The 72,089-nt window shown below is 40.1% G+C and overlaps 1 protein-coding gene across 1 annotated transcript; it reads right to left on the bottom strand.

Annotated features, from left to right (window-relative positions):
• Window positions 1-35,157: 35,157 nt before the first annotated feature.
• SUCLG1 (succinate-CoA ligase GDP/ADP-forming subunit alpha) lies at window positions 35,158-62,258 on the bottom strand. Its single transcript, XM_069494241.1, has 9 exons — window positions 62,141-62,258; window positions 55,040-55,143; window positions 49,734-49,850; window positions 46,462-46,674; window positions 46,268-46,325; window positions 44,067-44,150; window positions 42,444-42,595; window positions 37,092-37,280; window positions 35,158-35,402 (listed from the first exon to the last, which is right to left on the bottom strand). Exons 1-9 carry the CDS (start codon window positions 62,235-62,237, stop codon window positions 35,376-35,378), a joined length of 1,041 nt encoding a protein of 346 aa, XP_069350342.1. The 5' UTR covers window positions 62,238-62,258; the 3' UTR covers window positions 35,158-35,375.
• Window positions 62,259-72,089: the final 9,831 nt, after the last annotated feature.

Genomic DNA, 72,089 nt, shown 5'->3' with positions numbered 1-72,089 from the left:
GAGTGTCCTCTAAGAAACAGATTTAGTAAAGCAGTGAAATGGTAGACTCCAAATTTGTAGGGCCAGAAAGAAAAAGAAAACTGTGGGTGTGAGCCATAGGACTGAAGTATTTAAACGCAGAAAGAACAAAAGGAAAAAAATGTATGGGTAGATTGAATGTCAGACCTGGGTTTTCATAGTTTACAAAGAGAGATGTGCAAATGTCTGAAGGTACGAGGGTAGGACAGATGGAAAACCAGAGCGAGTAAGAGAGATAGGCACACCGAGGACATAGGAGAGCTGCGATGGATGGGGTCTACTCTGCAGGCTTCAAGGAAGACCTCAGTAAACAGCAGGTATTTTCTTCATCTGAGACAGGGGAAGTGTGAGAGTATCAAAGGAGGGAAATTGCTGATGGGAGATAAAGTCCAGGCCTCTGAGAATGTATAGATGATGACTATATGTGCCACAGACCAAGCCAAAATCACAAAAGATATCATCTTCCCATATCCAAATGAACTCCTCTATCTGCCTGGTCTTCACCTGGGTAAGTATCTCCAGGGAGTTTTTCCTCTGTGAACCACTTTTCTTTTCCTCGATTTGAATATTATGAGATAATGCCAGCTTTGGCAAATTGATTATCATTCCCTGTGGCAGACACTGCAATTGGTCACCCAACATCCATTTTTCTTGTCTTCTTTATAAAATAGCCCAAGTATTTTCAGAGTGGCAATAACCCATATAAATTCTTGCTTTCCCAACTTCCCTTACCTTTCTAGCCACAGAGACATAAGAGACCATAAATTTGTCCCTTAGTTGTAAAATGAGGACGTCCCTTAGGACCCCATATTGGGAATGGAAAGTTCAGATCATTACCATGTTTGCTTTCCATAGAAAGAATGTCATAATGGGGTGGTGATCACTGAGTGACCTGACCCAGACACACACCCTTCTCTGGACAGCTCTGAGCAGAATCTTCCTAGTTACCCATTCCCCCTGCTTCCTGCCTGATCCTGCAGGAGCCATTTTGTGACCAGAAGAGAAAGGCCAAGAGGAGCAAACATCGATTCCTCTAACCTAACTATTTATGGCCAAGATGAGGAAATCACAAGGTACTCAGGGGTTACAGGTGATGGGCTGCTGTCAAAAGAAGGGGCTTTGTTCTGGAAATATCTCAAACCATAATGGCTGAGTGATTCTCCAACACCTTGTTTTTCAGTTCTATGACTTGCTCACTTCTGCTGTGTGGGTAGACTCTTTGATGTCTGAGAAGTTTTTGTACATAAAGAGGAATATTCATTAGTATTAATTAATGCTCAATTTGTTAATTGTATAACTTCGCTAAAAAATTAACATTTTTTGGAGGAGTAAACAAGCACTATTCTAAGTATTCTCACAGTACTTTCATAACTAATAATTGGCTTGGAATCTAACAAATTAGATTTCCCCAAACTTATTAGTTGGTTTTAAAACTTACTTAATAAAATGTCCTAAAGAATTTAATTAAAAGTATTATTCTAATATTTCATATTTTCTGAAAAATCAAACAAAATACAAAAAATAAAACAATGCTTTAAATAATTTTTATTACACTTTGAAATGAACTTCAAACAGGTAACAAAGGTACTCAAATCAAGATGAATTTTATGCATTTCATACATTCTTATGCTGCTTCTTTCCTGGGATTTTTATGTATTACCAAGGTTTGTCAGTGCTCAAGTAGTTTTACCAGTCATAAAGTAAAAAGAATATTATCTCTGACCACCTGAAGTGGCAGGTTTTAGAAATCTTGGTTGGCCAAGAGCCCTGATTGTGTAGACCACTGTGATTTAAGCCCAACCCTTGGGACAGTAGACTGAGTCCTTTTTTTTACAATAATTAAAACTGTAATTGGTGTAATTGTTACATCATGGTACTTTTCGGTCTGTTCCTTTCAGATAGGTTTTAACCTTTTGAAACATGTTGCTTTCCCAGACATATGTTATTCAATCTTGAGATGGCTGACATTTCTTAACATGTAGGTATTAAATATCTGTCTGCAGGCATTAACTGGAAGCTTATGCAATCAAAAATTAAAGAAGTAAATATATCCTATTATATTCACCTTTTTATTATAGCTACCTTTTCTATGCTTTTATTACCTTCTCATTTGATGATCTCATAGCTTTTATAATCGTAATTATCATTCTCTTCTTGATGCTCAAATTGTCTCAACTTAGCCAGTAGGGTAGGAGTCCCTTTAAGTTGGTTCCTTTATTCTTTTAGTAATGCTTGAATGTCTCTGAGAAAGTGAAAATCAGCCCTGCTGGCTGTCAAGCTATGGCAAACAATTTCTAACAAGCATTGCCAAAGCCATAATTCATCTAGAAGAAAAAAATATCTCTGAGTGATTTTTGCTTTCTTACCAATGACATCCCCAGCCTACCGTCATTCGTACACCTTTCTGGACAAAGATTACTAGGTATTCAATTGCCAAACTGCTCCTAGCTTCTTAACATTATCCAATCCAGAGAGGGTCCCCACTTCTCCAGTCTCTCCATAAAATCATTCAGCGTAAGCAAAAATCTCATAATAAGCTTTTCCCAACTCTCTCTTACCCAGCCACCCCAAGATGCTCCTGGAGTATGTTCTTCCTGCTACAGCAAGCTAAAAAAACTCTAAATATGTTCCTAATGATAGTAGGTTTTGACACTTTTAAATCATCCTTGCTTTCTAGCAACAGCAAGACAGTCCAGACCCATCCTAAATTTTCTTGCCTAAGACATGGTAATCAGCTACCCTTTAAGAAGACCTTGTTCTTTTAGTGGATAAATAAAAAAAAAAAAAATGTGGGCACTAGAGGCACACATGAGAGTTAGTGTTGATCAAAATTGCTGCTGCTGGCCGGGCGCGGTGGCTCACGCCTGTAATCCTAGCACTCTGGGAGGCCGAGGTGGGCGGATCGTTTGAGCTCAGGAGTTCGAGACCAGCCTGAGCAAGAGCGAGACCCCATCTCTACTAAAAAAATAGAAAGAAATGATATGGACAGCTAAAAATATATATATAGAAAAAATTAGCCGGGCATGGTGGTGCATGTCTGTAGTCCCAGCTACTCGGGAGGCTGAGACAGGAGGATCGCTTGAGCCCAGGAGTTTGAGGTTGCTGTGAGCTAGGCTGATGCCACGGCACTCACTCTAGCCTGGGCAACAGAGTGAGACTCTGTCTCAAAAAAAAAAAAAAAATTGCTGCTGCTGAAACTATCACTGCCATTAAGCCACTTTTTTAGATGGAGCATCTTATTTGCTTTTACGGTTATGAGTTTACATCAGTCTTTCCAATCTGGCTTATTTTCTTGCTGTACCCAACATTCTTTTAGTACACAGTTTTATTAAGTACTTAGACTTTCTCTGACATGGACTTTTTGGAGGCTTGAGACTGCCTGATCACCCACTGTTGTCCACTTTGAGTTTTCACCAATTAAGAGAAACAAGAGGACAAAATACAATCTAGGTTGGGGCCTAGGCATTTTTAAGCCCTTATATCAGCAGTCCCCAACCTATTTGGCACAGGGACGGGTTTCATGGAAGACGATTTTTCCATGGACCCAGGGGGTGGGGGATGGTTTCAGGATGATTCAAGTGCATTACATTTATTGTGCAGTCACACCTCTCTGCTAACGATAATCTGTATGTGCAGTCGCTCCCCAGCACTGACATCATCACCTCAGCTCCACCTCAGATCATGAGGCATTAGATTCTCATAAAGTGCATTCAACCCAGATCCTTCGCATGTGCAGTTTACAGTAGGGTTTACGCTCCTGTGAGAATCTAATGCCACTGCTGATGTGACAGGAGGTGGAGTTCAGACAGCGATGTTAGCAATGCAGAGTGGCTGTAAATACAGATGAAGCTTCACTCTCCTGCTGCTCACCTCTTGCTGTGGTGCCCAGTTCCTAACAGGCCACAGACTGGTACTTGTCCAAGGCCACGGGGTTGGGGACTGCAGCCTTAGATGGTTATTTTACACAGCCAGGATTGAGAATCACTGACAGTAGGGAAAATCCCACTTAAGGTAAGTGGCCAGGGTTAGTGATACACCCAAGGAGACCTCTGTAAATACTGCCTAAGTCTATAAACGGGTCAAAGAGAACGACTTGGACAAACCAAGTTCTCCTCAGGTCGAATTTCTCACTGTACACAACTCAATCTGCAACTGAGTTTTATCCTCCAGAACCAGGTCACCTTTATGTGGACAGCAGAGAGCTGTCTGAGGCTGAGGCAAACAGCCATTCCACCTTGGCCTAGATATAGTTGGAAGTCTAGTCTGGGACTAAAGACTTATTTAGAATTAAAATAGTAATAAGAGCCTCATAGACTGGTATCACATTTAACTACTCTTCTTACCAAAAGTCTGAGTCCAGCTGCTAGACTTGAGTACAAAGAGTCTAGCCACAAAGAGTTGCATGGTGGGATCACAGACAAAAATTAGACTGTCAAAGGTAGTTTCTCATTGAAAGCCCCCAGCAGAGATTTCATAATGTCTCTTACCCTGTTATTTGGTGCCAGGTGTTCAGTGATGAATGTTCTAGCCTTCTGTCCATGCAGGCTTCAAGTACAATTGTAAAAGAGAATGAAGCTTGCCATTGCATTTGGCTTAGCTTTGCCAGAGACACATTATAGTGTTAAGTATAAGCACTTGCAATGAGAGATTCATTCTGTGAAAACTCCATTGAATTCAGCAAATTCCACGTAATATACTGGCCATAGAGTACAGATAACAAAGCCAGAAAATTCCATTTCAATACGTTCAAGGGGTACTACATGTATCCATGGATCAGTCTGGAGGGGCTTACTGCAAGAAGAACACCAGTAGACTATTGCTAAGTGTACAAGAGACACCCTTGAGAGAAAGAATTATTTTAGGTTGCTGAGGTCTTTTATTAAGCAAGTGAGGAGAAAATGAAATTTGACAATGTATATGATCTAATTTTATACTCAAAAGTTAGTGAAGTCTGGGGAAGCTTGGGTTTCACATATTAGGGTAGTAACAGAATTGGAAGTCCAAATGAGGACTCATGACTCCAAGTGTGATGTTCTTGTTCCTAAGCCAGGATCTCACTCTACCTGCCAGAACTTACAGCTTAGCCCCTACATTCCAGCAAGAATTAATGATTCACCTTCTGCATTCTAAAGAACTGGCTATACAGTATAACCAAACAAGATGGCCCAGGTTATAACAGCTTGAGAGCCATAGAAATAGTTTATCTACACCAGAAAATTCCCCCAGAATAACTTTCTTATTCACCATCAGAGATTCATCTTGGAGGGAAAAAATGTGGACATAAAGAATGTGAAGTACATATAAATTGCCATTCTTTCAAGTAGGAATGGTATATGTGTACCTATATCTACAGATATAAACATAGATATAGATACACACATACACATTAGGATTCATTTGCTAATATTACCACAGGAGATATTTTTAAATTAATATTTTACTTTAATAATCTCATTTGACATTCTAATTAAATTTTTAGAAGGAAATAAATTTTACTAATTTGAATTTCTACTTAAGTTTTATTATAATGACCTTAGACATACCTTAGTTTGCCCATGAGAGTATAAGATGATGTAATGAATCATATGACAATAAGTCTGACTATAAAAACATCTGACAACAATACCTGTGATGTGGTGCATGCTGTATGTCTTGCCTAAGCATAATGTTTTAGTCTGTTCAGGCTGTTATAGCAAAGCATGATAGACTGGGTGGCTTATAAACAACAGAAATCTATTTCTCATGGTTCTGGATGCTGGGAAGTCCAAGATCAAGGCACCAACCAGCAGATTTGGTGACTGGAGAGGGCCCACTTTCTGGTTCATAGAGGATGCCTTCTTGCTGTGTATTCACATGGCAGAAGAAGAAGAGGAGTTTTGGGCGGTCTCTTTTATAAGGGTATTGATCTCATTCATGAGAGCTCCACCCTGATGACCTAATCACCTCCCAAAGGCCTCACCTCCTCTAATACCATCACACTGGGAATTAGGTTTCAGCTTATGAATTTGGGGGAGATACAGCATTCCATCTATAGCACCTGGTTACTCAATATACAGCTGAATGTTCAATTTGTTTGGAAATCTTATTCTGTGTAGTTCTGTAATCAATCAAGTGTGCTATTGTTTCATAGCAAATGACTTTTAAAACCCGACTCATCTGATGGTCACGCTTGAAGGTGCTGACTCGGGGAGGGGGGTTACTAGGAGGGATGGGTATATACCTACATGATGAGTGCAATGCGCACTGTCTGGGGAACGGACACGCCTGGAGCTTTGACTTGGGGGGAAAGGTGGTACATGGGCAACGTATGTAACCTGAAATTCTGTATCCCCCATAATAAGATGAAATAAAAAATAAATAAATAAATAAATAAAATTTAAAAAATAAATAAACAAAAAACAAACAAACAAAAAAACACCCGACTCAAAGACTTTCCACTTGGTTTGAGTGCTGTAATTTAATTTTTAGTTTGAGTTGTGGATATTTTATTTAATATAGGCTTCTTAAATGATTTTATTGTCATTCTAAAATTCTGTTGACAGAAACTAAAATGAACTTCATTCAAATTTTTTTTAATTACACAGACTGTCAAGTTGAATTTTAAAATTTCATAGTTAAAAAATAGGAAAGGGAAGATATACATGATTGAAATAATTGTGGTTTGCAGACTAGTATCTTATAAAACAGAGATAAATCCTCATGTTTTATATATTTTAAGTCAATTCATTATATATTATTTTCTTCAAAAAAGACATTTTAAATCAAATCATGGGCCTATCTATCAAGAAAATATGTGAATATGAGAAATTTTCTAATATTTAAAAACATACAAAACAGATAAATTATTAAAATTTGTAAGCACTTCAGCTGGGCTTGGTGGCTCACACTTGTAATCCCAGCATTTTGGGAGGCTGAGGCAGGAGGATCACTTGAGGCCAGGAGTTTGAGAACAGTCTGGGCAACATAGTGAGACCTCATCTCTACAAAAAAATTTTAAAAATAAGCTAGGCATAGTATCACATACCTGTAGTTCCAGCTACTGAGGAGGCTGAGGCAGGAGGATGGCTTGAGACCAGAGGTTACGGTGAGCTGTGATTGCACCACTGCACTCCAGCCTGGGCAACAGAGTGAGGCTCTATTAACAGTAACTGACTAACTAACTAAATACATACATACAAACATACATAAAATTCGTAAGCAGTTCAAATTATATGATAAAGAATTTCTTCATATCTTTATATTTGAACCTAAAATAATCATGTAATTTCCACAAAGTCTTGACCTTATTGGTTCCCATCACCTGTGTGTACTCAATGTTTGGCCTGGAATCTGACACACAGTAAGTACACAATAAATGTTTGTCAATCACCTAGATTAATATTTGAATGCTGAATTTACTTTTAAAGCCATAAATAAGTTGTTCTGTTTTTCCAAATTTTGAAAAGTAAGCACCAAAATAGCATTTATATGCAATCATGAATTTGAGCTGAGTTGAAATGCACTTAAAGACCATGCAGTTAAATGCAGTTAAAATTTTGAAATAACCCAGAATGTTACCTATCAGTTGCAGAGTGTCATCAGTAGAGGCAATTGCTGTATTATCTGCAGGTTGTGGTTGTAGTATCTGCACCTTCCAAAATTATAACCTACTATTTTTATGGCTTTTAAAGAACATAATTTTTTATTTGATCATTTTTTCCAATAACTAATTTTTCCGAATGTCTTTTCTCTACTACAAATTGTATGCAGTCAAAAATAATCTTGCTGTGTTCCTGAAAGATGAGAACAATTTTACACAGTAAAACAAATTAAAAATGATATCACCAATATTGATCAAACCTTTGTATTATTTTTATTAGAGTCAGTGATGAAAATGTGCTTCTATTAAATATTTCATACTAAATCATATTGATTTATTACTTTTCCATTCATAGCACATAAAATAGTTAATGAGGACTATTTTTTTAGTTTGGCAGGCAACATGAAATCATTTGCCATCTCTGATTAGGAAATTAGTCCAGGAGAAGTTCTGTGCCTGTGATGAATGCGGGAAGCCTTGCCAGCCAACCCATGCCACCCCTCATTCCTCCTGGTTTACAGAGCTTTCCAACCATCAGAAAATTCACACGAAAAAGAAAGCTTTTGAAATCGAGAGAATGTAGGAATCCTTCCACCCAAACAAGACAGCCTGTGCAACAGACAGTTCAAACATCACATTTACAACTAAATCTGGATTTGCCCCCAGGCCTGCTTCCCCACCCATTGGTAATGACACCACCATTTGTCAAGTTGCTCAGGCCCCAAACTGAGGATAATTCCTAATTCTTCTCTTTCTCTTAACCCCCACATCCACTCCAACTGCAAATTTCATTTGCTCCACCCTCTAAATACATTCCAGAATCAACTACTTATTTCCCCTGTAGCTAATGCCTAATCCTCTCTTCTCTCACCGGACATCACTCACCTGCCCTATTGCAATAGCCTGCTGATGCCAATCCACGCTAATATCAAAGATTCAATCCTAATCCAACTTCAAACTTCTTCCTCCACCGGCTTTGGCCTGACTCAGTCTCGGTAAGAAAGGAGCCTTCATTAGTAGTGCCTTCACTAATTGCCACTTCGCTTGTCTATTTTTCTTTCCATAGTCTCTGTGTTCTCTGACACCCCGAGAACCACCAGTAGTGACACAGAGAAGACATAAAAAATCCCTCAAGTGACCCCCAAAAGACCAAAAGATTTGACCCAACAGATATTCAGTCTCCAGCTAAAAACAGAAGATGCTGGCTTAGTTTTCATTTTACCCCGCCCATGTGCCCCTTATAAAAAATAAAGGCCATAGAAATAGAAAAGCTGAAGAAGGAAGACAATTTTGACAGCAGTCATAAAAGAAAAATAAATATATAATAATTTCAAGTAGTAATAATTTCTCAAAATACAGTAAAATAGAATAAGGTGATAAAGAGCAATTCAGTGGGAAGGAAGGCAATTTTATCAAACAAACAAAAAAAAAAGAGCAAATTAAAAAGAGAGAAAGATCCCAGGACTGTGTGATTTTAGTCAGGCTTGATGGGCACTGCCAGAAAAGTCTGAGGTAGATGGCGAAAGGTAGGAGACGATAGGAAAAGTTGCTAATCTTGCAGAGAAGAAAATCCAGGAAGATTGACGAGGAGATTTGCTGCCATACTATGTTTGGGCAGCGGAGAGTAGGAGCCAGATTTCAGGAGTTAAAAAGAAACGTTAATTGAATCTAGCTATAGACTGTACTTTCAGTATGATTTGACAGGAAAAAGAACAAGCACATGTAGGAGATAGTTAAAAGAAACAGCAGAGTCAACCAGTTTTCCTATTTTTAATGGACTCCTATAAATTTCTGAATGGGTAAGAAATGAAACCTATCAATATGGGAGTCTAGGGACAATAGGAAGTGAGAGGGAATTCAGGACAGTGAGGGTTTTAGTGAGATATGGAGGAAAGGGGTCCAGAGCCCTGGTGAAAAGGCTGTAAATGAGGAAGAAAGGAATTACTTTCTCTGACATCAGAGGGAAGTGTGAGAATATAAATTTGGGGAGAGTATTCTGTGGATAGAGAAGATGACAAATGGTTTAGGTCTTGTGCAGAGCAGGGAGCTTTTTACAAAAACAAAAACCAATGGAACCTAAATAGTAATCACCTCATCAGGTGGTTGCAATGATTCATGAGTTAATGTGTAAAAAGCTAAAAACTGTGCCTGATGCAAAGCAATCTCTCAGTACACATTATTATTGTTCAAGCTATTATTATTAAGCTATTATTATTTAATTTTGTAGTTTTCTACAACTGCAAAATAATTATTTTTGTCATAACAATTCAAAATTAGATAAAGCTGTACCATATACAAGTTATTTTAATGAAAATTATACCGGTTATTTTCCTCCACAATCATTTTTTTCCACAATTCATTTAGACACCAAGCAACATTATTTTCATATTGCACAGATGAAGAAACTAAAGTTCAAAGAGGTTAGTGGCTTGTCCAGTTTCACATGGCTGTTAAATGACAGAATCATGGCCCAAAGCAATTCACAGTGCCAGTCACAGATCCAATGGGACTCCCCACGCTGGCGGAAGGCAGCGAGCCACATTGAAGAGAGCAACAGGCAAGAGAACAAAAACTGAGGCCCATCATGGCCTGAGAGCCAGGCCTGGTCCCCACTGTCCTCAGACCTGAGAAAGGTGGCAGAGTCGTCTCCATTGATACTGGATTTCTCGCTGACGCAGGCACAGAGCTATACTAAATTTTATTTATAAAATAGTGTGTTTTTTTTCTCGCACCCAAAGTGTGTGGAACAATCTACCAACTACTTTTGTCTTCTGAGTTCTGTCCTCCTCTATATCCTTCTAGAAACATGAACATTTTAAAGACACCTTCCATAGAACCCAGAGAAGTGACTCGTGTCAATTGTCAAGCTTTGTGGCGGTATCAGCAGAAGAGTCTTTTTTTTTTTTTTTTTTTTTTTGAGACAGAGTCTCGCTGTGTTGCCCAGGCTAGAGTGAGTGCCGTGGTGTCAGCCTAGCTCACAGCAACCTCAAACTCCTGGGCTTAAGCGATCCTACTGCCTCAGCCTCCCGGGTAGCTGGGACTACAGGCATGTGCCACCATGCTGGGCTAATTTTTTCTATATATATTTTTTAGTTGGCCAGATAATTTCTTTCTATTTTTAGTAGAGACGGGGTCTCGCTCTTGGTCAGGCTGGTCTCAAACTCCTGACCTCCAGCAATTCACCTGCCTCGGCCTCCCAGAGTGCTAGGATTACAGGCGTGAGCCACCGCGCCCGGCCAGAAGAGTCATTTTTAAGTATAGATGGTTGCTCAGCACAAGGGTAAGTGAGAGAATCGAGTGTCACCTAAGTATCAGACCATTGGGCCGTGTACCCAACTCTCTCTGTGTGGACATCTGTGTGATTCTGGGAAACTGCCTCAAATGGGCATTGGGATAGACTTAAAAAGTTGCTCCCTTTCATCTGGTCTGCTCTTCCCCTCCCAGGCACAGGGGAGTGATGTTACAAGAGGCCCCTGTGGTCTGATACAAGCAGCCAATCTGGGACTTGGCGCCTGGCTTCTTCCGTACATAAGGCCCCCACCAAGTCCTGCCTGCACCCTCATTCACTGCCATATATCCCTGCACTAGATTCCAAGTCCCAGTGATGATAAGGATGATCTTTTATTTAGTTCCTCATCTCCGAGAAACTAATTTAAAATATATATACTAATGAGAAGACATGTAAAATGTAGCTAAGTCTTTATTTATTTTTATTTCAAAATACTGAGGGGGTACAAATGTTTTTGTTGTATGGTTTGCATCAGGGCTATACATGTGCCCGTCGCCCGAATAGTGTTCATTGTACCCCTTAGGTAGGTTTTTATCCCTCCCTTCCTCCCCCTCCACCCTGCTTGATTTCCAGTGACTTTTACTTCCCTGTGTGCACATTTGTGCCCCTCAGTGAGTTCCAATTTATTAGAGAGTACATGTGGTGTTTGTTTTTCCGTTCTTGGGATACTTCACTTAGGATAATGGTCTCCAGTTCCATCCAAATTTGTAGCTAAGGCTTTAGAGAAGAATTATTATTTATCAGACAAAACAACGACTCTTATTTATCAAATAACTTCTCTGCCTAGACCAAGGCCACAGGTCCCAGGTATGTCCCTCGCTCCCTGCCCGAGTCCCATCTCAGCGATGCAAACAGGGAACTAGTGCCCGGCCGCTGTCTTGGCTGCTTGGGCTCTGTGAGCAGCCTTCATTATTTATTCCCAGTACATACTACCTATTTGCGTTGTTCTTTAAATTTTTCATCCATTCCTTCACTCTCATGGAAGAGAATGAAGGGAAAGGGAAAGCTATTGAGACGAAGACAAAAGAACATTTGAGGGGAGCTGGTCCAGAGACCACAGGAAGCTAAAGGCAGTGGGTGAGAGAGCAGGGCCTCGGGAGGAGCAGCCCAGGGAGCTGCAGAGGCCCCCAACGCAGCAAGTCCTCACCTGAGGGTAAAGTGTGCTGAGCCTTCCCTAGAGAATCTCCAAATTAACCAGAGGGAGGATCCTTGTGAAAGAAGAAGGAAGGAAGGGAGGGAAAGGCAAACTAATCTGAAGTGACAGAAAGCAGATCAGTGGTTGCCTAGGGCTGGGGAAGGTTTGGGGAAGGGTGCAAGGAAGGCCATGAGGAAATTTTGGGAGGGTGACGGATATGTTTATTATCTAAACTGTAGTGATGGGTTTTGGTTTCAGGGTAATTATGAGTGGAAAAAGCACAAACTGTTTTTCCTCTCTCCACTCACATCACAACAATCAACACAGAAGACTTTTGTGACCAAATGTGTGGAGTTTTTTCCCCAAAGCAAACAAGCAAACAATCATTTCTGCAGCGGACACCAGCTGGGTGTCCTCCAATTCAATTCTGACACTGTCTACCTGGAGATAGGGTCAGATCCCACAGGTTGAAGCCTCAGTCCCCAAGACTGCCCCCCTCTTCAGATGCCAATTGCAAGCCCAGGTTGTTTTACCTGTGCTTCTTTCTGACTCACTGACTATAAATTGAGGTTACCATGACCCCCTTCTCAGGTTTGATTAATTTCCTAGGGTGGCTCACAGAACTCAAGGAAACATGCTTTTCGGTTTATTAGAAAGGATATTACAAAGGATGCCGATGGAGAGATGTATCGGGTAATGTATGGGGGAAGGGGCACGGAGCTTCCATGCCGTCTCTGGGTATGCCGTCCTTCAGGAACCTTCACATATTCGGCTTTCCAGAAGCTCTCCTCACCCTGTCCTCTTGGGCCTTTTATGGAAGGATACACATGATTGATTAGACCATTGGTCATTGGTGATCAGCTTAACCTTCAGGCCCTTCCCTGTCCTCCCGCTCTCTGGAGGTTGCGGGTGGGGCTGAGAGTCCTAACCCTCTGTTGGAGTCAAAATGTAGAGACAAATCTCTAAATTTAATGTTTTATTTGGGAAGAAAGAATTGCAATTCAGGTCATACACACAGACTTGGTGGTCTTCGGTATGTCCAAAGAACAAAGAGAAGGTTAGAAGTTTTATTAAAAAGGAGAAATGTTATGTATCGCTCTTTGAGAAAACTCATTGGCACTAGCAAGGGGTTGGGGATTGAAAAGCTCCTATTGGTGAGCAACTGCAGTGGGCAAAATTAGTCCTAGAGTTGTAGAAAGTTATCACTAAAGCTAGAGATAAAACTTGTTTCAGTTTACAACAAGCAGTTTCAGCAGTCAGGCTTGCAGAGAATTACAATCTTGGAGCATGTTTTGTACCTGAAGTGCTTTCTCCCTCTGGCTTCTTGGCTTTGTTTTAGTTGGATATGACCAGAATGACCCAATTGTTATGATCAACTTTCACACCTCTCATCATACCTTGGTCTTTCTGGTGACCAGTCCCTATCCTGAAGCTAATGAGGAGCTGCAAGCCATCAGTCAAGCCATTAGCTAACAAAAAGACATCACTTTGGAGAGTCTGAGGATTTTAGGAGTTGTATGCCAAGAAACAGGTCGAAGACCAAATATATATCTTACAATATCACAGGTATATACATATGCCAAAACTTAGACATTACACTTTAAATATGTATAGTTTGTTGTATATATTATATCACAACACAGCAGCAAAAAAAATTAAGAAAAATTGGATATATATAAAAACTTAGATATTACACTTTAAATATATGCAGTTTATCGTATATATTATATCACAACACAGCAGTAAAAAAATTTAAGAAAAATTGGATTCTATTAAACCGAGACATTTGTTTTCCCTTTGCTTCTTTAAAAAAATGTTTTAGAGTGGTTTAACACAGAAGACACACGTACAAAAAATTATGAGAACACAGCGAAGCCATAATAGAAGGAAGGAGTCAATGTTGTTAATACCAGAGATTACATTTATTGCAAGTAAGCATTCTATTTGGTTTTGAGATTCCTCACTGCTGAGGAGGAGGGGAAGGCATGAAATGCAATGAGTTGTGCAGTCCTTATTATATCATGAATGGAAGCATGCCAATTATTCAAGAGAGATTCACTCTTGATTTCTCAAAGTAATTCATCACATGGGCTTTATGAGGGCCACTGAATGATATAATGAACAATTCCTTTAACAGCAATTCCCTAGCAATGGCCGAAATCTTCTTCGTGTGGCCATTTCCTCAAGTTAGGCAAGAGGCATACCATCAAAGTCTAACCGCTATGCAGGGGAATTCAACCAATGTGGTCAGAAAGGTAGCAATCTGATTTCCTAATTTGATGCACTATAATTACATCCTGCATCCTCGGTTATACAGATAAACTATGACCTGAGTCCCAGGCCTCCCCTGCTGGTAAATAGATACAGACCTGTTGTCCAAGCAGGTTTTCTCTTTTTACCTGACCACATAGAGGATCACAGCACCCTGACAAATCTGCCATCTTGCAGCATATCTACCAATGCAATCCCGGCTCCTAAAGACCCCACAGTGTAGACCACCTGCACCACTCCACCTTTGCTGGGCACAATTACACAGGGCTCTGCAGTCTGCTACGGAGGTCCTTGTGGCTCACAGGCCACGTACACCGCTGCCCTCCAGCCTCCGGGAGGCTTGATTTGCTCCATGGTCTGCAGCAAAGCAGGGGAACCTTCCCCACTCCCATTATGTCATACTCTGTGACCAGATCTGCTGGGAAGCAATGCTTTGAGCTTTTACTGAAAAACACTTTCCATTTCTGCTCATGGCCCTCTCTCTCCCTAGTTCTGAGATTTGCAATCAGGACACTGGGCAGGGGACAGAGAGAAGTGAACACACCCAGAAGCACCTTTGTGCCCGGCTCCTTCCTTCCTCGGGATGGATTCTCTCCTAAGAAGCCCTCAGCCCCCTCACTGAGGAGATCTCCGATGAGTGGTATGACTCATTCTCCACAAATGGCTGGCCATCTCCCAATCCATGTAATTGGCACGATATACAACACTGGTTCTGAAACTTTGCTGCATATTAGAATCACCTGAACATCTTTGAAAAGTCCCAATTTCCAGGTCACACCCAGACCAGAAGATCTTAGATGGATCCCAGGCATCAGTATTTTTCAAAGTCTCCAAGTGATTACAAGGTGCAGCCTAGTTTGAGGACCTGTGGTTCAGACAGAAGCTGAGGTCCATGCTAAAATACACCTGACAATTCTCTTTTGTCGCACAAGACAAATGCAATTGAGAGTTAACTTATTTTGGATAACTGTCTCCTCATCTTCAGCTCCGTGACTTTGACTGTAAATTCATAATGTAGATGTAAGGAAGCTGAGGAATATTTAATAGAAAGAGAAATGCAAATTAAAAAGTTAAAACCAGAGACTGTGAAAAGTCTCAGTACAATCAGAAAAACAAATTTTATGCTCAAGTAAAACACATACCAGGAATCACCTCCTCCCACCTTTGCTTTCTGCCACTTGTTTGTTTTGTGTTGAAATGATAAGTTTCGTAACGAAAGTATATTTCAGAGTCAGCTTTCACAGGAAGGCTTCTACATTCTCTGTTTAAATGACAGCACTTAGGATGATGTATGAATTTCAAAGAGGCAACGTCCTAGTTGATCTCGGGTTTACTTGGGCATTATTATTCATGAAGCCCTTTCTGAGCTCTATTTGAGGATATCTGTAAGCTGTTTCCAAAGACCAGGGACCCCTACTGTAATAAACAAGTCATTTACATGGGGGAAATGAAAAACCTACCATGTCTGCCAGATGAAAGCAGACATGCCTGAGCACAGGAGGATTGATGAAGGGAGATTAGAGAAAACTAAAGGCGAGGTTAAAATACATCAAATCTGCCAAGTGATGGAGAATATACCAACAACCAACAGGAATGAATGTTAGTGCCTAGATAATGCTGCAATTGAATTTTTTTTTTTTTTTTTTTTTGAAGAAAGCAATATATAGGAAAGCTCTAAAACCTAAGATTTAGCCAAATCACAGCCCAAGGATCTCAGTGCTGCCTCACGCTGGTGAAGCATAACTGCATTTCTTATTGCTTTCTCCTCCAGCAATCAAAACAGCACAGCTGTCCATCCTGCTTAAATAGATACAGGTTTCCTGTACTCAGCATCTCATCCCTCAGCATCTGGCAGAACAGCTCTGGCCTGAGACGTAGGCAGTGGTCACCAGCAGGCTGTGACAAAGGCCACTCAGCAAAGGATGTGAACTGTTCCATCCACCTGTTCTGTGTCCCTCTCATAGTGGTCTATCCTGTATCACATCTCTTAAAACCTTCAGCTGCAAGTTCATTTGTTATTTAACAATCACTTATGTAGCACTCATTCTGTTCCAGACACTGTTCAAAGCACTTACCAATAGGAACTCATTCATTCCTTACCACCACCCTCCCTATAAGTTAGAGGCTACTGTGATCTCAATGTTGCAGATGAGGATTTGAGGAGTCAGAGGCGTGGAGAGGCTGGGTAAGGTGTTCCAGGTCACACAGCAATTGAACGGTAGAGACAGGATGTAAACGTAAGCTGACTTCTGGGTTCGAAGCTCATCTCCTGATGCCTTTCCGGCTACTGTAAGACCTGATCATGTTTTGCTCTAACATTGTTATATGACTGTTTAAAAACAGGTCTGTCCTGTTTAAATGTGTTTAAAACAATCATGAGAAAAAAAATAGGGGAGGAGAAAAAAGTAGGGGAGGAATTTGTGTTTGCCCACAAATTCTTCACTGGTGGTCAAAGCAGGATTCTTTGGCTTTGGCAAATAATATGTAACTGGCTCTGTCCCCCAGATTTCTATGATGGAAACCACAAGGAGCGTCCCACTCCACTACAATAACCGCCAACTATTTTGAGCAGTTCAATCACGTTGTCTGCTTTGTGTGATTAATACAGCCCCTCTGACATGTGTTATCATTTTTCCCCTGCTCTGCTCTCACTCTCGGTCTGGCTCTTTGAGGTCCAAGGCAAAGCAATGTGCCATGGTGCATCCCCATGTCTAGCTGACACCCGCCAACGTAATGAACAGTGATACCCAAACCACCTGCCGTGTGACGGCCCCACAGGAGGGAAAGACCAGTGACCATGTCTGTGCTACATCACAACAACCCTGGGGGTGGGGGCAGAACTTGTGCCTTGCTGCTAACCAGTAGAATCCCGCCAAGGTGATGGGCTGTCACTCCGTGATTATGTTACATCATACAAGACTCTGACTTAGCAGACTAGAGAGAGATATTCTTCTGGCCCTCAAGAAGCCAAACAGCCATGTGAAAACTGCCTGTGGGAGGACCATGTGTCCGGGAATTACCCACAGCCTGAGAATAGCCCCCAGCCAATAACCAGTTAAGAAGCTGGGGCCCTCAGTCACACTGCAAGGAAACGGATTCTGCCAATAACCCAAATGAGCTCAGAAATGGCATTTTCTCAGATGAGCCACCAGATGAGAGCATATTCTGGCGAGACCCTAGCAGAGGACCCAGTCAAGCAGTGCCCAGATTCCTGACCCATGGAAACTACGAGATAATAAATATGTGTTGTTTTAAGCAACTAAGTTTGTAGTCATTTGTTATGCAGCAATAGAAAACTAACACAATCTCCCTCCTGCTCCTTCACCTTCCTCTTTTCTTTCTGTCTTCATGTCAGCAAACATTTATTCATCCATTAAATTAGTATATATATATGTTTGAGAACCTACTCTGTTAAATGCCCTGGGCCAGGCTTCAAGTATACAAAGATTACAGCAAAGTCCTTGTCCTCCTGGAGTTTACATTCTTATGGAGGAAGACAGACAATAAGCATGAAAACAACAATTTTTGATAGTAATAAATAGTTTGAGAAATAAAAATAAGAGGGGAATGTAATTTAATCCCCCCTTACGTTGGATTTGTTCTTAATTTCTATTCCTTCCTTATCTCTTTTTCAATATGAGTAACTATCCATTGGGTAAAATGATAAAATTCATGGTATCAAGTGTATGACCCAAGGATCATTAATTTTACAAACAGAAAGATGGACAAATAGATAAAGGATAAATTATTGGGAAAAGAAAGTGTTCCAATGGGGCTGGAAACATGGAAATAAACATGAGCTGGTGCCACGATTCTTCTTAAATAGGAAAGTTTTTATCCACATACTGCATCCAAACCCTTTTGTTTGCTTTCATATGTAAAGATTTATACCAACACATTCTGCCACATCCAATGTCAACAATTCCCACCAAGACTAACTAACCCCTCTTCTCTCATCAGCTCTCCTCTCCTCCTTCTCGCTCTATTTTAACTAGTTATACATGGTGTTAAGGAATCTAGGAACCATGTTACAGAAGGAACATGTGGAAGAATTTGAGTTTTTAGCTAATAGAAAACTAAACCACTGTGCTAACAAGAAATTAAATCAATGGCCTCAAGTTACAAATCAGCAGATTCCAAATATAAATTTTTTTTTTTACAATTGGAATTTGTTCAAAATGGAATGAGTTGCCTAAGGAACTTGTCCCTGGAGGGATTCAAGCAGAGCCTGCCTTTCTTCCTCTTATGGTTGTTATGAGTATTTCTATAGGGACTAGAAAATGGGTCCTTTAAGACCCTTAAAAGACTTCAATAATGTAATTTGAGCTAGAATGTTAAAAGCTTATGATGAATTAATTTATTACCCTTCTGTATCTGGGTTTGGTTGCAGAGGACAGAATCTAGCTATTTTAGACAGAAATTTATTATGCCCTATTAGGTGGCTGGCAGAAATAGCAGAAGAACAGGCTCAACCCTGAGATTTCAGAGAAAACTTTCAGAAGCACCCCTAGAACTCACCTTCTGAGAGAGCCTGCGCCATGCTAGGAAGCAAGCTGAGGCATCAGGAAGCTGCACCACATCTGCTGGCTCCAGCAGCATGCTGCCTCTGCCATGATCAGCACCAGCAGAGTGGAGGCATCTGCCACCCTATGTCCACTCCATCTTCCCAGTCTCATGGAGGTGTGTCTGCTTCGTGGAAGTTAGGACATTTGCAGAGCCCAAGATATAAGAAATATAGGCCTCTGGTGCAAGGGAGACACAGCAGAATTTGGGGATACAGGGTTCTCCAAAGCATCTAAATCCTCCCCAGTGTGGTCATTCCCAACATTAGGGTCCTATTCCTTCCCATAAATGCTCAGCTTCCACATGTGATCTGGTGAGGCTGTGAGCTTGACCTGTGTTGTAACGAAGCAACCCCAACCCTCCCACCACACACACACAACAGACTCCACATCTAACTTTGATTGTATCAACTCTGTAACATAAGAGATAAGAGATTATTTTAGGGCAAAAGAAACTTGCCAGTTTTTGCCTTGAAATGAAAATTTAAAAATCCAAACCCTTTTTTAAAGTTTTCAAATACTGTTACAAGTAGCCAGCACATCCCCATGGTCCCCCACTAAACAGCCAGTCAAACCATGAGAGCCATGATTCCAATAGGCACTTTATTCCACATGACCCTGGAATTTATGTAACCTTTTAAGTAACTTTCATCTCTCCCTGCCATGGTCTGCCAGTAGCCCATCCTCTACTGGCTACCAGAGCCTGAGGGTCTTCAAACCCAACCAAGTCATGGAACCCACCCAGATTCCCATTCCTGAAAGTCTGTTGCCTGCAATTGCTTCCACATTACTCCACCTTCAGGGTACACAACAGAACTCACTCTAAATAGCTATAGTGTAAAGGAATTTAATGTTCGTTATTAGGTGACATTAAAGAAAACTGGACTAATTGAGCTGAGCTCCAGGAATGTCCCTCAGAACAATTTGCCCACCCAGACAGCTGCTGCCTCTGCGGTGATCAGGAAGCTGAGATCAGGAGGCCGAGACCAGGAAGCCATCTGTTAGCACCAAGATCACCACACTTCTGTTGTGATCCTCATCTGCAATCAAATACCTTGCTTCTTAATATCCACGAAGCTGACACCAGACACCAGGACCTCTGCTACAGCTGCAACAGGAGGAGGAAAAAGCTCCGTCACAATTATTTTTGCCTCAACATGGTCACTTCTTCCTTCTAATCTTGCATGGGTTTTCAACTGGGAGGAAGCTGGTTCATCTGTAAAACCAAAACATGAGTGAGTCTAGGGAATGTAGCACTATATTTAGATTTGCAGCCCCCAGAATTCAGTGAGACACAATTCTGGGTCTCATTTTCAAAGAAATCTGCAGTCTGGGCATTGGGATGTTTGAAAGCTGCCCAGGCAACTTAATGTTCAGCCAAGGTGGAGCTGGTCGTGGTGGCTCAGCCCTGCAATCCCGGTGCTTTGGGAGGCTGGAATGGGGACATCACTTGAAACCAGGGGTTCGAGACCAGCCTGGGCAAATTATTGAGACCTCACAGGAAACAATGTGGGGTCTCAAAAATAGACAATGCCACCTCTGTCCTGAGAGGCCTGCAAGCCTTTGCAGGTGACACAATTAACACAGTGCAAAATTATTAAGTAGTTTGTAATTAAGTTGATAGGTGTTATGGTGCTCTGGGACAAGGTTCAACAAACTATGGCCGAAGTATCAAATCTAGTCCACTCCTGGTTATGTAAATAAAACTTTATTGACACATACCATACCTGTTCATTTACATATTGTCTATGGCTGCGTAAGCCCTGAAACAGCACAGTTCATTAGTTGCCACAAAGACCATATAACCCACAAAGCCTGAATTGTTTACTATTTAGCCTTTATGGAACAGTTTCCTCAATCTCTGCTCTTATATAATGACTCTGTCGAGTGGGCCTCCAGCCATGCATCCCCCTCCACTTCCCATCTGATGGTACAGGGTAGGGGTAAGGTGGCACCTGAGCCAAGGGGATCTAATAGCCACTGGTTTGGGTGGCTAATGAGATATTCCCTGTCTTGGAACTAAGAGACAAGGACTCTAGTCAATTAGCGGTAAGTTCTTGAACCAAAAAGTCATTGCTGAATGAGAGCCAGGGTCAGCACCGTAGCAAATCAAAAACAAAATCAAGCTGAACTTCTGGGGAACCTGACAGCCTGTGAGTAAATAGGAGAAGTAGGAGAATGGAGTGGAGAGGTACAGAGAGAGAGCCCACGGAGCCTATGAGAAACTGAAGTAGTAGTTTGCTCTGGACCTTCCGGTTTCAGTCCCCATGCATACAAGCTATACATCCTTTACAATTGCAAGTCAAAAGATTGCCTTTCTAAATAGCCTTTCATAACCTTTAACTAAAGGAGTTTCCTTTCCTTGTAACACTGATCCCTGACTAGGACATTAGAGGTAATAAAATAGCAAATAACGATGAAATGTAAAAACTGAAGGATAGATATTGAATGAAGGGTGAGGGTAGAAAAGGGTGGTTCCATGGAATCAGGAGACATGAGTTCCAATCTTAACCTCTGGCTCTACCTCCTTGTGCAATTATAAGCAACTCACTTTCTCTCTCAGTGATTCCGCTTTCTTATCTCTAAAATGAGAATAACATCATCTGCCCCATTTGGTTTCCTAGAGAGACATATGAGGTATTAAACAGGAAAAGATTTTTAAAAGTTAACACCTTTACTGACAGTTACGGGCCAAGCACACATTAAGCACTCAGCAAATGCTGCTGGGCTTGAATTTAATAACTCAGGAAGGCTGATCCAAGGAAGCAACTCTTGAGTCGGTGGATGGAATTGGTAAAGAAGACGCAGAAAGTAGAATGAGGAGGGTGGATTGCTGTTCACCCACCCTAGCATCTGAGAAATACATTTAGATGCTGTTTAAGTTACCCCATGGTGCTTAGTTATTGGGAAGCCAAAGACAGAATGATCCTAGGATGATTAAATAGTAGTTCTCTAAATGTGATTCCTAAACCAGCAGCATCAATTTCATCTGGAAACTTGTTAAAAATGCAATTTGTGGACTTCACTGCAGATATACTATATTAGTTATCTATTGATATATAACAAATTACTCCCAAAATTTGGTGGCTTAAATTTTTTTTTATCTCATAGTTCCCGTGGGTCAGGAATCCAGGCATAGCTTAACATGTGCCTCTAGCTCAGGGTCTATCACAAGGCTGCAGTCAAGGCATTGGCCAGGGCTGCAGTCATCTCAAGGATCAATTTTGGGAAGATCTGCTTCCAAGCTCATTCATATAGCTGGTGGCAAGCTGCCTGTCCCTTCTGGCTTTCAGCCAGAGACCTTGGTTTCTCGCCACATGGACCTCTCCATAGGGCAGCCCACAAAGGCCACTGGCATCCCTCAGAGCAAGCGACATGGAAACCACAGTCTCTTTGTTAACTCTGAAGTGACATTCAATCACTTTCGCCACATTCTATTCACTAAAAGTGAGTTAATAGGCCCCATCCACACTCAAGAGGAGGGGATCACACAGACTATAAACACCAGGGGGTAGGACTATTAGGGGAAATCTCAGAAGCTTCCACTGGACCTACTGAGTCAGAAGTCAGAAACTCTAGGGTAGGGCCCAGGCATCAGCAAGCCCTCCAAGTGACGAGACACACACTGACGTTTAAGATCCTTTGGTCTAAAATAGACACAAGGTCCTCTGCTCAGTAGAGTCCTTCCTGAAAAGCTTTACTTCCACACTTCCTCCCACTGCCTTCCTGTAAGCAGGGAACTGCAAACAACTCTGAAACGCCATTCAGTTCCACACATATTATCAGGACACATGGTAGGGGCCAGGGATAGAAACAGCAATAAAATGATTCCTACTGATTCCTAGACCCTATGGCCTAGCCATGTAGAGTGTTCAGAGAGCTTACATTTGCTTTTATTATTAGCAACAGATAGCATTTGTTGAGTATTTGCTATGCACCTGGTACTGTGCTGAAGCATTTTACAAACATTATCTATTTAATCCTCGCAAGAATCCAGTGAGGTATATACCATTCTGCCCAGTTGGCAAATGAATATTTTGAGGAGTTAAGTGACTTCCCCAGATTCATACATGTGGTAAGCAGCCAAGTTGAGAACAAATGTAGGCCCCCTTATTACAAATTGAATGAACACCTAGAACCCTATGTTAAAAGGCCTACAGCTAGATAAATGGCACTTCTGTCTTTCTTGGAGATACTTCTCTCTAAAATACTCTGACAGCCCAAATAATTATTTCAAATTACCCTGGCCTCACTGGCTATAGACCTCATAAATCCTGCCTGTCCTGCTGACAAAAGCGAGAATGTAGAGAATCAAAGGAAAACTCTGGACCCCAAAGCCCTACTTCTCTTTCAAAGTTTTCCAAGACACAAGGACTTTTTGGGGTTGTTCCTTCCACATTTGTGTGGGACAAAAAATGAATCACAGCCTGGGAGCAAAGCTTTCCTACTTGAGTTTATAACAGAAAACTTAGACCAGTTCCAGTGGAGATTCTATAAAGCCAGCTCCAGAAAATGCTACAGCCATGTTTATTTCACAGGGCAGGGTTTCTCATACCTGGCTACACATTAGAATCACCCAGGAGAGTTTAAAGCACCCCAGTGGTGGACCCACCACAGAGACTGTGCTATAATTGCTCTGGTGTGGGGCCCAGGCATTGGAAGCTTCCCCAGCAAACCTCCTGTGCCCAATTCAAGGATCATGGCTCCAGGGTATCAGATACTCTTTGGTGCTACCAACAAAGGGAACATAAATTTTTTGCTTCCTACTTCGAAAGCCCATCACCAACAAGAACAGAGAAGCAGACGTCAAGAGCAACATGGGCTCAGAGATTCTTTCCCCAGCTCAGCTACTCCAGTGGAAAACAAACCCCATGTGCCAATGTAGGCCCCAGATCCCTCAGTGCAGTCAAGCAGCGAAATCACTGCATACGTACCACACTAGCGCTGGCATGGGGGAGGGCATAGAGGATTCCTTTTTAACCATTATTAAGTTTTTAAGCACTGATCTATGTGCCTCACACGAATGATAAAAACACATAGTTCCTCCCTTCTAAGAGCAGGAATGTGCAACAAAAGAAATAATAATGATGATGTAAAAACGAACGAGCAACATAAAAGCTAAACTATAATGGAATGTGATTTTTACTCAGTGCCATGGGAGCACCTGTTCATTTATTCATTAAATACTCAGTGTGTACATACCATGTGCCTGGCACTGAGTTGACTACAGCAAATGTGGGTAAACAAGTTATCTCTACTTTGACCAACCTTACAGTTTATGGGGGAGATAGATATTAAATAGATAGATATGCAAATAACTCTAAGCCAAACATGGATGACGATTACTAGAGCAGAAATGAGCAGGCTGCTACTCTAAAAGAGAATTAACAAGGGCAGGGAGAAGGTTCAAATATAGATTTGGTGGATCTAAGAAGACAGCCCCAAAGAGTGGCTGGGAAGAAATTCATCAAGCTAATATTGTATATGTGGGCAGGGGAGGCAAAGAGAATAACATATGAGGTGTCCTAGAGGAAAAACTGAAATAAAAATCTAAAGCTTTTCCTCTAAGATCAAGAACAAGGCAAGGGTGCCCACTCTGGACACTTCTATTTAACATAATGCTGTTAATCCCAGCTAGAGCGATTAGACAAGAAAAAAGAAATAAAAGGAATCTAAATTGGAAAGGAAGAAGTTAATTTGTCTGTTTGCAGATGACACAATCTTATGTGTAGAAAACCCTAAAGACTCCATCAAAATCTGTTAGAACTGCAGACAAATTCTGTAAAGTTGCAGGATACAAAATCAACATGCAAAAATCCATAGTTTCTATATACTAACAATGGACAATCAAAAAAAATTAAGAAAACAATTTCATTTATAACAACATCAAAAAGAATAAAATATTTAGGAATAAATTTAACCAAGGAAGTGAAAGATCTGTACACTGAAAACTATGAGGAGACATTGATGAAAGAAATTGAAGAACACACAAATAAATGAAAAGATAACCTATGTGCATGAATTGGAAGAATTAATATTGTTAAAATGTCTATACAGCCCAAAATGATCTACAGATTCAATGTGATCCCTATTAAAATTCCAACAACATTTTTCACAGAAATAGAAAAAACAATCCTAAGATTTGTATGGAACTACAAAAGACCCCTAAAAGCCAAAGCAATCTTGAGCAAAAAGAACAAAGATTGCGGCATCACGCTGATTGCAAACTGTATTACAAAGCTATAGTAATCAATCAGTATGGCGCTGGCATAAAAACAGACGCATGTACCAATGGAACAGAAGAGAGAGCCCAGAAATATACCCACACATATATAGTCAACAGATCTTTGAAAGGATACAAGAATACACAGTGGGAAAAGGTAGAAAACATAGAATTGCCAGGATCTCTCGCAGAGACTTGGAAGGGCAAGGACAAATATGAAGTCTCAAGGTTTAAGCTAGGTTGGCTTCATGGTAAGCCTGCCCAGTTACCTCTATTCCATTTCTGTCCTCCTATTGCCTTGAATTAGGTGACAGCCTCCCACAGAGCTGCCTAATTAAGACTTAAGACTCCCTTCTAACCACACTCATTCCCATTCAGGCCAGCATCCAGAAGAAAGCAATGATGTAGGCAGTCAGGATTCATTTGGTCATTTAATAAATATACCAGTATTTGTTAGATTAAATCTAAAATCTACCATTTTTCAATGACTATTATAGAGCACCTAGGAATCTTTGGGCGTGATCAAAGGAGTATTTTTTATATCTGCTATGTACCAGGTCCTATACTAGATTCTGAGACTACAGCTGTGAATAGATGATACACTTGTTGGTCTCATGGATTGAGCATTTTGCACACGTCTTAGCAATTTTTGAGTAAAAGACAGTTTTAGGGCTTTTCTGTAGGTCTAGGCCAAGGAGCTGGTCATTGCAGCCAATGATCTCCCCGAGAGTATGATGTCCTTATGAAAGCAAGACAATCTCAAAGACTCTCATAAAAAAACTTGTCTTGGGCGCACGTCATCTCCAGTATTCTGCTGCTTGCTTCATCTCTGCAGATTTTATATATGTGTGTGTGTGTTTGTGTGTATATATACACACACACATATAGTGTATAATAATAAACTGCTCCTCTGTGTAAGACATTTTAGGTGTGCTTAGCAATTGGTTTGATTTCGTAGGAGGAGATAGAGCCTGGTGAGGAAGGAAAGGGTAGAATTTCTGCAGATGGATTTCTGGACATGTGGTGTTGGTCTTCTCCAGCAAAGAAAGCTGAGAGCAAGATTCAGCTGTGGCTGGATGAAAGCTGGATTCCCCCGAGCCGATTCTGAGGAAGCAACTGCTCTGATAACTCAGGTAACTAATAACTTCAAGAGAGGACATGGAAAAACGTCAGGTAATCCCTCATTTTTTAAAAATGCTTTTAGAGAAAAACACATCCTCAACAATTATCATTATCTACTGAGCAAAAGTAAAGTGTAGGCTAATTTGAGTTCAGGTTGAAGGTTCAAGGAATTGACTTTGAATGTCCCTGCAGTGGGAGTGGGTTGAAGAGTGTATAGGTTTAAATACCTTGGACACAGCTTTTGGATCATTCAAAATCTGCTGTTTTCTCCCTTTCCTCCTTTCCCAGAGTATAGCAGTATTTAAAATAGTGTCTTTCAATGACCTCCAAATAGTGCCTGGATCGGGATGATATATTGTAGTTTTCCCAGAGTAATCCTAATCACTATTGTCTAAACTAGATGAATTGCATTCCATACACCCAAAATTCCTGTTGCTTCCTTCCAGTATGAATTAACTTTATGGTGAATAATTATCTGGTACAAGGTAAAAGCCTTTAATAAAATATTCTGGTGTGATCTATTTTTGAGATTACTCCGACAGGCTTTGGTATATGACTCTAGGTGACCAGGGGCTCTGTACCCTTACATGTCACCTCCTATCTGTTAGATAAAACAGAAATATAAGGTAATTTGGAGTATATTAGGGACATAAAGAATCTAGAAAACCACACCTTAGAGACATCATCAAAATGAAGAATGCAAAAGAAAGTGATTTTGCTGGGGTTTGGCTTTTTATTCCTGAACTTTGTGCATAAAACAAGTCCTTTGAGCCATGCAGAGCTGGGTCTAAAAAGTATCATTTATTCTTTAATATTTATTGAGCACCAAGTAGATGTAGGACATGACTTGGGAAGATACACAGAGACATAAAATGCAAGCTCTGCCCTTCAGAAATGAACAGTCTGCTTGGGAATCACAAGGCAGATACAGGAAAGATAAGTGACAGGACCCAACCAAGTGCCAGGAGAAGCACAGACAATTCAGGTCATAGGAGGTCAAATGTCAAACACAGTTCCTAAGAGCTTTGGGGCAGGTGGGGGATTGGAGAATATCAGTGGAAAAGGAAGGAGAAGCATCTAGGTTGAAGTATAGGACAGATTTAAACTTGCGAGAAGATGGATTTCAAGCAGATGATGCGGTCAGAGTGAAGGAGGGAACATTTATGGTTTATCTCAGAGTTCAGCCAACTGCAGCACCAGTCTTGGATGATATTTGAGAATGATTCTCCCATGGGGTGCCTTCTTGGGCTCAGCACCTCCTCACCCCATCACTGGAAACCTGTCACCTGCAGATGCCTTGTTGAAAGGGCCACAGTCTTCTCTGAAGCACCGCTTAACTTTCCCCAGCTGTTGGGAATCACCAAAGCACCGACCGCATCACATTGCAGAGGCTGCCCCTACCTGCACTGTCAAAATTAAAGTTCTCATATATTGAAACATCATTAATTCAGCCACTGAGAAGATGCCTTACTTTCCATATGGGAATACTAATGAGCTAAAAAGTTATTAAAAGATAGAACTCCTTTATTTGAATAAAAGCCACGAGTACGGACCTTCACATTGTCAGCTCAATTTTCCCTTGGGTCACAGCATATTTAACTAGGCTTTTGATCATGAGCAATTTCAAACCTCAGTTCCAGATTGGACAGAGCTGACATCAGAGATGTCCAGCCCCAAAGAGCTTTGGTGGAATTCTTGATAAAGTGAAATTGATGTGGAACTGCAGTTCCTTTTCCAGCAGCCTTTCCTAAAGCTGCTACAACCCGCTTGAATCATGCATCTCAATTGTCCGTGGTCAGCTCATTAGTGAGAAGAGTGGAGCTCTGAGCCACTGGAGCCACAGGCAAGGTCCTGACTCCTGCCCAGCCCCCCAGCTTTACTCCACCCCCTGGCCACAGACCACTCTGACTGGGACCCCCTCTCAGGGCAAACCTATCCCACTTCTGGAATATGCAAAATTCAAAGGCAGTAGGTCACAAGCATAATTCACACTGTTTGAATAACTGTTTTCTGAAATCCCTGAAAATGCTGCCTATTCTAAGCACCTCCCCTTCACCTCTGCCCGCACTTCATGATGACTGGTTCACATCCCCTCCTCACGCCCCTCGCCAGGTGGGGCCCAGGTCTGGGAGCCAGGATAGATGAACCAATTCAAATTTCAGTTTTGCTACCAACTCAGTTACGATTTTAGGCTTTATCTCCATAAATCTCAGCTCTCTCACCTAAAAAAATGAAGCTAGGTCAGTCTTTTCAGATCTTCTCTGTTATAGCCCCTCTGTGTCATCCAGGAAACAAGGGACAAAGACAAACCATCTAGAAACCACACAAAGAGAACTGTGTCCTTGGCGAGTGCTACCTGCCTGTGAGCCTCAGGGACAAGTCTTATCCTGCCTGCCATGCTCAAAATGCTTCCTCCCAGGTGACCTTGGGACAACCACTTTGAAAATCCAGCCAGAGAGCAGCCTGGGACCAAGAAACTTACAACTGCACAGCAGCCACCAGGACTCTGGGGAACTACAGGGAGTGAGTCCTGCACTCTCCAGGGACCCTGCATTGGCCCCACCTCCTGACCGTGCCCCTGGCAGGTCACAGGCCCTTCACCTGCTGGGCTGCCGGGTGCTCATCTGCAGCTGCAACCCTCACCCCCGAACAGTCCTAAGACTACCTTCACTTGTCTCCTGGCACACTCAAGAACCCTCAGACCACGGTACACTTCCCTGCAAATGCCCTTTTATCTTTCAACACTTGAGAGCACAATAAAAATTAACACTGTTCTTTTCTGGGGAATACCCCTTAGGATAGAGTATAATGCAAAATCCCACCAAGGACTTCCCTGGGGCATCAGGTATTGCCCCAAGTGTGTCCTGTGCTGACCTCCCACAATACCTAATATCTGGTTTCTCCCCAACATCCTCACAAAAGGGACTTGCTGCTGCAATGGCCAGGCTATTGTACAAGTGTAAGAGTCTGGGGGGTGAAATTATGATTCTCCAATTGGTCCTCTGGATCCATTCTCCACCTTTCTGCCCAGCTCTGTGCCCCAGGATATTGTGCTGTGCATGGCATTATCGGTGTCTGCCCACTCTCTACCTTCCAGGTGGGTTCAGCCAATCCGCCTACTAGCAGATCAGAAAAAAGTTTTAGTTGGGGCATTTATTCTCCTCACCCCCTCCATGTCAGGTCTTCACTTGGGCAGTATTGTGTTCCTTTATACAGGGCTACAGCTCCTGCCAGGAGTCCCTCACAGGCTTCAGGAAGAGCTCTCACCCCTGGTCATTCAGGTCTAAAGGTGGAAATGACTTCTCACTGCTGCTAACCCCAGGGTGCTTCCCCTTAGGGAGTGTCACCTATTAGACACCTACTAGGAACAATCCAGGTTGATGGAAACCAAAGGGTCACCCAAGCCAAAGTCTATTGAGGAGACCCAACATTCAAATACATGAGAGAATAGATCCTAATGCCCAGTCCAGGAGTCAGACCAGGAAGCAAGATAGGAGAGACAAAACCAGAAGATCAATATTAAAATACATATGCTTCTGGGAAGAGCTTTTAAGTCAAGGGTTCTAACCCTGGTGCCCAGGGTGTGAAGGATATTTATTTCTCGGCAGAGTTCATAGCACTCATGGGATTTGAAAAGGGATATGGGGCCAAAACCGGCAACCATTTCCAGTTAACCCTACAGCCTGTTTACCTCTCAGCATTCTCTTTTCTTGGAACAAAAAGATTCCCACTCTATTCTGTTATTTCAGTACTAAAATCAATGTACCAGAAGGGCGGAACGGCCCAACTCCATGAGATAGAAGGTCCTGTGCCCTAACCCCCTGCCTTGCCATATTCTCCCCTTCCATTGGTCTTTTCCTGAGTTGTATTCTTTATACTAAAACTCTAATCCACAGTGCTTTCAGAGAGTTCTGTGACTCGTTCCAGCAAATTATTGAATCTGTGGGGGCTCATGGGAAGCACCAAATTTGTAGCCAAGTAAGACAGAAGTGTGAGTGGCATGGGCACAGCTAGGACTTTTGGCTGGCATCTGAGTGGGGGCAGTCTTGTGGGACTGAGCCCCTTAACCCAGAGGTCTGTGTTAACTCCAGGTAGTCAGAGTCGGAACTGAATTAAACTGCAGAACACCCAGCTGGTGCTGGAGAATTGGTGTCATTAACAGAATGTAACGCGGGACTGGATCAGCCAGATTAGAAGTTGGGAGTCTGGGAAAGCAGGATAAAAAGACAGCCTCATTTTGTACTGACACCAGAATTTCTCCCAGGGGATGCCTGTGACTGTGATTATTTATAGAGTGTTAATGTGTTTGATTTTGAAGACCAGGACCTCCTAAAGAGCTGGGATGTGCTAGGAGACACAGTAAGTGCTAAAGGCTCTGCGGAAGAAATAAAAGTGATTTTCCGAGCTGGCAACAGCTGGCACTGGCGCAGCGGTGAGATGCAGAACTGCAGCAGGGGAGTGTGGGGTAGGGAAGGGAAAGTGGCATCTCAGCCTGAGAAGGGTGGAGGCTTAGAAACTGAAGAAGAAAAGTCCCCTGGTGAGGATTTCTCTGTGGCCTTGGTATGACTTAAGACAAAATGTGACTGATACTTACTCCTGGCTTGAGTGCACCTTGCTGCCTCACTAAGTAAGGTTCTACCACAACCAAGCTTCCAGAATGGGTTGTGAATTCAAGGAGAAGCAGCTATGTTCTGTGCTGGGGGGAGGGGGGGGTGTGGACCCAGGGAGATGGGAAATGTGTGAGATGTTCAGAACAGTAAAACAGCTGCAATATAACCAAGGCCAGAAGTAACTGAGAGAGCTTTAGAACATAGAAATCTGTCAAATCTTGGCCTTGAACTTCAACCATGCTGTGTACATATCCCAAAGTCATTGCTTCTGTGATTCTCGCAGGGCAGGTGAATGACAAATCTGAGTCCATCTAAGAATGGTGTGCCCTGCCCTGTTACTGCCACTTGTTCTAGGACAGGAGTAGTGGTGCTGGATAAGAAGCCCTTTCATTTCTGCTAAAAGATGCAGTGGAGGAGTTCCGGCTTCTGGTAACGATGGAATAGCTTGATCAGATTCACCTTCCTGCAGATAACAATGACCAAATCTGGACAAAATATTTATAAGAAAACAATTATCTCAAAGCACTGGAAAGTGACCACAATCAGGCAGATGATGAAGATTACCTGTGAAAGAGGAGCTACAGGGGTGAGATTTCTGAGTTTGTAGCTTTTCACTTAAGGGCCCTCCCCAATATGCAGTAACCAGTAAAACTTAGCCAAAAAATAGTACAAGGTCAAACAGGAAATCTGAAAGGCCCTTTATCTATCAAAGAAATTGAATTTATAATCAAAAGCTGTCACAAAGCAAATTTCAAGCTCAGATGGTTTTACTAGTGAATTCTATTAAATCTAAGGAAGAAACAACATCAACCTTACACTAACTCTTTCACGAAGCAGAAGAAAAAGGAACACTTCCCAAATTATTGTATAAAGCCAATATTACCCTGATACCAAACCTGGCAAAGACAATAAATAAGAAAATAAATTAAGACCAATATCCTTCATGATCACATTCATAAAAATTCTTAACCAAGTATTAGCAAATTGATCCAGCAACCTATGACAAGGATAAGATCATGACCAAGTGGCAATTGTTACACAAATAGGAATGCAAGTTAATATTTAAAAATCAAACATTTAAGTTGGCCATATTAACAAAATAAAAAATATAGTCATCTCAATAGATTCAGAAAAATCACTGGACAAAATTTGTCACCTATTCAGGATTTAAAAAATAAACAAAAACATTCAGCTAACTTGAAATAGAGGGGAATTCACACCATATGGTAATGAACATCTATGAACATCCTTGAGCTATTTTATTTTTTTATTTCAGCATATTAAGGGGGTACAAATGTTTAGGTTACATATATTACCTTTGCCCCACCTGAGTCAGAGCTTCAAGAGTGTCCATCCTCCAGATGGTGCCCACCACACCCATTAGGTGTGTATATACCCATCCTCTGCTCCCCGCTCCCACCTGCCCACCTGATGAATGTTACTACTATATGTGCCCATAAATGTTGATCAGTTAATACCAATTTGATGGTGAGTACATGTGGTGCTTGTTTTTCCATTCTTGTGATACTTCACTTAGTAGAATGGGCTCCAGCTCTGTTATCCAGGATAATATAAGAGGTGCTAGATCACCATTGTTTTTTGTGGCTCACTAGAACTCCATGACATACATATACCACATTTTATTAATCCACTCATATATTGATGGGCACTTGGGTTGTTTCCACATCTTTGCAATTGTAAATCATGCTGCTTTAAACATTTTAGTGAAGAATGATGTCTTAGCATCATTCAGCAATCTTCAAAACAGGCGTGAAGACTAGAAAAGAAGTAAAATTTACCTTATTCATAGATGACATACATTTTGATATTTAAAAAATCCTGAAGAATCTATGTTTTAAAACTACTAGATAGTACAAAAAACAATTTACATTTGTATATTTTTGCAACAAAAAAGTGGAACCTGGAAAACTCTATTAAACAACTCTTCCTAAAATAATCTATAAAATTCAATTCAATCACAATCATAATCCTACAGAAACTGACAGGCTTATGCTAAAATTTATATGAAATTACAAAAGACCTAACAGAATACAGTCCAGAAATAGACCCGTACATATATGGTCAATTGATCTTTCCACATAAATGAAAACAATTTAATAGGCAAAGAAAGGATTTTTCAATTTATTGCTAGACCCACTTGAATATCCATAAGGGAAAAAACTGTCTTGATCTCTACTTCATATCATAAACAAAAATTAATTCAAGGTTGTCATAATGTATATGGTCTTAAAAAATAAATACTATTGTGAGAATTCAGTAATAAAGAGACAAAGAAATAAAAATGGACTTGAAAAGACACTTCACAAAAGAAGCAATGCCAAAGGCCAAAAAACACATTAAAAAGTGCTCAGGATCATTATTCTTCAGGGAAATACTAATTAAAACACAATGAGATACCACTCACACCCCCACTAGAATGGCTCAAATTAAGACCAAAACCACCAAATGTTGGTGAAGGTGGGGAAAACCAGACTCTCATGTTTTCCTGGGATAGAACATGAAAAGGTACAACCACTTTGGAAAAAAGGTAGTTAAATATAGACATGCTATTACATCCAGCAATTCCACTCTTAAGTATCTCTACAAGAAAAAATTTATGTTCACAAAAAAACTTGCACACAATGATTATAGCAGCTTTATTTACCAACAGCCAAAAGCTGGAAACAACACAAAAAGCCAACTGGAGAATAGATAAACATAATGTGGTATAATGGAATAGTACTAGTTTAGGCAACAGGAGCAGAGGTGTGAGGAGGCGTTGTCTTGGGATGGATGTTCAGATGACAGGGCAGGGTGCTGAGACAGGGCCAGAGCAGCCTGGGGTCAGGGTAGATCCTGGAAAGGATGTCTTCTCTTAGGGTCGGGCAATGAACTGAATGCTTGTGTTCCCCCAAAATCCATGCTGAAACCCTAAACACAATGATGGTATTTTTGAGGTGGGGCCTTTGGGAGGTAATTGTCATGAGGGTGGACCACTCCTGCATAGGATTAGTGGTCTTAAGAGACCAGAGAGCAAGCTAGCTCTCTTTCCACCAGGTGAAGAATAAGATAGCTGTCTGTAAACCTGGGAGCAGGCCCTCACCGAGAACCCAACCCTGTGGCAGCACCCTTGACCTTGGACTTAAATTGTTGTTTAAGCGCTTTAGTTTATGGTTTTGTTATAGCAGTCTGAACAAAAACAGGTCACCTGCCCCTCACATGAATTGTGTCCCTGTCACAATGCCCCAGTGAGTTAAACCAAAGGACATTTGCCCTGTAGGGGGCCTGAGTGGGAAGTGCCTTCCCCGCTGGCCAGTAGTGTCAGCAGGGGCTGCCCTACGCACGGCAGGAGGGCAGTTATGAAGCAATGCCAAGCCCCAGCTGAGTGCACCCTGTGATGGGCACCCCCACACACCCCGCATCATATATTCTACCCAGGAACCCGTTTTCAAGATGAGGAAATATGCAGGAACTAAAGTCTACTCGACCCCAAAGTCAACCATCGTGTGTCCCTCAGCCTGGCAGAATTCCTGGGGCTGTGAATCCATCTCCTAACACCTGCTTTTTGTGTCCTCAGCAGCAGTCTGGGCACGGCCAGGTGAGCTCCCAGAACACCCGTTTCCTCAGGCCCCTCAAAACGTCCTCTAACCCCACCCAGTATTCCTTCACCTCCTCAAGATGAGCTCTGCCCCCTCCTGCCTTTGCACAGGCTGTCCCCTTTGCTTGGGTGCCCATCCTCCAATTTGTATAGCCGGTACCTTCTCAGTCCGCAGGTCCCGACTCATGTCCCCTTTCCAGGGAAGACTCCTCAGGCAGCCTTTCTTCAGGGGCTTCTCCCTAATATTATTTTTTGAAGCTCTTCTTTGTTTCCTTCAGGGCAGTTACACAATTTGGGAATATTTTGTCTCTCCCTCTCCAGAATGTAAGTTTCTAATGATAGGCGCCCTCCTCTTTGTCTTCTTTAGTGACAATTACCCACTAGAATTACTTCTTGTTAACAAGCTCCCCTTTAAACACAAAGTAGGATGGCTAGTAGCACTTCTGCTTTCTTGCAGTGAATGTCTTAAACTTCAAGCAAAGAATGTAGGCTCTGGATAGGAAAGGGGAGAGCTCTCTGCGGAACCACAGAAAAGCACAGCATTAGTGAAGACTCTCCATTTCTCAGTTAGGCAGAAACTGAAACACAGATGAGCTTCTGCCTGTCATCCCGAGCCCATTAAAATGCGTGCGCGCGCGCGCACACACACACACACACACACACATACACACACACACCCCACCACCACTCCCATTTCATCCACTCTCTCCATCCCTCACATTGAAACAATAACAAGTCTTTAAAACCATATTCAAATCAAATAGTAGATTTATTGGCTGTCTCTGTGATACAATGAAATGAAAACATCTTAACGTAGGACGTTCTCAACCTTGTTTTGGCTTCCCCTTGTCCTGAGAGACCAGCGTCAGGCACAGAGGCTGACAATCAGTGGACAACAGAAGCAATCTGCTGCTACATGTCTATAATGATTCATTCCATGGTTTCAGGAAACTTTCTGTTTTTTTCTTTCATAGCATCTTCCTCTTTTCAAATTCCTTCAGAAACAGAAGAGAGGGAGAAGAGAGAGAGGGAAAAAAATAAAAAATCTAAATTACATTCATGGTCAAAATGGTTCTCAAACCTATTATCATTAGGATCCCTGAACAACCAAATTACAGAAGTAAAATATACCAGGATGAGGGTGCGTGAACACAAAATAACAGCTTTCAAATTAGTTCATATCAGCTTTAATTTCACAAAGCTAGATTCAGACCTTGAACTTTATGTCTTCTAAACCCAGAAGCTGAAAGGGATGCTTTAAATAATACTTACTTTTTCATTGCAGTATTATTATTATGAGTTGACAAACTTCATTGTGCTTATCCAAACCTGTAATGCTATAATATATACCTGAACTACAACCAGCCCTTTTAATAAGGCAATGGAAACAGCTTTGCTTATTTCCAGAGAATAAAACTAAACACAGATTCAGATAAGATTTGAACAAAATGTCAAGAACCTTAGAAACATCTGAAATAAACAAATACCTTCAATGAAGTATTGTTTAAGGAAACAATATTGAAAATCATATTTTTCTAGATTGTAACAATTAGAATAAGACAAAACGTATAGATGCCTACTGCCACTTAGTGGAGTAAAATGGTAACACACATCTCCAATGTGAACTTAAGCATTTGCTTTTCTCCTTTTTCCCTACTTGCAAATAAAACTCTTCTTCACACACTAACCACCCAGATTTCTTCCAAACACAATGGCACATAGTATTTATATTCCAAAAGACAGGATCATGCAAAGACTCAATGAAACAAGGAGTCCATTTCATTATTCCTAAGACAAGGGCAAAGACACTGCACCAAACTAGAATTTTCAAATTCTCTGTGAATGCTGTTCCCTTCTACAAAAACAATTGGTGCCTGCTTTCATCATTCTTAAGAAGTACGTTTTTTTGTTTGTTTGTTCTTTGCTTTTTTTGTCAAGGCTATAACCATCATAAAAATAAAGAGGAACTAAAAGACTTAAATGATCACTCAAAGAGAGACAAGCTGAAAATCACTGCAAAGAGATTATGAAAGATATCAAATCTTTTAGAATATTTTAACTCACAATGGCCAATTAAAAAGTGGGGGAGGGAAGGTTAGGAAGTCACTCTTTCAACCTGTAAATAACAATGGATTCAAACAGCCAGGGCCAAAAACTAAAGGGTGAATCTCCCACTCTCTTCTTTAGATCTCCCTCCATCCCAGCTGCTGCTTCATCCAGTTTTTATTTCTTGTTACTCAGCCTTCAACCCTTCTCCCTCGTAACAGAAATCTATGTGTGGTCAGGGTGGCTATATCTCAAAGGCCCTCCATGGAAAAAACATAACACAGAACACAAAACACAAGGTAGTTCTCTGCACATCCTCCCCCTATACCCCTAAAATGGGAATAATTACACTTACGATCTCCAAGAGATGCTTTTTTGTACGTCAAATCTTGCCACTTATAAAACAATAAGTCCCAATGTTTAAAAAAGAAAGTTTTAAAACCAGAATGTTATTCCTGGTCATGCGCAATTAGGGCTTTAGAACATTAAGAGAGTTGATAAAAACTGGTAAACTGCACATCAGAATGAAATAAAACAGATTAAGACCCAGAAGAAAAGGCCATGGTTTCCAGGCACCCAGTGGGCCCTGCACTGAGAAGGCCTGTCACCTCAGCACTCAGGCCACGGTTGGAGCTCACCTTGTAGATGGTGGTTCCCAGCTGCGCAGGTGACATGCTGACCACAACTCCTGCACTCTGAAGGGCAGAGATCTTCTCTTTAGCTCCACCTTTTCCTCCAGCAATAATCGCCCCCGCATGACCCATTCTCCTGCCTGGAGGAGCAGTTAAACCAGCAATGAAGGACACTACAGGCTTGGCATTTGGACCCTGAGGAGAAAGTGACAGTTTAAACACCGTGATGAAGAAGTCAATCAAAACTGAACCTCAAATTCATAACTTTGCCAGTAAATGGTAAATGGCTTGGCAGGGAAAGCCCATAATGCATCTCAAGAAAACCAACACAAACATTAAACTATGACTGAAACTACTACATTCTCCATTAAGTTGATTCAACTTTTTACCCAAACTCAGGAAAACAATACTGAGCAAATGTTTATATCTGTTGAATATTAAACTTCCACTTCACTGGCACAAGATGTTTCACAAATATACATGAGACTCATTTGAAAAACAAAAAAAGCACACCTGAAAATATACATGATTTGCAATAATAATTTAAGATACAAAAATGGGTTATTCTATTTCAACCTAATTTTGTGTCATAATTCATTATTAGCTCACCCTTAATAAAAAAGATGAGGTGGGAAGGTATGCTAGCAAGGATCTAGGACGCAATTTCCTAGTGACTAAAACTGCATGACCTTGGACAAGGCACATCACTTTTTCAGACCTCTGCTTCATCTATGAAATGAAATGGCTAAACTAGATTGATGGTCAAGAGCTTCTCCTCACTCTGACATTCTATGATGTCTAAGAAGGAAGACTGGGATTGGTTTCATTCAACAAAAATCCATTCTAATGTGCAACCTCTACATACATAAATATCACTGTACTAGATTCTAAGGTTAAAAAAAAAGCACATACAGGAAATACAAGAATTCCTGTGCTCTAGACTTGTAATGTAGTTGAAGAAATAATATAAAATATGTACATACATCAATTTGTTAAGAGATCTCATAAAGTAATATATGAATATACAGTTAAGGTTCATAAGGAATGGTAATACCATGTTCATAATAGAAGACCAGAGGTAATAAGGAACCAGGCAAAACAGAGAGGTGTGTAGAAGGCAGAACTTGAGCACAAGTGGAATCTGGAATCTGAGAGCCTCCATTCAGGCACTATCATCTTCCCCTAGACCAGTAGTTCTCAAATCATTTGGTCGGGGGATCCTGTACACTTATAAACATTATTGAGGATCTCAAAGAGCTATTATTATGTAGATCGTAGCTAATGATATTTAGTATATTAGAAATTAAAACTGAGAAATCTTATATTTGTTAATTCATTTAAAATTAATCATTTTTTAAAACTTTAAAAACCATTCTAGTGAGAAGAGTGGCATTATGTTACAACTTATTTTTTAACTCTTAAATGTTTAACTTAAAAGACAAATAGATTCTGATAACTGATTTTTCATTCAATCTGTTGCAATGTTATTTTGGCTGGAGTATAAGAAGAAAATCCAGCCTCACACAGATATGTAGTTGGAAAAGAAAGAATTATTTTAATTGACTGTCTTACAGATAACTGTGGATATTCTTCTCTGATACTATACGAACCTCTTCAAGTGGTAATTTCTTAAAGGTTAGATGTGATTTTAGGATCTGAAACCATAGCAGTGAACATTTTGTCCTTTGTTACTTTAAAATCCATTAGTCTGTCTTATGCGTTAAATGGATCTTTTACCCACAATGATTTTGTAACATGCATTAGTCAGTTGTGAAATAGCGGTTCATTGAGTTTTGCAGATTTTCCAAAAACTGACACATTTCATCATTTAATATCAACAAATCAGTCAGCAGTCTCACCACCAAGCTCATTAGAAAAGCCTTTAAGTAGGGGGAAGCTGTCAAACTCACGGTGGCAGACACAAGTTTTCCAAAATTTTAATATTCACTTGAAAGCTCAAAATTTTATCATTAGCAACAAACATTATCAGTTGTTTTCCTTGATGTGTCGGGTTTGCTTTGTTCATTATTGAGAAAGGGTCTGTCAAATACCCAAGTCCAAATAACCAGTTTGTCTGCTAGTCATTCTTTCAAGTAAAATTCATGTTCCATGAAAAAAGCAGCTAGTTCAGTTCACAACTCAGTCGTGAAAGTGCTTTCACAATTTCATTGCAAAATACTGACTCAAGGATCAAGATTTAATAAAATTAATTTTTAATGCTTCATCAAGAACATTCTTAAGTAAAACTGACTTTTTTATTTTTACTGTGAGTAGTACATGGCAGTGAACGATTACTAGTGCAGGTCTACTGACTACCCTGTTCATGCCCAGGTGCCAGCATGTAAGGTGCTACAAGGTCTGACACCGCTTACTTACTCCAGCCTTGTCTCCCTTCGTTCTTCCTTCCTCTTTATTTTCAAGTAACCCTACACTGCTCTACCTCTGTGCCTCTGCTGAGAATGTTCACCATCCTCCTTGGATACCTGGCAAATTGCTACTCAACTTTTCAGACCCGGCTCAAGCCTTCTCTTTCCCCATAAGCCTTTCCTGACTCTCCCTCCCACACTCTCCACAATGGCCCTCATAGTTCAGCATCTCTTCAATGACCGTGCTGTGCCTTACGCGTTTCTACTGTTAAACTCAGTACACGGGCTGTAACCTATGTCTCATGTGTTCCCCCACTAAACCATGAATTCCGTGAACACAGAGATTATGTTCTCACTCATTTCTGTATGCCCAGCACCTACTGTAATACCCGTGGTATACAATCAAAAAGAAGACTCCACAAGTCATTTATTTATTCACTCGTGGGCTCTGCATAGAATATCAGAATCTCATGTTTGAGTGGCATTAATTTCTACTTGATTTCTCCTTCAACCCCCCAAAAGTGGGAATACTGTTGCATTAGAAAGAAACAAGATTTTGATGATAAGTTTAGAATGTCAAACAAAGTTACTCTGTCTCATTGACAAAAAGAGTCACTGGAGGTTTTTTAAGTGGAGAAAAACAATTAAAAGATTATGGGAAGTATAGTCTGAAAATAGGACATACAAAGGAGTGTGAAAGCCTATAAACAGAAAGGCCAGTTAGGATGACATCAGTATGGTCTGAGCATATATGCCCAGGGCTGTTAATTCCTGGTCCTTAACTTCTGCAATCCGACTCCTGATCCCTCCACAGTACAATGGAGAAGTGAGGCAGACCTGAGTATGAATCCCACCCCTCGGTCATGTGCTACCATTGGCAAGTTATTAACCTTCTGTGCCAGTTCCCTCATTCATAAAAGAATGACAAAAATGTCTTACTGAAAAGGTCAAGCTAAAGATTAAACAACACAACTTTTGCAAAAAAATTACTGTAACTGGAACAATAACAACAGAGGTAGCAGCAGATAACATTTATTGTTTACTCTATGCCAGGTATTGTGCCTTATGTAATAGATCTTAAAATTCAATTTAACATGGTATTATGTCATATTAACCTAAATCTTTTTTTTTAAAGAAAAATCCATTTTTACTTAAATTTCAAACTTTACAACTTTTCTGAATTCAAGAGAATCTTGAATTTTACTCCAATCTCCTAACAATCTACTTTATTCTTTCATTTATTTGACACGTTTGGTGCCTACTGTGCCAGGGGACTGGGCTGGGCACCCGGGATACCATTTCCCTGCCATCCATAACACAGTCTAGAGTGAGAGTCAGGTATGAATGAATCCACTGACAGAACGTGGCTCCTGCCATCCTAGACAGATCTGGGTAAGTGAGTGGAAACGGGATGAGAGAATACAAGGTAGTTCTCAGGTTTCTGCCATGGAAACGGCATGAAGTACAATGTTGTTTATATAAGATAATCATTTACACTTAAGAAATCGGCATAGAAAATAGATCCAGGAAGGGATAAAGAGGAGGAAAACCAGGAGAAAAACCAAGAGGATAGATAGGATAAAGAATGAATCAAGGCCACTAGTGACCTCTGCAAAAACAATGGCAAGAGAGGAAGAAGATTCAATGCCAGCAAACAGCTCAAGAGCATGCTTCGTGCTGGGCACTGCATTACTATATGTTACCAAGTCATTTAAACTTTACAATCCTTACAATTCTAGGAGACAGGTACTACTATATCCCTATTTTGCCAATGAGGAAACTGAGGCGGCAAGAGGTTAAGAAACACTCCCAACGTCACACAGCTTCTAAGTGGCAGACAGATGCCAGATTGCTGAGGATTAGGGAGTGAATGAAAAGAAAGGAAAGAGATCCAGAGAGTGGAGGGAAAATTGAGTCACATCTTATATAAGAGCTAGGGCTTAAAATTACCACAGAAGAAAATCAAGTATACTCAAAACAGCCCTTAAAAATTCCTTAAAGCACATATAAATAAATATGCTTTGTTTTGTGTATTCTACCCCGTAAGTAACATTATTGGCTCCTTTAACTCTCCAGTATTCATTACTTTACAGTGACATTTAATTCACTCACTCCTCTTCAATTTTTTTATTTTTATTTTTTTTAACAAGCATAGAGAAAGTATCTCCATCCTGTTGCCTGGCCTCCTGAAGATGCCTTTCCACTTATTCATCCGTGTCGGAGAAACTCTGGAAATCATTTGCATGTATCTTCCCCATAGTTCTCGGACACCACAATGGCTGGAGCACAGTCACTGAGTGGAGCTGCTGGGCACCAAGCTGCTTCAGTGTCTCTCCTCCCACCACCCTTCTTCACCCCAATAGAGGGCTTAATTCCCTTAAGCTAAATGAAATTATGATACAACTCCACATTACTTCTTTACCTTTAATTCTAAGGAAGAGGCAACAAGGAAAGCCTCCTGAGGACGTAGACAGTAAACTTTTCTGCTTGACCTCTGAAAAGAAGTGCCATTCTACACTGAAGGAAAGACTGAAGCTAGAGGGAGCCAAGATTCTGGAAGAGGAATAGGATCCTTAGAAGGTCAGCCTTGAAAAAGAGAAAGGACACTTATTCCTCCGAGACCCAGCAAAAGAACACCAACCATGGATGAAAATATAAGTTTGCAGGTCTAGTGGCAGCTTTGAGGCTGATGGAATGTTCTCCATTCAGCCAGAGGCCAACTTACCTACCACCAAGTGTAGGGTTATGCCTGGGGAGAAGGGTTCAGAGTAGCAAAGTAGAAGACAAGCATTGTGGGAAAGGAGAGGAGAATCAACCCAGAAAGAGTACAGAATCTTCTGAGTGTCTGGTACAGACAGCCTAGCTTAGAAAGGGTTAATTTTATCTTTCACGTTTTCTTGAAAAATTAATCTTTGAAAACATAAAAATAACTTCTAAAGCCTCTGATAACATTTAAGAGCAAGGAGCTATATTTTTCCAAACCCAAACTTACTGAATTATGTTGCTTCAAAAATTCTGCAGCATTTTCTTCTGCATTACCGCCAATTTCACCAATCAATATGATGCCTTCTGTGGCTGAATCTTTCAGAAAGATTTCAAGGCAGTCAATAAAATCTGTTCCATTAAAAGGATCACCTCCAATACCTGCAAAAGTCAAAGAATATCAACACCAGCTGAAAATTTAAGGAGGAACTATGGAATTCAGGTCAAGAAATGCTGTTTCAATTGGTTTTTTTGCCTACCCCTTCTCCCTAATATATTTAAATGTATCATCACTCTTGCACTTAACATTCAACAATCGCGTATTTATTTCTGTTCGTAATACTACATGAATGCTAAATGGTGGTTGGTTCCTGATATTCACAAAGATAACCCTCTTTTTGTTTCAGCTCCTTTATCAAGCCTATCAAGCCTCTTCCCTACCACAAAATTACCCTGGATAATTCTTTAGAAATGAGCATCTTAAGAAAATGTGTGTTTGTGTTGCCTGCTTGATGTTATAACAGAGGAAAGAACAAATATTTGACAAATTTCTTTGTGCAAAGAAACTATGTGGTGAGGCATACTGCAGAAAACCACTCGTAAGTTTTAAGACACAAGTGCCAGTGTGTGACAGGATGAAGGGTACCCTGATCCCTGTTCCTTTGGATCCAGAGTAGGTGATGACAGAGCCTGCATATAGGGACTCTACTACAAGCACTTGACATTTAAGAATGAGTACTTGGCAGGATTAAAGGTAAACGCTCCCTACAGACTGACTGTTACTTCTTTTTTAATTACTTTTTATTTTTTTTCTTAGAGATGGGGTCTTGCTCTGTCCCCAGGCTGGAGTGCAATGGCATGATTATGGCTCTATCACACTACATTATCTTGGGCCTAAGATTGAGTTTTGCACATAGAAAGGCTCAATTAATGTTTTCAAAATTGAATTTATGGATTTTGATCTTAAAAATACTCCAGGGCTATATTTTATAATTTATTTTATTATAAAAGAGATATTTCTGAAAGGTCTAAGGATTTGAAGGAATATTTACAAAAATGAGAAATTTGCCTGGCTTTTGGCAACAAATACTGAAATTATTTTAAAATGTAAAAACTTGCTGGAATTTTTATTTTTTTTAAGCGGGAGGCAGTATGGCGTGGAAAAAAGAGAGTTTTTGGGGAACTTAACCTTCCTCAACCTCGATTTTCTCACCAATAAGGTATAATAGCACAACCTTCCAGCTCAGAGATGCCTTAAGAATGAGATAGAGAATGGCAAAGAATTCAGTAACTGTGACACACTGAACATAATTATAATGATAACAAAAGTCCTAATATGAAGAACCATTTCTTCACAGCAATCAAAATAAATGATATTTTCAGGCACTGAGGCTCTTCAGGAACCACATGTCTCCAGATGTTTGTTCCTCAAATTGGAAATTAAATATTAGACCATGAATTCTGAAAACATACAGAAGAACTTCACACTTAATCAAATTAAATTTGAGATCATAACATTTTCAATAAAATAGTATCAAAACCTCTTATAAATAATAAAATCAATAATTATTACCATATTCATTCAATGAATACACTACACGCCAATAAAATGATTTTAACAAAAATCCCTCACCAATGCACAAAGACTGTCCCAATCCAACTTGTGTTGTCTGGTGAACTGCTTCATAAGTCAGGGTACCAGATCTGGACACAATACCTTACAGGAAAAGAATTCAAAAATATTAGATTGTGTTTATATTATAGACTATCATATGATAAACTAAATTACAAATACTTTCAGTAACATGGGTATATTTAAAATTCATTCCGTGATTTGCCATGCAAATCAACAATATCTTCAAATGATGAAATAAGAAGAAAAGGCTTAAATCAAAGCAAGTAAGTGTGAATGCAGTCACTCCCTTTAATAACATTCAATTACCAGATATGCGATTTTATTAGCTGTCATTAACACAAACTGGAAAGCCACTGTACTATTATACTGCTATCATATTAAATTATGCCCCATTCAGAAATATTCAAGGGACTGAAAATTCCTTCCCTTCCCTATACTCAAGGACCTGAAGTCAACAAAGCTACTGAGACTATGAGCAATGGTATCAAAATAGGAATAATTAGTACAAATAACCATCTTTCCCTCTTCACCCCCTCAAAAATCTTGTAGTGTCAAATATTTTCTTTTAGGTAAATATTTAAGGGGAAAAAAAGGTCCTTTTTCAAAAGAATTACAAGCAGTCTCCCAGAGGACTGTCTCATCAAGTATTATGGCCATTTACAGGGCCAAGATCTAAAGGACTTCCCTCAATTTCTCTTAATTTTTAATTTTTTTAGGTTTATGGGCACCTTAGAAAGCTGAGATTTGAGAGGCAACTCAGCACAGAGCACTCTTTCTTCCATGCTTACCCTAAGACTATAGCAGTAACTATTCAAAGCAGACCAAAGGGGATAAGTAAAATCCAAATATGTACAAGAGTATTGGATCAGGCCCCGCTGGAACTCAGATAGCCTAGAAAGCTCCCTGTAACCTCCCTCACAAGTGAACTTACCAAGTTCACTGGCAGCAGAGCTGACAGCTCTAAAAGACATCAGTAATAAAGAAAAATCACAACCTTTAACCCAATTCTGTAAACTACACAACTGACATTCACCCACTGTAACAATTATTCTTATTTAGTATTAGTAGTCATGGTTTATAGACACTGTAACCATCTATTATTGTGGGGAAACAATATAGCTTAATGAAAGTTAGGTATGAAGAGTCTAAAAACACGCAAAATGCGGCTAACTTTGAAATATTAATTTGGCTATTTTCTTGAGGAACTAACCAAGTAGCAGTATATTTTGGGAAAATGTATTTTCCCAAAACATTTTGAGAAAGTTTATGATATCCAAGAAAGCAAAGTAATTCTTAAACAGGATATATGAAAACACTAACAATAAAAATATTGACAGTACATATATCTGACAAAGGACTTCTATCCAGAATTTTTATAGAGCCCCTATAATCAATAATAAAAAGACAACCCAACAAAAAATAATGGGCAAAAATTTTGAACAGATACTTCACAGAAGACCTATAAGCAGGTACTCTATCAGGAACACTCAAATGTAAACTGCAATGAGATACCATTTCACTTCCAGTAGAATGGCTAAATTAAAAAATACTGAGAATACTAAATGTTTGTGAAGATGTGGAGCAATTGGAACTCTCCTATGTTGAGAATGTGAGAATATAAAACGATAGTCACTTCAAAGAACTATTTAGCGATTTCTTAAAAAATTGAACATACTCAATTCTGTGGCTTAGCAATTTCATTCCTCTGTATTTGACTAAGATAAATCAAAGCATGTCCACAAAAAAAAAAAAACCTGTGCACAAATGTTCATATAATCCTTGTTCATAAGGCTCAAATCTGGAAACAACCCAAATATTCATTAATGGGAGAATGGATCAACAAACTGTGGTACAATCATACAATGGAATACTACGTAACAATAATATTACTTAGCAATGACCTGAAATTAACTACTAATGCATGTGAACACAGGGAAGAATCCATGGAGTGCTGAGCAAGAAAAAAATCTTTAAAAAAAAAAAACTCAAAATCTTCACTGATTCTGTAGAATTATAATTGTTTCTCAAATAAACTCATTGTAGTTAGGATATAGAATCCATCTACTACAAAACTTCCTTGGTAAATTCTACTAAAGTTAATTTCATTAAAATAAACTTGATCTGCAGAGTTACAGATTCTCTTTGTGAGTTTTGAGAGTTTAGAGCAAAGACTTTTTATGAGAAAGTGACATACTCACCAATTCTTCCTTTCTTGTGAATATGGCCAGGCATGATGCCAATTTTGCATTCTCCAGGCTGAAAGAAAGTAAATCATAGTTTCAGAAAAGTGAAAAAAAAAAAAATAGTTACACAAACAGAATGATTCAAAGGTTCAAAGCTCTTTAGCCTTGTGAGAGGCTAAATCTGGGCTTCTTTTTATTTTTGCACTCACATTGATGATTCCAGGGCAGTTTGGCCCAATTAGTCTTGTCGCTTCCTGGCGCATCAGTTTGTGCTTGACGCGTACCATATCCTGCTGTGGGATACCTTCGGTAATACACACAACCAAGGATATTTCTGCCTCAATAGCTTCATTAATGGCAGCAGCAGCAAAAGGCGGAGGAACATAAATGACAGAAGCTGTTGCTCCTGTCTGTTCTTTTGCCTAAAACATTAACCATGAAGCCCATTATTATTGGTTAAGTAATAAACATTGTAAAATAAAGTCAATACCATGATTTTAATAATGTCTTAGGGTCAGAAAAGGACACCAACAGGAGATACAGGATGTCTTCATTCTTCCCATTCTCAAGTTCACTACACTGTCAGAAAAGAGCTGAATCAAGCATAGCCTCTGCCCCTTCTGAATGCCACTGTGAATTGAAAGGTTGTGACATCTCACTCCCTCAGGTTATGACATATCAGTAAATCTGAACGCACTGCCTGATTTGTGTATGTGTCCCCTCATTCTTGTGACATGCTCAATTTTGTTCTACACCAGCCTCATGCTGACTAAGATACCATACCACCTATTTAAAACCAAAGGCCCTGCATCTCCTTAGGAAAACAAGGACTAAGTAAGCCTCCAAGTGTTTAGAACTCAGCTCTCAAACATCTCTCTAAAAATATATCATATACATGGTAAATATTATCAACATATAGTAAAAAATGAAGTTTTCCACCTGACAATTTTTACTCCAAACACACATTTATTAGAAAGAAACATAACAAACTAAAATGTGCATGCATAAATGACCATAAAATAAGAATGTAGGTTAAATAAGCATTGGGTTCTTCGAATTGCTATCACCTTTCACGATATAAGACACTTAGAGAATATCAATTTGACCGTTCTCTCTGTGGACATTAGCTTGCATTTGGTCTTTGCATGCTCTCTACAAATATTAATATCAATATGGATGTATCCTTCTTCCAACCTCTATGTGTGGTCATTTCTCTTCTACTGTAATGGAGGCTCCTTGAAGACAGAGACCATCAATGATCTCTGACTCTCTAAGAGCAGCACTTATTCTGTAATAGGCCCTGTAAAACGGCTCTACGTAGTTCTCAGTTAAGGCTTCATCACAATCCTGAATGCTGACTATCCCTGTTCTACAAATCAAGACGCCAAAGCCAAGATATATGAAATAACTGCATAAGGTCACATAGCTAGGAAGTGGCAGCGCCAAGATTTAAACTTAAGTATATTTGATTCCGAAGTGTCCATTCTTTTCAGTTACAGCAGACTGCCTGCCTATAAATGCTAAAAATGTAACTTAATCAAGATACAAATCAAAACCTTTCAGAAGGCTGTGCCAAGGATTTTACAACGGATACAACAAATACTAAGCTATAGAACATACAAGTATAACTAGAAGACTAGACAGAAGTAAAAAACAGTGTCTTTGAGAATCACCCCTGAATGACTCCTCACATCCCCAAAGACTGAGGAACTTTCTCTACTGCATCCCTAATAAAAAGAGTGACAGTGAAAAAGTCAAATGATGCTAATAGATCATCTATAAATGAGGCTAAGAGTTAAAAATATTTTTTTGAAAAACTCCGTTTAAGATGATGATTGGGGGAGGGCAAAGAAAAGAAATAAAAACCAAGTTGGAATCAAAAGAAGTCAAATGATAGGCACAGAGGTATTTTATTGAAAAGATATCCTACAGTTCTCTACCTCTTAAGGCTACAAATACTTCCAGAAGCTAGACTGTGACAGTAAGAACTGGCCTAGGAAGTCATACTGGATGAAAAAGGTACCAATCCCACTCATTCAGAAAGCTCTCTGTAAGAGCTAAATGGGTGAGAAATAAACAGTATCTGTCAAAGAACTTACAGAATATTCCAAATGCCACATCTATTTTTGTCACTATGAATAATAAATGAATTGCTTAGCAACACAAACTTTTTTTAAAAGAAAGCAAAAATAGGCCCATGACAAAAGAAAAGTCTATCTACCTAGAGCAATTTTGAAAAAAACATCTTCTCTCTATATTTTGAGGTCGTAAGGTTAGCCATAATAGAATTTATAATTTGTAACTTTTTTTTACGTTTTAAAAATTCAGCACACTTAAAACACAAATAGACATATATAGTATATCCTATCTTAAAGTTTAAAGTAAAATGAAAAATCTAAATTTGAAGGATATTTGTTTTTTTCCTGTATTTTAGGATTAAGAGTACAAATTAACCTCAATTTGATTACTACTCGGAAAAGAGATTAAGTCCATAAATTTGTACTTTAAAAAATGCAATACTTTAAAACATACCTGAAAAGTATGCAGAAGAGGGGACAGGTACACTTAGGATTAATCAATACATCAACACTAAGTACTAAATTTATTCACTAGATTTTTTTTTTTTTATTAAATACCCAAGGATTTGCACTAAAGTTTCCTTTAAGGTACTATTATTTTTGTATATATTCACATAAGGGTAGAATAAAAGAGAATAAAAGAATGTACAGTGAGCTTAAATTAGCTCTCTACAGAAGCAAAATCTGAGGTATGGAAAACACTATGAAATTTAACTTACTTACCTTTGTTATCACCTGAATTTTTACAATAAGCACATATTAGTTTTGTAACGAAGAATTAAAGTTTAGTTTAAAAATCATTTAAAAAGTATTATTAAGAAATCGGCAATTTGGGGGAAGAGAGTAGGACCCTGCGATATGTCAATCTGATTCCACAATTCAGTTTGTTTGCATAGGTCCACACTCTTTATTTACTCTGAGCCATCCTAAGTCTGCCACTTATCAGCTGGGAGACCATGGGCAAGACCCTTAACCTCTCTGCGTTAGTAATATTCTTGTTTTTAAAATGAGGATGACAACAGCACCTCCATCAGAGGGTCATGGTGAGGGCTGAATAGGGCAATGTGTATGAAGCACCTAGCACAGCGCCTGCTGCACAGTCCGTACTCAGTAAGAGTTAGGAAGTGGTTGCTGACATTTGTACTACTAACACATTGGAAGGAATGGATAACAAGCCAAACAGAACCCTGGCCACAGTACTTCTTCCCTTAATAGTTAATGATGCATGTCTATAAGCAAAAATGACGCAATGGTTTTTACTGCGATTGAAATTTCTCTAGGTTACTGAATTTTCAAATAACAAGTGGCTCTCCCAAAAAGGACACAATTAAGATCTCTACCCAAAGAAAGCTCACTTTTCCTCTGCTTTTCTTTTCTGGCTGAACTCAAGTGCCATTAATTACCTCCTTCACAGTATTAAAGACCGGTAAGCCCAGATGTGTGTGGCCGCCTTTCCCTGGAGTGGTTCCTCCGACGAGTTTGGTGCCATAGTCCAATGCCTGCTGGCTATGAAAGGTGCCCTGAGGGGAAAAAGCATAAGACCCTTGAGAAAAGGCAGACTGGGAAGCCTAAGGAGAAGCAAAGGCAATCTTAGCAATTTAGGAAAAGAAAAAGAAATAGGTTTTACTCCCAAACAATAACATATATCCAACATTAATATGTCAACTTAATAAACACAGCTTTGAACCTTGAAGCAAAACAGGCCTCAGTAAAGCCAAAATAGCTATAAAGAAGGGTTCCTGTTTTCAAACTTGGCTGATGATCAAAAACACCCTGGTGTTTACTTAGAAGACTATCTCCTTTTCATTGTTTCTCAGCAATTTGTGTCCTCACACTCCTCTTTACATATTTTAAAATAGATGGTAGATCATTATACTCACACAACCACCTTGGCTCTCTCTCACTTCTGCTTACACATCTGGCAAAACTACAACCTGGGTTAAACCCAATTTTCTACTTATTCTAAGACTGCACATGTACAACCAAACAGTGGCTAGAAAAAAAACCAAAACCGCAAAGCTACTCTAACTGGTCTCACTTCAAATTAATGATCACTGACCTTACGTGAGCCTTTAACACTGCCCAGTCAACATCCTGTATTTCCTTACCCATTCATTTTTCCTCCTCAACCTCCGCATTATTGACATTTTGGACATGATTCTTTCTTATGGGTGGTCATCTGGTGCTTTGTAGGATATATAGCAGCAGCCCTAGCCTCTACCCATTAGATGCCAGTACCACAACCCCCCCACCCCATCCAGATGCGACAACAAAAAATGGCTCCAGAAATTGAAAAATTCTTTTTCACTAGGCTTCTGGGGCTTCACTTCCCCTGGTTTTCTTCTTCTCTTTCTCTGTCTCCTTAGACTTCTTTTCCATCTACATTCATGCCTTTGGTGACGTCATCCCTTATCACAGCTATAAATATCATCCATATGGTGACCCCTCCCATACACATACAGACATACACACCGCACATATCTACCTGAGATCTTTGCCTTGAACTCCATATTCACATTGTCAACTGCCTACCTGACATTTCCACTTGGAGATCTGGTAGACATCTCAAACTCAACATGCCCATAACTGAGTTTCTGATCACTCCCCTCCAGTCTATCCCATCTCAATTAATGACAACTCCACTCCTTACAGATGTTCAGACCAAAAATATTGAAGTCATTCTTGATTCTTCTCTTTCTCTTATATCCCATATTAGATCCATTAGTAAATCTTATTGCTCTACCTTCAAAACACATTTGACAACTCTTCCTCCTTCTACTGGTACCACCTTGGTCTAAGTCTCCTCAACTCTTGAAGGATTATTGCCTTTATTCCCTTTCAGTCTAATCTCCACAGCAGCCAGAGTGATCCTGTTAACACATAAGGAAGATCATGTCACTCTGCTCAAACACTCTGATTATTTTAGATTTCAATCATAGTAAAAGCCTAACTCCTCACACTGTCCTACAGATTAATACACAACCTGCCTCTCCACCTTAGAACCCCATGTCTGCCTGCTCATTTCACTCCAGCCACGCTGGCCTTGCAGCTTCCACACAGCAGGCACATGCCTGCCTCATGGCCTCACTATGCCCTCTGTGGAATATACGTCTCTTAGATATCCATTTGGTTCACTCCCACATCTCCTTTGGATCCTGACTCAGAGGTCAGACACCCTGACTACCTGACATAAAATCCCCACCCCGCCATCCTAACCACCATGACTCCACTCACATATACACACTCTCTTTTCCTTGGTTTATTTTTGCCATAGCAATTATATTAATACTTTCTAACATATCATCTATCCATTGATTTTGATATATTTCTCCACCACCCACCACAAAATGTAAATTCCATGAGACTGTGATCTCTGTTTACTTTGTTCATTGCAATATGGCACATAATCAACACATTACATATAGTAGACACTCAATAAATAGTTGTTGAAAAATGAATGGATCTATATGGCCATTCAATGACCTAAATTTGCTGAACCAACTATTCACATTCTATTAAAGGCATAAAAATTGGGGCCTTAAAAAGGATGTCAGAAATTTTTTGATTCAAATTCTTTTTCAAAATAAGAAACTTGGCCCTAAGCCTGCGAAGTGACTTGTCTAAAGTCAGGCACAGAGTTTTATAAAGAACCACAGGCCAATTCTCTCTCTCTTAAAACAGTATTATTCAAAGTGTGGTCTGCAGACTCTTGCTGGTCTGCAATGAAATAAAAGCAAAAAGAAAAAGGAAATAACAAAAAAAAAAAAAAGAAAAAGAAAAGAAGGAAGGAAGTAAAAGGAAGGAAGGAGGGAGGGAAGAAAGAAAAATCTCTTAAAAAACCAAAATGAAAAGTGAAAATGTTTGCAAACATAGCAGTATGTCATTGCTGCAACAGTTCTACTATATTTTATAAAAGTATCGGTCCATATTAGATTGGTCGTTCACTCCAGATGGTCGAGACTACACTGCCAGGTAAATTCAAATGGACCAAATTTTAGTTCTAATATAGTGCTAAACAGGAATTAACATTTCCATTCAAAATCACCTTATTTTCCTTAGTTTTCCCATATCACCAGCCAGTACAGTTAGGAATAGGAATAATTTTAGCAGCTCATAAAAGTCACTAAAAGAAATCAGATAGCAACCATTAGAAATCTGCATTGCTGAAATCTACTTACAATACAAATATTTTTCATTCATATGTGGTACAACATGTGCACTGAAAAAATGAACTGAGACAAAAATGCAGAATTCCTGCGGATATAAGCTCTAAATTTCACACCTCATCATTACCTCTATAATAACTGAATCTGAATCAACAAATCTGAGGCAATTATGCCTCTCAATTACTTTAAAAACAAAAGCAAAACCAAGGAAAGTGAATGGGAAACAAGGTAATTGCTGGTAAATGAAAGACACTGAAACCAACCTTGGATTTAAATATTTAGGCAAACCATCACCTAATTTAGGAAGCAGAGACAGTTCTAGATAGTGCTTACATGTGGACAATGGTTCTTACAGAAAAGCTTAGAGATTAAAATGTCATAGGATCATATAAAGTTTAGCAAACAGAAAAACAAAATCATACATAATAAGCTTATGTGGGGAATTTGAATTAATTAAGCATTTGATTATATGCCAATAATATTAATATACAACCAAAAAACAAGCTGAATATTAATTCAGGTACGGTGGTATGCACCTGTAATCCCAGCTACTCAAGAAGTTGAGGCGGGAGGACTGCTTGAGCCCAGGAGTTCGAGACCAGCCTGAGCAACACAGCAAGACTTCGTTTCCATAAAAAAAAATATATTTATACACACACACACACACACACACATATAAAATAAATAAATACACATACACATACACATAAATTGGGAAGGGGAAGACTGAATGCACTTCAAGTCTTGGATGAGCATCTACTTTCCTTGGAATGGCATATATAGGACTCATAAATTGTCTTGCTATGAGTAAGCCAATTTTACCTATGAACAAAATTTCAGAGTTTTGTGTATGTTTCTTTTCTGGTTGGTGGTGGATTCTTTTTTTTCTAATAGCCTACTGTTGACTGGAATTTTTTTTTTTTTAAGAGAGTAGAAGAGTAAAAGAAGAAAAAGATAAAAAGTCCACTGCAACTCACATTTGTGCACCCAGTTATTTCAGAAAAAAGTCAAAAAAAGTCAAAAGCAAAAGAATATTTTACATGCTACAATCTGCTAACCAAATTTTTTTTTTAAATAGAACTGTATAGTTTTAAAACAATTCCTAACATTTCTAAAACAAAAGTTACAGAAATGTAGATATTTAGCTATCATTCCTCTGGATCAAGGCTTGACAAACTATAGCCTATGGAATTTGGTTTTGTAAATTAAGTTTTATTAGAACAGGCATGTCTATTCATTGACATATTTTCTATGGCTGCTTTTGCAGTTACAATGCTGTTGAGTAGTTGTAACAAAGACTGTATTAACACACTAAGCTTAAAATTTTCACAATCTGGCCTTTTACTAAGTAAGTTTGCTGACCTCTGCTCTAGATAACCAAAATACTGCAGAACTGGCATGACAATTCTTTTAATTACAAAAAAATCATTAACTTGAAATTAGCAAAAAAAAAAAAAAAATTAACTGCTTTTATCTTGCCATAACTTCTTTAATAATGAAGAAAGGAATATTTTGGGTAAAGACATGTGATTATGTTCTAACTGATTTGGTAGTATTCCCTCATTTAAAAAATTCTGTGCACCTACTATGGTGGGAGTATAAATTCGTTCAAATGTTTTAAAGGGCAATTTAGTAGAAGCTATTAAAATTTTAAATACACAGAAACTTTGATATCCAATTTTACTTTTAAAAATCTATTTTATAGATATATGCACTATATATATTATATACTTATAATGTTATATAAATATTAACATATACAGTACTGTAGAATAAACCCTGTAAAATACACATAAGATACTGTATTTGTATGTGTAAGAAAAATATCTCGAAGGACACGTGCCAACTTACTAACAGAATGAATTCCTGTGGAGTAGGTGGTAGGGAATAGGGAAAGGAGAGTCCTATGTTGCATTTTATTGCAAAATTACACTGCTGATATATTTAAACTTAAGCAGATTCTACAATGTTGACAGGGGAGAGGGAGAGAGAATGACAACAAATGAATAAGAACAAATTAAAACACTTTAGGCAATTTTGCCTGCTAATCTTAGACCACTGCCACAGAGAGAGCGTAAGATGGGAAAAGTCAGTGTACTGGCTCTTCTGCCTGTCTCACTTTCAATGAGCCTCTCTGGGTTTGAGCATTTCTCCACAATGAATGTGGATTCTGTGTTTAACATTATATATATATATATATTTTGTAAAAGACCCAAACACAAGTAACCTACTTTACCTAGTGCTTAATCAAAGAAACAGTGATCTATTCCAATGATGGAGGAAAACCAGTAATGCTATACTTGCTGAAAGACAGTATGTGGTTCTCCAACAAATGTACTTCCAGGGATTTTCAAGGTATCTTTAAACACAAGTTTCATCTTACAGACACCTAACCTCCTCCTACGATACAACCCCATTGTTGTACAGTATAGTTTACTGCAACAATCATGCATTATTAATTTTGTGATATCAAAAACAAAAAATAGTTACATCTTTTTATATCTCGAGTCTACACTTTAAAATAAAAATCTAGATATACATACCTGCTTACCAGTGAAACCCTGGCAAATAACCTTCGTATTGTTATCAATACAGAGATGTTTCCGTGAAGCTGTGTAGGAAGAATGCCGAATTCCATTCTGTTGCACTGAGAAGTAAAGAAAATATGACACATTATAATTTTTCCAAACTTTTAAACTATGAACTCAACTTAGTAACAACAATAACAAAGCCCTCTAATGCAAAAGCTATCTTGTGATCATGGCAAATTTAAATGTCACTTTTTAAATGAGACACACTAACCACAGAAATAATTTAGAAAACCAAACAAAAAAGACAGTGTTCTACTCTCCAGGATCCTCTCTTTACCAAGAATTACGATCTTGTAGTTTTTTTCTGAGTTGAGAAAGCAAAGCTGAAGTTTATCATTTTTATTACTCAGAAAGAAAACTGGGGCTCAAAGATAAATGGCTTAAATTAAATCCAGGTTCTGAAAACTAGGTATCATCCCCACTAATAATATTTACTAAAAAGCCGCATGCTTTCCCATTTGACCCTACTTTTTTAAGCCTGCAAACAACAGGTAAGCTAAGAGGCAAACTTTGTCAGGGGTATAAGGAAGAACTACTCTGCAATTCATTCCCCAATGATAATATATTAAATGTTAAGTTATAGAATAAAACTTGTCTAAAATATAATCCCAAATCACTTAATTTGATCTCTTCTGATATGACTCTTTTATATATTTCATATATAAGAAATAAATAGGAAAGTAGACAAATAAGAGAAACTTGTAAAAAAAAGAAAAAAACAAGTTATTTTCAGCAATAACCTAAACGAAAATTGACAAATCTAAGTAGTTACTACAACCAACTCCCCATATTTCAAAAGCAGTAGGAAGTGTAGCACGGATGACTTAAAAAACTGAGGGTTACCTTCTAAACCCCCTCCATTAGAGCCACCAACCTGCCTTCTCTGTGGCCCATCCCTGGCCCCTTCTAAGTAGCTAGACTTCCACATACCATTGAGGTGGCCCATGAAAGCTAGCTCCAGAAAAGAAAATCTTGTCACATATCACGTTTTCTGCCTTGAATCACTGCCTCATGCCCTCCTAAATCCTCAGACCTCAGGTTCCATAACTGAGAATCAACATCTGCTCTGGCAGAGGTATCTGGAGTCCTCTACACCTCGAGGGAAGAGACAGGTCCAGATTTCACCATTACCATCCAAGAGAGGAACATTTGGTATATGCACAGAACTGCTGGGTAACTGACAGCTATATTCTTGGACTACACTATGCTGAACAAAGGGTCAAGTCCTGGCACAGTGGGCACAGCTAAGCACCAGACTCTAGGCCAGTAGACACCACAACAGGAATTTATGGCCTGAGACCCTACCCCCACTGAGCTGTACAACAGACTCCAACCCAGTCAGTGCTCAAGGTCCACTCTTGCCCTTAGCGCCCTGTACTACCAGCTGGACACCCACAACCACAATACTTGTGCAAGGGCTGTACAATATTTCCTTTCCTCCCCTGCTGCTATTCCTGACTAGTGGCAGACTCTGCTCTACCATTCCCTCCCATTCCTGGAATCTTCAATAAATTGTCCATCCATCATGAGTTTTCAGATCAGAATGTAGAAGATCTGATTACAAGATCAGATGGTAAGATCAGAATCTCTAGAGTCCATATTTGCTAAAAGAAACTACTTCTTTTTATAGGTAAAGTTTGGTCCTCCTCGTATACTCACTAACTTAAGAAAGGAGATCAGATGGTTCACTTACTTCTCCTTCCATAGGGGTAGGCGTAACCCTGAGAAAAGACATATCTCCCTATGTCTCTAAAGCATGGCTTCAATAACAGACCAGCCTTCTCCTAGTAACTCCAAACCTCCTGGGCCAACTCTATAAAGCTCAAGATTTCACAATACCAGAACTTTGGTGCTCATAAAAATCTGATCAGAAGTGTGATATACAGCAGTTCACCTCCCAGTCTCCTAGCTCGTTAGTAGTGCTCAGTCTGTGCAACAACACCCCTGACAGCCTACAGCATCTAATGAAGTAGATCTTGAGAAAGTTCTAGTGTATAGGTGTGGATATGTCCTCGTGCACGTGCGATCTCCACATCTACTCACCAGGCCCAGACTCATTCAGACCCAGTTTGAGAGAAGCTAGAACTAATAGACTATCATTACCTTAGAGGCAAGCTCAAAATATGCATTCAGAGACAAGAAAGTGAGATAATAATCCATCCTGACAAACCTATATGATGCCAGACAAGGTTATCATTGATACTGAAATGAGAGGATGTTAGAACAATCAAGTACATATACCACTTCCTGGGGTTGTCATGGCCATTCATTTATTCAACCAAGATTTGAGAAGCATCTATGCCAAGGCACAATGCCAAGTGTCAAGGATAAAGTGTTGAATAATATAGTCCCAGCCTTCAAAGAGCGCACAATCTATCTGAACTGACATAGAAGTGGGCCATAACTGCACGATGTGAAAAGCCTGAGGCTGGCTACCAGGAAGAATTTTCTGATAGTAAAGGCTATGGCTGCCACATTCTGGGCCACCTTCAGCAGATGTGCTGGTGTCACCTTCTCTTCACGTTCTTAGAGGTTGGCCAGCCTAACCTTAGGACTGTGTCCTCGGAGCAGCTAAGAACACTGTCCCAGGAATCAGACAGGCCTGGACCTGAGTTTATGTTCTGCCACTCACCAGTCATGCAACCCAGGGCATTTCTTTTGATCTCCCTTAGCCTTAGTCTCCCTGTTTGGAATAACAGACACCCATGAGGAGGCTGTGATGTTAATACAAGATGATGCCTGTAAATTGAGTAACAAAGTGCCTGGTATACGCACAAAATCGGGATTACAACCCCATATAAGCACAAAGGTAAAATCTTTTCCTAAATAGACAGAACATATAATTCATATTTTAAAATCGAATAAATCCAATCAGAAATGTTTTTAGATGTCCTCACACACATCCTATATGTTTATTTATAAATATGCTAACCTATGTCTATATATAATGTATAGTATGCACAAATATACTTGCAAGTTTTTAACATGTGAAACATCTGTAAAGGTGCAGGTTCATTGTAAAAACAGGGATAATAACAGTATATACCTCATAGGCCAATGTGAGAATTAAATAAGTTAATAATATACAGAGCATGTAAAATAGTGCCTAGGGTAGAGCAAGTGCCATATCACGAAGAGCTATTTTATTATCATCATTACTGATGTAGAAGGAGCAGACCAATTTTGCTTGGCAAAATTCATTATGTTCATTATGACAGGCTATCTGTCAGGTGGTAGTGATTCACAGGTGAACAAGACAGACTCAGGCCCTACCCACACGAATCTTCTTGCCCACTAGGAGAGCTAAACATTAAACAAAGAAGCACACAACTATGAAAGTATTATACAAACTGCAATAAAGACAATGAAGGAAAGGAACCGAGTAATCTAAGAGAGATGTGTTTTCAACAGGGGTGACAAATTTGTACCTATCAGTCACATACTGAGTCCTTTTTCCCATAGATAGCAACCACATCATTTACAAGATGGCTGGTGGGATTAAGTGTATAATGAAAGAGCTCCTGCCCAGGTGAGACTCAAACCATGGCCTTGTATGACCAGTACCACACTCCTAACCAATAATCTCAGATTTGTTCATGAAAGTACTCCTTCTTCAAGTCACTTCTCAAACTGTGTCCCTGTTACTCATTTATTCATGCATGTACTCATGAATTTAACAAATGTATACTTATTAACCACATGTATTACATTATTCAAATGTAATATACTGCCTATCGTGGTACATACCTATAGGACCTTACAATACAGCAGAGTAGCTTACCATCCACTTATCCCTAAACCCCAAACAACCTACTATTCAAATACAAAATTATATATTCATTTAATATTGACTTACAAATAAAGCTTAATAGGCTTTAAGTGCCATATTTCATCAAATATAAAACACCATTGATTTTGAAGTACTATCAAGTACTAGTAAGAAAGAAAAACACTGTCAATTTTTGCAAGCTATCAACAATTATAAGACACATCCCAATTTTAGAAATGTTATAATGTAAAAAAATGTAGGTATAAGGCAACAAAATGCCTGTCTTTTGGCAAAATGATATTGTTCCCCTATAGTTAAGGGAAATTATTCTGAACATTTCCAATTATGTTTATATGGGAAAACAAATATGATGTTAAAAATATAATCAAATCACTTTCTCATGGCTACACTGGTACATTTGGATCAAACTCATTCTGTATTTCTGAAATAAAGATTTGGTTCCTAGATGCAATGGTAACAGATACCAGTGTCAGAAACATCACTGTTGAGGGTCTCCTTTTCCAACCTACACTTCTAATTGCTTCCCCAATTCTAAAAACAGGCCTACACACTCTGCAAACATATAAAACAGGAAGGCAGCACCTTTGAGCAGGACATTCACCTTCTCAACAAACCACTGAGACTGCCAAAAAAAATCAGATCTCCAAAACAGGAAGCTTAAACTATCATGTGGCATATGCTGGTGCAAAGGCTACCACACAGCACAGAGTCTGAAGACCCCTTCTGATATTAGGTGCAAACTTTCTGAGTTTATTTCCTCATCTGCCAAACAAAGATGCGGGACCAGCTGGATGTAAGGTTCACTTTCTGGCATTAAAATACCCTAATTCTGAGGTTCAAAAATACTGGGTTTTATTCCCTACTTATTCTAAAAGATTCAATTTATAGATGCTCCTGAAATGTTTAAAAAGACCTTTCATTGCTTTATACTTCTTTAAAAACTTCACTATTTCAACTTCAAAGGTGCTTATGAAAATCCTTATACTTTCTCCTAGAAGAAATTTTCTCATTTTTCCTTTTATTTTCCCTCCCCACTTCAACTGGCTTCTTTCCCTCTTTTCATAAGCTATAAAACTGGAATTTTGTTTCTGCATGTCCAATAGGGCTCTGGAAGACACCTCTCAGTGTTTGCTTGGTTTTTTTTATTTTTTAAACTCAAATTAATATTGCAACACTTATGACCTTCAATATTCAGCACATAATGTACAATCAACTGAAATTTAAGAGAACAAAATTCCTTAACACCTCTAATTCTATTAACCTCAGAGCCTAAATAATTTATAACCCCCTAAAAAAAAGTTTGCAAGGTAATGTTGTGGCTGCTGTTTTTCTAGTGGGAGTGAAAATGGGCTTAGAAATGTGGCCTGGGAAGGAAGAGTCAGAGGTTTGCAAATTTAGAGGTGTTTATATATTAAACAGTCATCTGAAACACTCTAACATACATTATCTTGGTTTAGATCTCATAAGTCAGACCTCTAATAACAAGTTAATCACATGATTTGGATAATTCGAGACCACTACAGCAATAGAAAGCTAAACCAGATGATCTCTGAGACCTCAAGATCCTGAGAAGAAGAAAGAACTTCCAGTTCTGTGGGAAGAGGATTGTTAAGTACTGCTAAGGGTAGATTAAGGACCTGGATCTTTTGGACATTCTTCCTTTCTTCTTTAGATTCTTCTCCTAATAAGATAGTAGACCTACTCAAGGCTAGGACCTTTCAGAACCTAGACCAGCAAGAACCCAGGAGAGAAAGACATAGGTGGGCAACTCCTTCCTGGGCTTTCCCACCATAGTGGCTGTGCTACACAACAGGCCTTCTACATTCTAACCCACACTCTATTCAAATTTAGCTGGCTTAGGCCCATATCCAATATTACCAGATTATTGGTGCTCAAACTACCCACCAAAGTGATTACTAGACATAACTAATCCCTTTTTTCCTTCTGTCTACAACATCCTCAATTGTCCTTTAAATCATACAATAAGAATCTCCAGAAAACTTTCCCAAATAAACCCAACTGTTTCCTACCTGCCAAAATTATCTAGCCAGACCTTTGTCCTCAAGTGATTTGGTAACTAAGTGTAGCTACTGAGTGCACACTCATCATTGCACACTTTTAGAATTAATCTTCTCAAGAAAAGAAATAAGTTTCATCCAATATTCAGTACAAGAAGCAGAATTAGGAGCAAAGGGGAAGAAGGAAACTAACATTAGATGTCTATCACTTATCAGGTGTTCTATACAAATTGCTTCACTTATTCTGCACAGATCATCCTGTACATCATTATTTCTAAGATGCACATTATTTTCACTTTCTAACACCTCTTAAATCAGGATGCATCTGACAACCAATGGCATGTCACAACTTTAGTAATCATTTTCCATTGGTGAACAAAAATATTGGTGCACCTTACAAGCGATGGTGCCTCAGATTCACTGAAATACGGTATTCCTTTCATGTAATTGGAAACAACAGTTGAGAAACAGATTAAGAAAAGTGCCCAGGGTTATAACACAGACTATAAAAGGTCTAGCCAGACTTCAAACTTTGACATGGCTGTTACAAAGTTTCCTTAGAACATAGCAAAAATGTTCAACAGTCAGCATTACTCAAAGACTGTTAAGTTTTCAGGAACTGAGGTTATCACACAACCGCCTGGTGGAGACACTGCAAATAAACTGGTCCAGGTCTCAGCCAACCCTAAGCTTCTAAGACTCTACAGGTCTATACCGACTCTAGATGGAGAAACCATCTTTCCCCTGACCCGACAATCCACAGAAGGAACAATTCGAAGTGTAGGACCCTTCTGTGCAAAGAACACAGCCTCACCTTTCAATTTCCTACTGAGACACCTTTCCCCTACCTTTCAACTGACGCTCATCCTCCCAGCTAGGTTCATCCTGGACCTCTTCACCTCTCACTCCATAAAGGTCAATATAGGCATCACCCCCACTGCGCCACTCGCACTGCGGGGGCAAGAGCAAGCTCCCAGGTCTGCAGAGCTACCAGACCCGAATCCTGGCTCAGCCACCCGACGTCCCCAACCACCAGCGGCCTAACTTATCCTCCCACCCCATGCATCCAGCAAAGCTCCCTTCACCCCACAGGGTCCCGGACTCGGAGTCGGAGCCCTCGCGGCTCCCCAGCCCTCCACAAGCTGCTACCCTGGAGGGCCCCGCCGCGGCCTGGGCCAGGACGTTGGACGCGGAGGTTCCAAGAACCGGCGGAGGCCAGGACTACAGAGTCCCAGCCCGACTCACGGAGGAAGCTGCGCGACAGGAGGCGGGCGGCTGCTAGGCCGCTGCTGCCGGAGACCATGATCGCGAAAGCAACAGCCCCTGCAAGGGCGGCGGTCATCCGCCAATGACACTCCCAGGACCCCGGGGACCTGACAGAGGCCGGGGCAGGAGGAGGAGGGTGGCCAGAGCAGTCGCCTGAACGGATGAGGCCTCGTCACCGAACAGTGGGCATCGCAGGTGAAAAGAGGCACCTTATTGGAAAATCAGATAATAACTCGTGTTTTCCTCAAAAATGTGGGTTTAACATTAATTACAACAGCAGCTTAGGGAAAGCCCCAGTCGCGATGGGTCGGCGCGGGGCGTTGTGGGTAATGTAGTTTGAGCGAGCGTTTTGTAGCCTGAGCGGAGCGGCGGGCTGGGAAGGAGGGGAAAGGCGGAGTCACACCGAGGAGACGGGACTTGGAGACCGGAGGAGTGGAGAAACAGCGAGGTGAGGCGCGAAAACTTTCTGGTTCCTAGGTCGATTTCCTACACCTTTGTTTTCCTCGTCTGCAATGTGGAAAAGATAATACTTCGCACCGCCTACCCTTGTGAGAACTCGGACTAGTGGTCAGTGAAGGGAAGGATGTGAGGAGAGAGACCAAAATTACTGGCACTTGATTTCTTTTGGTTAAACAAACTATCATACAGTCTTTGACTAGCACTAAGTGTATGGAAGTCTATTCCCTGGGGATCCTACGGACCGAAATTGGAGGTCAAATGTGACTTTGCTCCGTTTGGACAAAACCATTCGCTTCTTCTGTAGGAACTTTAGAAGGAACCTCAGAGAGTCCCGGAGTCAAAATGTGAACAAGAGATGAAGTAATGTGCTCCTGATCGTCAGTGAAATTATAATCCTAATTTATTTATTTAGGTTGCCATTATAATTTGCACTGCGCTGTGTGATGGTTGAGTGGGATTACCCAAGGAAATTGCCCAGTATTTCCTTTATGACCCAGCTATTGTTCATCTTCGGTTGGATTTGACTGCAAACTCACTCCTCGTCTAGTGGATCATGTCCTTGTGATAACTGAATTCCTCAGAATTAAATAGTATCAGTTGTTTCCAAATATGTCCAGTATTATATATAGCAAATAAATAGCAAAATCCTTCCTGAGCTTTCACTTGATAATAGTTATGCATTTAGTTTCATTTAATTGGTAAAATGCATGACAAAAAAATATAATTTCAGTATGATTTTATGAATTTACATTTCCATGAAGATGGATTTTAGTTTGTTTTGTACACTGTTGTATCCCCAGCACCTACAACAATGCGTGGCACAAAGAGAACTCATTGTTGAATTAAATTGCTATATAGGAGAAATAGTAGCATATACATTATTTATTGAATCCACAGACATGTGGATTAAGGATATTTCAATTCCTTGTAATAACTACACCTCCACCCCAGTTGTGTAGTTCATAGATAGGGAACAGTTGCACTAGACAGTAACTGTGCCATTCATTTTTAACTGCAGATTGAGTTTTGGAATCAGACATGTGGATTCAAATTGCAACTCTGCCACTGGCAATGTGATCTCTTGGATTCAGGTTTCTCATTGAAATGGGAATAGAACTTCTTATCTCATAAGAGTGTTGTAAGCAGTTAATACATTTAGTATGTAAAGCTATCGGTACCTTGTACCAAGCATTCAGTAAGTGGTAGTTATTAAAGATTAGAACTTTCATTTTCTTATGACAGGATGATGTGAAGGTTTTAACTGATGTGAGTAACCAGATGTAGAATAGGTTATTTCCATTTGTCTCAAAGCTTTGGCTAAAGCCCTAAAAGCTGAGGGCAACAGGCCATAAGTACCTCCACATCCTAAGGAGGGCAATCTAGGAGCTACATCTCTCCAGAGTTTGATAAGAAGTGGCCCAACTTGTCTTCAGATTCTCGCCACCACACCTTACCCTGCTCAAATAAGCAAAAGACTGCAATTCATTGAATGAGAGCCTGATTGTTCTGAGTCAGGAGTTGACAGATTAATGTTCCCCTTTCCTTCCACGCCCAGCCAAGTTGGTAGGGGAGGGTTCTTTATCAAAAGAATACTGGCAGTAAATTCCAAGCTAAATCCCTGCAGAACTACAGAAGTTCATGAGCCCACCTCAATGCCCTAGAGTAGTTCTTGGTCAAAGAATGCTCAGGAAAACTTGAGTTTGGAAGGCCGACCTAAATGTAGAAACTCATGTCTGCCTCTTTCCTGGAGCAGCCCTTACTGGCAGCAGGTAGGTCAGTATTTGATGTAGCAAGATGCGTGATATTCCCATGAGTGAAATGGATGCCAGGAAAGAAAGCTGAGCTTCCCCATAAGAGGACCATCCTCTGGGGCAAGGAACCCTGGCATAAAAGATGGTAGAAAACCCACAGAGGGAAGGAGAGGAGCCAGGGAGATTTACAAGAGGTCAGCCAAAGAGCACATAACGCACATTAGGATACTGTGCAGGGGAGTGGGAGAGGAGCTTCTAAAAATCCATGAAGTGCCCACAAAGAGCCAATGTTCCATAGAATATGAACCATCAGGACAGACAAATAGCACCATCTAAGAGACTTTATCCAAAACCTCACCCTACCCCTGCAGAAGCCTAGAGCAAGGGCATGAGGGGAGGTGGGGTGAAAGAGGAAGGAGAAAAAAAATAGACCTTGACCCCTTCCCAGGTGCATGTTGTGGATCCACAGATCATGCCAGACCTGGGAAGGGGGGAGGAAGAGCTATAAATGAGGTATAAGGTTGAAGTTTTTAATTGGATTGGATGAAACTTTTAATTGTTGATTTTTTAAATAGGTAAATTATTCCCATGGATCAAAATTCAAAAGGTATAATAAATGCATATAGTGAGAAGTCTTCCTTCCACTTGTCTCCCCACCATCCAATTCTTCCAGGGGAAACAAATATTACCCGATTTCTTATGTGTCTTTCCAGAGCTATTTTGTGTACTTTGAGCTACATTGTATTTTTTGTATGTATTCACGCATATACATATATCCATTCCCCCTACCCCACCCTTCTATGTTCTCACTAATGTGGGAGTAAGCAGGGGAAATATGGCTTATGTGCAGGGTTGTTGGGAGAGTCAGGAGACCAGCAGTCAGGGTGGCTGGTATCTATGGTAGCAGCCCAGGGTCCTTTTCTGAGTAAGTTAACCTTAAGTGGTCTCTGCTTTTTGCAGCCAAGAATCTTGAAAGGTCTGAGCTAAGTAACAAGATTCGGTCTATTGGAGCAAAGTCTTTCATTTGCATTGTTTTTAAGGAAATTAATCAGTTATTGTCACTGATACGTGTAATGCAATCAGACCAGAAAGGGGAAGAGTCAACCAAGAGTCTGGTAGATTTTCTGCCTGATCAAGGAATTTGGCTCTTTATGCATAAAAGCAGTTATAGTTCTGTATCTTACCTTGATTTCAGTATGAGCCCCATTCTGCCAGGACTTCAGATCCATTTCCTTCCACCATAGTTTTGTCTAAATCCCCAGTGTAATGCTAGTGTGAGGTGGATACAGTCAGTGGAAGGAGCGTTTGGTCATCTGTCGGTGCTGGCATCTCCTGATACATACATCCTTCCATCTGGCCCTCAGCTGTTACTCCAAGATACTGCTTCATCGTCCCCTACTCCTACTTGTGAGGCCCCTTTTGCTCTAGCTCTGTCAGCTATCCCTGGGATCTTCCTAGGCTCATAAGAACTTTCCAGCCTCTCTGAACCTCAGGAAACATCCCTGCTTGCCAAGCCATACCATTTAGCTGCATCTTGCCACTAGTCTGCTCCCGCTCTCTCACACACATATACAAAGTCCCTGCTTCATGGATCTCTCAAACTTGTCCAGTGATTCTTTTGGCTACTCACCTCTCCTCCTCCAAGCTGGGGATGTGGGGTAGGGCCTGGGGACAGTAACACCTAAGCTCTCTTGGCTTCTCCTTTTCTTCCTTAGCTTGAGGATTCTTTTCTGATCTTGGAGACATTAATTCATATTTTTGTTCTAAATCTGAGTTATTTCTGTCCTCAAGTCTTTGAGATACACATTCCTTTCCTAGAGTAATAGACTGTGAATGCCAAACAGAAATTGGTGAAGGAGGAGGGGTAAATTTTGGTGAGAAGAGGGTCAAAGAATAGAAAGAAATATGGGAAGGAAAAGCATCTGTTAATAGTATAAATTATCTTTTTGCTATTATCCAAATGTGCTAAGGCTTTGTGTGTATTCACCCACAGTCTGACTCTGACACGTGGAAATAGAACAAAAAGAACCATCTCTAGGCCCAGTTCTGCCAACTTCTTTCCAGGAAAAAAATCTGCCTTCTAAAGGGAAAAACAGCTGCTTCATCCCTGGTGATACAAGTATACTTGAAGAGAAACATATTATATCCTAAGCTCTCAGGCCTCACTGTGGGTATCACTAATCCCTTCATAAAACAAATGGGAAGTGCAGGAAGCTTGTATCCTTGGCCTTTTTAATGGAAGATGGTACAATGCACATCAGAAACACTTAACCCCAGACAGCACTTCAGCGTTTGGAGAGCTAGGAGGAAAGATGGGTTAGAAAGGCAGGGGATTATTTTCATCTGAAGTGAAACCTCAAAGAGAGACAAAATCACACAGCAGAATTCTAAGAAAGGGCTAGCTAACACCACTAGCTGACCTAAGCAGAGACAGACTCTTCCTCTTCCCTGATAGGGACTGGCACTGCTAGTTTGGTTACCTTTCCTAAAGAATGAGGACAAGGAACTTTCTGAAATGCAACTGTAGGGCCCTCCTGAAAGCCAATGACAATTTATTGAATGATTGATCGACTCAGCACCTCTGAAGGGGAGGTTTAAATGCATTGAACCTAACAAGAAGGGCAAGAGCTTTGACTTCTCCAGAAGAAATGGATTCCAGATATAATTTATTTTCCCCGTACTTGAGCCCCATTGCAGATTTGGCCCCCTGGCAAGCAGATTCTGGACACCTTATGCAAGAATGCTCTAGGGACCAAGCGTGTTGAAGGGAAGGGACGAGAGCAAGGCTGGACAGAGGGAGAGGTCCAGCTGTTTGTCACAGTTCCAGCAACAGTCTTGGCCAAACCCTTAGACTTGCTCTGGATGGGACTAAGATGATCAGGACTCTGTACCTCCACATGGATCATTACCAGATATAAGCAGCCCTGGGAAGGGGCATGATCATGGTTGAGGCAACTCTCTGCAATCCAGGAAATTCCTGAAAGTGTGGGGCGGACAGCTGATGGCTCTTCACTGATAGCACTCCCAGTTGGAAGGCAGCATGCCCTTCGTTGAAGAGGCATCTGGGTGGCACATCACAGATGTCCCTTCCAGGAGACAGTCTGCTGAAAAATCAAGAGTCAGTCCTTAGCAAAATCATAAAGAAGACAGCTTGGTTTGTGTCCCTCCTTTCCCCATTCAGTGACCTCCTTCTTCTGAAGGTGACTCATTTCTTTTTCCCTAAACAGCTGGTGCTCTCATGCCATCTTGCATTGGGTCCAACCATTCTCCTGGCTCTAAGAACTTCCGCAGACTCTTGCCCTGTTTCTCAGGGCAGTGCTTTCACATAAAGATTAGATATACTAGTGCTTTGGCCTAGTTTAATGGATAGCACCTCCCAGATTACATGTTTGCATTTTAACAGATATTGCCAATGGAACACTTGGATGCAGGTAGAACTCTGGGGAAAGTAGAGGGGTAGAAAGTAAAGAAGACAAGAAGGGAAGGAGACTGGGGGCCTTTGGGTATCCACTTAGGCCTGACTCTGTTTAAATGAAAGAAGACCTGAAAGGGACAGTAAAGAAGTGATTCTCACCATCCTCTGGACTCTAGATGTTTTCATGATCTCCTGCAGTAAGACCTGGAATAAGTCTGATAGTGGATGGTACCTGAAGAGGCAGAATAAGAAGAGCAATCTGTGCTACATGCTGCTTAAAGGCACAGGAGATCTTACCTCCTTTCTGCCCAAGAGGGGTTTTCATTTTTTCTCCAATATTGGAGATTTGCACCTTGCCTAGCGCTTCCTAAAGGCCAATTATGTGCCCAGCTCTATCCATTCATGGCTGGCAATGGGTCTTACTGCAACATCTGTCTGCCAGTCTGCGGGACCTTCCACCCCCTCCACACTAACATAGCCCCCACCATTCATCGCTGCTCATCTGTGCGGCTTAGAAATATTCCAGGGCACACAAAATGCTAGCCTTTTCCCCAGGCTCTGACCTCCCGATTTGATTTCCATGCCTTCTACAAACAGAATTGAAACAAAAGCTTTAAATTATTTGATACGTCCCCATGTTCAAAAATATTCAATCACTATAGGATAAATGCTTGAGATATTAAGTTTTTTTTTTAAAGTTTAAAACTGTTATTATGTACAATGGTATCAACTTTGTGGGATAAGATGGAAAATATCTCATCTTAACCATGAGCACTTATCCCTGAAGACTTCCGTGCCTTCAGCTCAAACTCCCTTTTCTGCCTCATTTCTCATTACAGACAGTAGTTTATCTGACACACTACCCTTAACTACTCAACCTTTCTCAAACGCATCTTAATATTCTCACAATTATGTACCTTTAAGTATAAAATATAAGGACCACCATGCCTTGATAAGCCACCAATGGGGAATAAATAAGATTGAGGCTTTGTCTTAAAAGGTGCAAAAATAAATTTGAAGTGGATCAGTTTCTTGAGGTTGCGCCTCCTCCAGCTTTGCTCTCCACTCAGCCTGCAGACTGCCTGCCTGTCTGTGGTTCTTCCACCTCAAGCTGCCTGGTGTTTATTATAACCTGCTGTTACCTGGATACAGTCAAATGCTCTACCACTGACCTATACCCCCTCTTGTTACTTGGATACAGTTGGAGAAAGTAGGAAGGCCAAATGCACATTGCAATGCCCAAGGTCTTAATCTACCTTACCACTCTGGGACAGAAAAAGTCAGGAAGAGACCTCCAAAGGCAGGTGCCTGGACTGTGATAAGTAGCTGAATTATCTTTTCTGCTGGTTAATAGCTAACTGGCTTGCCTCCTTTATTGCCCATACAGACCTGGCTATCTTCAAGTTCTGCATGGCTGTTTCCCTTTCCCATGGCAAGAAAAGAGGCATTTTCTTTCACTGCAAATGCAATAAAAGAACAAAATATTGAGTGGACAAGAAACAAAGATGCCAGAAGAAACCTATTCTATAAAAATATCTGCAAGGTTTCCTGGACTCAGTGGTTTAAGAGTGTAATGATTAGAACCAATCAATCACTTGTTCCCTTAACAAATATTTATTTAGCGTCACCTATGTGTTCGGACCAGTGCTCAGTGGTGACATACAATGGTAAGCAAAGGAAGCTTTCTGTTGCTTGAAGAGGCAAGAACCCAGCTGGGGATGCCAAAGGAGCCAAAAACAGCCAGGCCACAGGTCTGGCAATGTATATATAAGCTTCACACAGGTTTTTATTTTTATTTTTCACCATGGACAGAAGTAAATATGGTCTGGGAGTCAGGAGACCCAGGATTTTGATCATGGCATTGATTACTTGAGACTTTTAAAGGTACAATTTCTCTATGCATTACATTTCTCATCTGTCAAACGACAATATGTATTTCTGCCTGGCCTATGGTCCAAAACTGTTTTGAGGATTGAATGTGCATTGAAATTCCACTGGACAATAGATGATGCTATGTAAATGTAGGATATTATCCTGTTATCTGAATGCCTCAAATCCAGGCACCACAGCTTTAAGTGGCACAGGCTGGACTAGAATATGAACCTTGTGAAGAGTTGAAAAAACCCCAACTTATCATAGACAGCTTGAGCAAATGCATTGTTACTCATGCCCCAAAGTCACATGGAGTCTGTCTGATATTGTATCCCTGGACAAGAAAATGTAATTCCTGCAGAGCCAATGATCTTTGTTACTTCTAATCCTTGGATGGAGCGGACAGAACCCAAATTTATTTCCTGTGTTAAAGCCACAGACATTATAGGAAAAGATTTGTTGTTAAATCCTAAGCACTTGTAGACACTTAAAAAATGATGCTGCCTATGAATTAGGGGCCTAAATCCTGCCATAGATGAAACCCTGTTTGAATTTCACAAATGTTGGGGTTCCCTGGTGGAAGAAGCCAGAGTTCAAGAGAAGGCCCCTTTCCCAGGTCAGTAGGAGAGCTGAGGTCAGCATGTCTAGCCTGTTAATGAATTGCTGACTATACTCTTTAGACCTGGTACCAAGTCCCTGTCTATGAGGAAAACTGCAAAGAGGGGAAAGTACACCTCTGGGGACATACACCCTACTCTAGGACGTTATAACACAGTGGGATATTTGTATAGCTCAAAGCAGTCTTGTTGAAGAGGTTTTGTGTCTCGTCAACACATACTCTAAGGATTCCAGCCTACCTTTTATACTCAGTTTGGGGAATAGAAATTGGGTACTCTATTCTTAGGCATAAAAACAAAATTGTCCTAAGAAAATAATTTCATATATGTTTACAAAGTTGTGCAGAGAAACATAAGAACTGGTCTAGATGTCCAAAGATAAGAACACTAGGCAGATATATTCATTTCCTACAGTGGCAGTAACAAATTAACCACAAATGGTATCTTGCTTAAAACAACACAAATTTATTCTTTTACTGTTCTAGAGGTCAGAAATCTAAAATTAAGTTAAATCTAAATTAAGGTGTTGGCAATGCTAACCCTTCTGGAGGCTGTAGAGTGAATTCTTGCCTTTTTCAACTTCTAGAGGCCACTCACATTCCTTGGCTCATGGCCCCTTCCTTCATCTTCAAATTACACCACTCCAACCTCTACTTCTGCCATCACTTCTTTTTCTAATCTAATCTCCCTACTTCCCTCTTGTGAGGCCCCTGATGATTACATCGGGCCCACCTGAATAATCCAGAATAATCCCCCCCAACTCAAGATCCTTACTTTAACCACATCTGCAGAGTCCCTTTTGCCATGTAAGGAAACATATTCACAGGTTCCAGGATTAGCACATGGACATCTTTGAAAGCCATTATTCTGTCTACTACAGCAGACATTAAAATGGTGATCTAGGGCCATTACTGCTGATCCAACCTTTGAGGTAAGCTGTCACTAGGTGTAGATTGGGGGGCAGGGATGGAGACAGTGGCTAGCAGGAGCACAGAGAAGCCCACTTGGCCCTCACATTAAGCTTTCCTCCGTCATAACAGATTCATCAGTAATAAAGATGATATTTTGATTTACTTGGCTCCTGTATTTATTTCTCAGTTCTGAACTCAAGGAAAAGTGAGGTATGTTGTTGGGCCCCCTAAAGTCCCAATAATGCACATATATAAGAGTTTCTATAGAATCAACATCTACATGCGTAATTACTGCATAGGGTATGCACATTGTAATTCACATTCCCTCTAGGAAATTATATATTCTTCAATTGCTGGATTTGAGAGGCATTATTCTTTCTTTCTTGAGAAGGACATAGGAGTCAGGGTAATAGAGACAAAAATATTATTCTTTGTATATGATATACTTTAAAAGTTAAAAAGTACATATATCACCTTTACAAATGCAGATTTACCATGAACTGAATGGAGCTTAAGCTTCAGACTCCTCGCTTGGACAAGTACATTCCAAGGTTCTGCATGGGGCCTGTGCAAGTCTTCACATAGTTAAACGTTTTTGTAAAATTTGCAAAAGTATTTTCTCTTTTTTTTCTTTTTTGTATTGTTTCTTTCTCTTAAAGAAGTTCCATAAGATTGCCTCTACCTTGCACCTTCTTACTCTTAAAGCTGATTAGAGAATATAGTCTGTGGGCTTGCTAGAACTTCACCCTGAATTGGTCAGATCCACAGTTCATTCCCTGACCCTATATATGTTTCATTTAGAGCAGTGTTATCAAACTCAAGCATGCATCATAATCACCTAGAGACTTGTTAAAATGCATTATTAGACCTCATCCCCAGAGTTTCTGATTCAGTAAGTCTGAG

Source organism: Eulemur rufifrons, chromosome 19 (genome assembly GCF_041146395.1).
Source record: "Eulemur rufifrons isolate Redbay chromosome 19, OSU_ERuf_1, whole genome shotgun sequence".
NCBI lineage: Eukaryota > Metazoa > Chordata > Mammalia > Primates > Lemuridae > Eulemur > Eulemur rufifrons.
The sequence above is the reverse complement of the archived record's forward strand: the minus strand, read 5'-3'. Positions and strand labels throughout refer to the sequence as shown.

What these genes read in the sequence shown, in the direction of transcription:
- SUCLG1 (XM_069494241.1), bottom strand. Translation starts at nt 62,237, where the DNA reads ATGACCGCCGCCCTTGCAGGGGCTGTTGCTTTCGCGATCATGGTCTCC. An exon ending in TCTTTAATACTGTGAAGGAG is followed by an intron (nt 46,675 to 49,733) that starts GTAATTAATGGC and finishes TTAATGTTTTAG; the next exon opens with GCAAAAGAACAGACAGGAGC. An exon ending in ACTGCCCTGGAATCATCAAT is followed by an intron (nt 46,326 to 46,461) that starts GTGAGTGCAAAA and finishes ACTTTCTTTCAG; the next exon opens with CCTGGAGAATGCAAAATTGG.